This window comes from Pseudorca crassidens, chromosome 17 (assembly GCF_039906515.1).
Source record: "Pseudorca crassidens isolate mPseCra1 chromosome 17, mPseCra1.hap1, whole genome shotgun sequence".
Taxonomy (NCBI): domain Eukaryota; kingdom Metazoa; phylum Chordata; class Mammalia; order Artiodactyla; family Delphinidae; genus Pseudorca; species Pseudorca crassidens.
The window spans coordinates 66,333,439-66,405,527 of record NC_090312.1 but is presented as its reverse complement, the minus strand read 5'-3'; the positions used below and the strand labels follow the sequence as shown (position 1 = coordinate 66,405,527).

At 37.4% G+C, this 72,089-nt stretch overlaps 1 long non-coding RNA gene across 1 annotated transcript; it reads right to left on the bottom strand.

Annotated features, from left to right (window-relative positions):
* Positions 1-29,960: 29,960 nt before the first annotated feature.
* LOC137209813 (uncharacterized) lies at positions 29,961-33,420 on the bottom strand. Its single transcript, XR_010936115.1, has 2 exons — positions 33,344-33,420; positions 29,961-30,317 (listed from the first exon to the last, which is right to left on the bottom strand). It is a non-coding gene; the product is annotated as an uncharacterized lncRNA (long non-coding RNA).
* Positions 33,421-72,089: the final 38,669 nt, after the last annotated feature.

Below are 72,089 nucleotides of genomic sequence, written 5' to 3'. Positions count from 1 at the left end.
CAAAGCAGAGTATAGCCAGTTCCCCACTGTCTAAGTGACACACAGTGGAGGTTCTTGAAGACTTAGAATGGGGATACCAGAATGATGAGAAGCCTTGTGTATCATGATTTGTAGACACTATTGCAGGACACCCAGTGACATGAAGGCTCCAGGGACATAACCATGAAGACAGCACGGACTGAGAAAACAGCAAACCAACCACAAGACTTCTCCTCCCCAACCATGAGGATAGGTATTCTTTGCCCTGCATCATATCATATCATCTTGGTAAAGAAAGGGGGAAGAGAAAACCCTTCCAGATGGGAAGATATTTGAAATGACCAGCTAAAAGACACTAACACCAGGAATAAATATTGGCATACCAAGATTAAGGTTTGACTTTGTTTTTCTCTGTTTTCCTCTCCTTAAGCAGTGAGACAGGAAACTTGAAAGCAAGATGAGATCGGATAAAGAAAATAAATCATGCCACATTTTAATATGTCTGAGTTGTAGCATGTAAATCCTGCCCCCGCTAAAGTGGCATTACCCAGACATTCCTTCTCACTCCCCAAGCTCTGCTTCCATTCTTTACTCTGGGAATGTAGCAATGTAACATTCCCAGGCTAAGAGTCACATTTGTGGAGGAGCAAGACACTTGTTCATTCTGAGTAAAATTTCCTGGCTGTGAGCAAGTACAACTTTGCTGTCCCACAAAAAGGAGAATAAAGACCAATCACGCGAAATCATTTCTGTATCATTGGTTACAAGCTTAAATACAATTTTATAAAAATGTAAAGATATACTCAAAACCATAATCAAAACAAACTAATGAAAATGGTTTGAAATAGTTCGAAAAATATATCAAAGTGAATGTTACTTTTGGAAAATAAAGATGAGCTAAGTTAATGTACATTATGCAAAGCTTTCTAAAATTGATTATGTTACACACTCACACTAATACTTGACAGAGTTGCAGTACTCTTAGTTATTTTTATGATGGCATAAAGCTAATTATTTTAAGACAGTTATATCCAGAGCAAAGTATACTGATAAGATATAATCATAAAAAATGTTTTAGACTTCCTATTTTGCCTATTTTTCCTTATAAATACACTGACAGAATGAAGGCAAAGTAAACATTTCAGCATTGGATAAATGTAATTTCTTGGAGAATTAAAGAAATAAACCTTTTTTTAAATTTGTAGAGCAGTTTTACAGGTATTTTTTTTTTCTAAATACTCTGAGTCTCATGACATAGGTGGATTGTGTATTTATGACAACAGCAGTTTATTAATTAATTTACTTATTTTTACTGTGTTGGGTCTTCGTTTCTGTGCGTGGGCTTTCTCTAGTTGTGGCAAGAGGGGGCCACTCTTCATCGCGGTGCGCGGGCCTCTCACTATCGCAGCCTCTCTTGTTGCGGAGCACAGGCTCCAGACGCGCAGGCTCAGTAGTTGTGGCTCACGGGCCTAGGTGCTCCGCGGCATGTGGGATCTTCCCAGACCAGGGCTTGAACCCGTGTCCCCTGCATTAGTAGGCAGATTCTCAACCACTGCACCACCAGGGAAGCCCTACAGATAGTTTTGATGTCCTTTCCCCAATCCTGCATTTGAATTATCTGGATAATGCACTTAGACTTTACTTTGCAGTGAAAATAAAGCCCAAAAGGTAGAGAGATGCAAATCTTCTATGTATCAAATTCTTAACCTGAAAAATTAAGAGTTTATACTAGAAGAAAGTTAAATATTTAAAGTTCTGTGATTGGAGGAGTCTTTAAAATTCACCACGTTAGCCTTCATTACTTATACTAAAATCAGAAGAAACAGTTACTCTCACACACGTGTCATTGCATTCATATCCATTATATCATCACACTTCAGTTATTTCAAAAATCCATAAAAATTATGTAAAGAATTGCTTAAATCTTTAGTTTTGTAGGAGAAAGAAAAACAAAAAAACTAATCTTCAAAATCAAGAAAGGGTCCATATAGCCATCTGGTGGCTACTTAGGGAAATACATCTGAATCTTCCCATCACTATTATTTGTAAATTGGTATATTAAATAATATAAATTATTTTTATAAAATAAGTTAATATTTGTCTAATTCTAAAAAACATCTAAAAAATTTTTAATTCCCTATTAATTTATACTTGCTTTTATATTTTTTCTTTAAAGCATAAAGCTTTTGCCATTCTGTTACTAGTAAATATATCATTGCCTTTTGCTATTTATTGTAAATTATGTCATTGTTAATTTTCAAGGTAATAGCTGTTGTTAAATATTAGCCCCACATAGACTAAACATTTGATAATTAACATTTGATAATTATTGGCGATCTTGTTATAAATACCTATATATACTACTCATTTATATATAGAACCTTTCGACCAATATTACATATATTATGATATTAAATGCCAGGCTTCATAATAATATGAAAAGCATAGACCAGGTTTTATAAAGAGCATGAAAAAAGAATCTGAGTAATAATGCATAAGCATATGCTAACATTGTCGAACTTCACTAAAGTATTTTAAAAAATCAGAGAAAGATCATATGTATTTCTAACAAAAGGTAATTGCAGAAAAAAATCTGCCTATATATCGCTTTCATATGCATATCATTTACATAATCTTGTAAATATTCCAAATACATATTTTAGAAAAAGAAACTTTCTTTTCAATCTATGTGTTCCTAAGCAGTGAAATAAAAACAATCTTACAATTTAACATGACCTTGATGAAATGAAGAAAATATTACAGATATTCTTAGTGAGGTTTTGTAGTCAGAGACAAAACAAATGTATACATTTACCAGATAGACGTTTTGCTATATGTCTATATAAAAAAAGAAAATAAAGAAAATAAATTAAAAACTATGAAAAATAATACATGTGGTATTCTTTTCCCAAAAGGCAACCATATTCTCAATATATTAAAATGTAAGAGTTGTTCAAAAAGCAAGTATATGAGTGCATTTGCATAACACAATAATTTTATTGGTAACAGAGTGTTTTGCTAGACTTTTATGGCATCATAGTTTATGAGATTTAATGCAATGTTCACTTAAAAATGGAGGCTCATCTATACATATTACCGAGGTGAAAACCCTGCTCAGAATTGATTTTCAAACGTGTGATATTTTTATCCTGTATGATTTCATTGCCAATTTTATGAATAAAGGCATGCCTCATTTTATTGTGCTTTGCTTTGTTAAGTTTTTTACAAATTGAAGGTTTATGGCAACGCTCCATCAAGCAAGTCTTTTGACGCCATTTTTCCAACAGCATTTCTCACTTCATGTCTCTGTGTCACATTGTGGTAATTCTTGCAATATTTCAGATATTTTCATTATTATTATATTTGTGATGATCTGTGATTAGTGATCTTTGATGTTGCTATTATAATAGTTTTGCCATTTTTTAACAGTAAAGTATTTTTTAATTAAGATTTTTTTTTTTTAGACATAATGCTCTTGCACACTTAATAGACTACAGTATAGTATAAACATAACTTTCATATGCACTGGGAAACCAAAAGTTTTGTGTGACTTACTTTATTGTGATATTCACTTTATTGCCATGGTCTGGAACCCAACCCACAATATCTCTGAGGTAAGCCTGTAGTTAATTTTTCAGTAGATAAAGCTTTTAGGAAGCAATATACAAAGTTTTAGTCAGGAAAAGATGCAAGTTTAAAAGACAATCAATCTGAAACCCAAGGAGAACATTAAAACAATCAACAACAGTTACTTTTCAACTCCAGTATTTCAGTCTAGTAATATTAATGTGAATAATAAATTCTCATTAAAACTCTCAACTTTTAAAATCATTCTTGTGGGAGTAACACATAACTAAGATGATCAAGACTAATTTCCTCAACTCCTGACTTCTAAGTACAATTTTGTTCTCCTCAAGCCAAGAAAAAACATGGAAACAGGAATGTTTTTAAACTTTATATTTTACAGAAGTTTTAGGGTCACAGAAAAATTGAAAGGTCGGTATTGTGATTTTTTTATAGACGCTCTGCCTCCACATACGCACAGCCTCCCCCTTTATCAACACCCTCCACCAAAGTGGTACATCTGGTGATGAGCCTACATTAACACACCATAATTATCCAAAGTCCATAGTTTACATTAGGGTTCACTTTCGGTGTTACACATTCTGTGGTTCCAACAGATGTATAATGCCATGTATCTATTATTATAATATCATGATGAGTACTTTCATTGCCTTAAAAATTCTCTGTTCTCCACCTTTTCATCTCCCACCTCCCACCCTCAACCACTGGCAACCATTGATCTTTTGATTGTCTCCACAGTTTTGTCTTTTCCGGAATGTCATAAAGTACGTAGCCTTTTCAGATTGGCTTCTTTCAGGTAGTAATATGCATTTAAGGTTCCTCCGTGTCTTTCATGACTTGATAGTTCATTGCTTTTACGAGTGAAGTAAGTCAGACAGAGAAAGACACATATGGTATTGCTTACATGTGGAATCTAAGAAAAGGGTACAAATGAACTTACCTACAAAACAGAAATAGAGTTACAGATGTAGAAAACAAACTTAAGGTTACCAGGCGGTAAGGCAGGGGAGGGATAAACTGGGAGATTGGTATTGACACGTTCACACTACTATATATAAAATAGATAACTAATAAGGACCTACTGTGTAGCACAGGGAACTCCACTCAATACTCCATAATGGCCTAAATGGAAAAAGAATCTAAAAAAGAGTGGGTATATATATATGTATAACTGATTCACTTTGTTGTACACCTGAAACTAGCACAACATTGTAAATCAACTATACTTTAATAAAAGTTTTTTTAAAAAGAGTTGAATAATATTCCATTGTCTGGATGTATCACAGTTTATTAATTCACCTACTGAAAGGCATCTTGGCTGCTTTCAAGTTAAGTAATCGTGAAAAAAGCTGCTGTAAACATCTGTGTGCAGGTTTTTGTGTGGACATAAGTTTTCAGTTCCTTCAGGTTAATACTAAGGAGTGTGATTGATGGATCATAAGTAAGGTTTTGGTTAATTTGGTGAAAAACTGCCAAACTGTCTTCCAAAGTAGCTATGTCATTTTACATTCCCACCAACAATGAATAAGAGCTCCTGTTGCTCCACACGTTTTGTTCATTCTAATGAGTAGATAGGGATATTACATTGGTGTTTTAATTTTTAGTTCCCTGATAACATATGATGTGGAGCAACAGGGTTTCTATTGTGTTCCAGTGATCTTTATGTCTATTCTTTCACCAGTACCACACCGTCTTGTTACTGTAGCTTTATAATAAATCTTGAAGTTGGGTAGTGTCACTCTTCCAACTTTGGTCTTCTCCTTCAGTATTGTGTTGGTTATTCTCCCTCCCCGTATAAACTTTAGACTTAGTTTGTTGATATCCACAAAATAATTATTTTGGTTGGGATTTCACTGAATCTATAGATCAAGTTGGGAAGAACTGACATCTTAGCAATATTGAATCTTTCTATCCATGAACATGTAATATCTCTCCATTTATTTAGTTCTATCATACTTTTGTACTTTTTCTCATATATGTCTTGTATATATTTTGTTAGATTTATTCCAAGGTATTTCATTCTTTAGGTGCTAATGTAAATGATAGTGTGTTTTTATTTCAAATTCCACTTGTTCATTACTGAAATATATGAACGTGATTGACTTTTGTATATAAACCTTGTTACCTGCAACTTTGCTATTCTTGTTTATCCGTTCCAGGAGTTTTTTTGGTTAATTCTTTTTGATTTTCTGCATTGATGACTATGTCATCTGTAAATGAAAAGTTTTATGTCTTCCTTCCCAATCTTTACACCTTTTGTTTCCTTTCTTGTCTTAGTGCATTAACTAGGACTTACAGTACAATGTTGAAAAGGAGTGGTGTGAGAGGACATCCTTGCCTTGTTCCTGATCTTAGCAGGAAAATTCCATTTTCTTATCATGAGGTATAATGTTATCTGTAGGAATATTTACAATATTTTTGTATATATACTTCATCAAGTTAAGGAAGTTCCCCTCTATCCCTAGTTTCCTGAGAGTATTTATTGTGAATGGTTATTGGATTTTATCAAATGCTTTCTCTGCATCTATCGATATGGTCAAGGGATATTTCTTCTTTATCCTATTGATGTGATAGATTACATTAATTGATTTTCTAATATTGGACCAACCTTACATGCCTGGGATAAATCTTACTTGGTAATGGTGTATAATTATTTTATACATTGATGGATTCAATTTGATAACATTTTGTTGAAGATTTTGGTATATATATTCATGAGAGACATTGATTTATAGTTTTCTTTTCTTGTAATATCTTTGTCTGGTTTTGGTATTAAGGTAATGCTTGCCTCAAAGAATGAACTAGGAAGTACTCCTTCTGCTTCTATCCTCTAAAAGAGATTTTAGAGCATCGGTATAATTTCTTCCTTAACTGTTTGGACACATCTGGGCTTGATGCTTTCTGTTTTGGAAGTTAATTATTGATTCAATTTCTTTGATAGACATAGGCCTGCTAAAACATCTATTTCCTGTTGTGTGAGTTTCGTGCATCTTCAACTCTACTGTAAGGCTGGACTTTGAAATCCTAAAGTGGTTGCTCCAATATGTAGTAATTGAAGAATTCCCTTTGCTACATACCCTTTCCAAAATATGTTATAATCAGAGTTTTCAATTTGTGGCTATATGCAGGTAATAAAATAACATAACACTGTGCGTTAAAGTTTACATTTCCTTGATGACAAATAGGGTTGATCATCTTTTTACTTGCTTTTTGGCCATTTACATTTCCCCTTTTATATAGTGCCTCTTTAACTCATTGACTTATATAGATTATCTATATATTCTGGATACTGGAGGTTTGTATATTATGTTGCAAACATCTTTTATCATAGTGTGCTTGTTTGCTTGAATTATCTTCACAATGTCTCTTGATAAACATAATTCATTTTTTATAGAGGTATAATACATACACAGTGAAATGCTCAGATTTTCTCTTCCATTCTCCCAAAATATTTGTGCAAGTAGATATTATTTCTCCCTTTAGTTTTGGTACACATTTCGAGTAAAAGCACTGTGGCATGGAATTGTCATTGTGGGGAAAAATTTTGGTTATGGATTCAACTTCTTTAATAGATATAGAACTATTCAGATTTTTCTGTTTCTTCTTGTATCAATGTTTGTCTAATTTATGTAAGCTGTCATTTTTACTGGACATATGTGTTCATAATGCTCCCTTAACATTCTTTTAATATCCAAGGAAACTATATTCCCTCTTACACTCCTGATAATGGTAATTTGTGGCTTCTCTCTTTTTTCTTTCTTGATTAGGAGTTAAACAATTTTACTAATCCTTGCCAAGAACCAATTTTTGGTTTTAAAGAGTTTCTTTACTTTTGTCTTTCATTTAATTGACTTATGCTCTTACATTTATTATTTCTCTCCTTGTACTTATTTTGTGTTTGATTTGTCTGTTGTTTTCTCATTTCCAGAAAGTTTTAAAACATTTTTATTTTTTAATGTAATCTTTTAAACCCACATGGTTATTGATACCATATATTTTACTTCTTATCTTATAAAACCCAAAATATATTATTAGTCTTTTTGCTTTAAATAGTTAATTGTCTTGTAAAGAAATATTTAAAAAGTCATCTTTTAATTACTTATTGCATTCTTTATTGCTTTTTAATTAAAAAAAATCAATCTAGTATCATTTTCCCTCAGTCCAAGAACTTTTTTAGCACCTTTTTTTTTTTTTTTTTTTTGCGGTACGCGGGCCTCTCACTGTTGTGGCCTATCCCGTCGCGGAGCACAGGCTCCGGACGCGCAGGCTCAGCAGCCATGGCTCACGGGCCCAGCCGCTCCGCGGCATGTGGGATCTTCCTGGACCGGGGCACGAACCCGCGTCCCCTGCATCGGCAGGCGGACTCTCAACCACTGCGCCACCAGGGAAGCCCTAGCACTTTTTTATTGCAGGTGTACTGATAACTAATTCTCTGATGAGATGATATTTTAAAATGTCTCTATTTCAACTTCATTTTTCAATATTTGTTGAATATTAAATTCCAGACTGATAGTTCTTTCCCTTTCAAAACTTTAAAGAAGCATGTAATTGTCTTTTGGCTTGCATCATTTTTGAGGAGAAAATTATTATTGTTTTCTTGTATGCAATGTGTCTTTTCCCTTTCTCTGTGTGTTTTTAATATTTTAAAAATATTTTTATTGGGTCTTTAGTAACTTGACAATGATATGGTTTGGTGTGATTTTCTTTGTATTTATCCTGTTGCAATTCTTTGAGATTCTTGGATCTGTATATTAATATTTTCCATTAAAATTGTAAAGTAGCTCACAAATTATTTATTTATTTTTATCTCATTTTCTCTCTTCTCTCTTTCTGGAATTTCTATTAAACATATTAGACCACTTGGTAAAATCTCATAGGTCACTGACGCTCTGCTCATTTTTTCAATGTTTTTTTCTTAGCTACAATTTGGATAATTTCTGTTGTCCTATTTCAATTTCATTTGTCATTTAGTAGTGTTCAATCTCTTATTAAACCCATTGAATGAATTTTTATTTTAGAATATATATATTCTAAATATAAGCATTTTCAAATTTCTATTTGTTGCTCTCTTACTGTTTTCACTTCTCTCTTGGAATACCTCATTTCTTCATCCACTGTATCCATCTTTTCCTCTAAATTTCTTAACATATTTAAAGTAGTTGGTTTAATACCTTATCTGCTAATTCTAATAATGAGATCATCAATGAGTGCTATTGCAGTGCCTTTTTTTTTTCTTGTTTATGAGTCACACTTTCCTGCTTCTTTACTGCTTTATTACTTTTAATTATATACTAGACATTTTGTATAGAAGAACAATGGAGATTCAGACATAATTTTCTTTTATTTAGTTTTGTTTATTTCTTAGAAAGTTCAAGGCTTTTTCTCTGCCTGGCACTTATGGTGAAAGGCTAATTATTTAGATATCTTCTAAATCTGAGTTGAACTAGGATTGGGTTGTAGCTTTAAATTCAATTGAATTTGTCCATGATCAGAAGAACCTCCAACCCTCCAAGTTGCTACCATTTGATCACATCAGTATTTGAAGTGAAGATAGGTTAAATTGCAGTTTCAGATATTTTTGAACCAAAGCTTGTTATACACATGTGACGACCCATGATTAAATATGGTCCTCTCTGATATCTTTCCACTTTTCTCCAAAGCTACTTTTTTTTTTTTTTTGTGGTGAGGGGTAAAACTTAATTTACCTTTACCTTTCAGAAGAGAAGGGAGAATTGTCAGGTAGAGCAATTTGTTTTGTGTTCGGGGTTCTTTTAGATTCTATTTCATCTCTCCAGCCTACCCTCTTATCTAAGACCTAGATGATTCCTCCTATTCCTTTTCTCTTTCTCTGTGGGCCTTTTCTCTGTGCATCCCTATCTGGACTAGATGCCAACTCTCAGCAATGGAAGCTGACACCATGGTTCTCTGCTCACATATAGAGGGCTTCTTCTGTCTGGAATTCAATTCATTTAGCCTTTCTTGTATCCATGGTTCTTTGCTTGTTGTGTAGAAGATTATGATTTTTATTTTGTCTGAGTTTACCTTGCTGTTGCCATGGAAGCAAGGGTTTCTCATACAGCTCTACAGTAAAAATTTAGAGAATTCCATTTATCAAAAGTTTAAAAATGATAAATAATGCTCAACTCAATGGATAATTCCAAGTGTATGTGTCTATTTTTCTATTGTTGCACAAATACTTCACTCTTTCAATTAATGCAACTTTAGGATAAGTATTAATAATTGTTAGGGCAAGTTTTTCCCTCGTTTTTCTTCTTCAAGAGTTTCATGGTTTTTCTTGGCTTCTTGGCTCTTTATCAGAACACTTCAATTTGGTTGATATCTGTTGTATCTTAAAAGAAATTGAAATAACCACATTAATGTATGCCATAGTACAATGACTAATAACCTTCTAAAAGCCTTAATTTTTTTTTTTTTTTTTTTTTTGCGGTACGCGGGCCTCTCACTGTTGGTGGCCTCTTCCGTTGCGGAGCACAGGCTCCGGATGCGCAGGCTCAGCGGCCATGGCTCGCGGGCCCAGCCGCTCCGCGGCATGTGGGGTCTTCCAGGACCGGGGCACGAACCCGTGTCCCCTGCATCGGCAGGCGGACTCTCAACCACTGCGCCACCAGGGAAGCCCCTTAATATTTTTAAAAAGACTTATTATCCCAAATTAAACTCAGATAAATGAATTTTCAGATTATTTGACAAAAGTAACACTTCTCAAAGATTATGTGTACAGTTGAAATCTGTATATATATTTCAGATTGTCTTTCTTCCTCCACATCTCTGCTTAGGCATTTACAGAAGCAAAGAGAATATTCTTTTGTCCCTCTTTACCAATAAAATCATATCTCTCATTCAAAATCCTGATCAAGATTTATTACTCCATGATTCCTTTTTTTTATGATTCTGTACCACACATAACCCCCATTTCTATGAACGTTTATTGAATTTAATTCAATAATTTTTTTATGTATGTTATCTTGTTCTATAACTCTTTCACACATCTTGAATCCTGAATTATGAAACTTTCAGTTGCCAGTGGCCCAGCCACTCCACAGCACGTGGGATCTTCCCGGACTGGGGCACGAACCCATGTCCCCTGCATCGGCAGGCATACTCTCAACCACTGCGCCACCAGGGAAGCCCAGTTTCCCCAAATCTTATGCATAATTCCTGGCATAGCTTAATGCCCCTCCCTTTCAATCTTGGTCATCTGTGGAATTCCAGTCTTTATCAACCTCTCCTTTCACTGATCCTACACTGCTTACTTGTTTTTGTACTAACACGAAGTAGAAATTTGATCATTCATTTGAAATAGAATATTAGGATGCAATGTTGATTTTCTTAAATCTTTTCTTATAAATATGTCTTAACTGTTAGGTTCTAGATTTTTCTACCGAAAGTGGCATGCCTTCTGCTTCTCTTTCAATCTATATAATACTGATCATAGTTCTGAAAACACAGTCTTCCAGCTAATGTTTGTGGAAAGAAATCAGAATGGAATGTTAAGAACTTCCAGCAGGATATATCTTGTTACTGCTTTGAAGGTATTTTAAGGAAAAATGCATAATGTCTGCTAAATATACATTCTTATTTACTGTTACAGATGCCAGGTCTTTACCTTCTTCCTTGAGGTCTGAAAAAGAAGAGGATTAATGTCAGAGCCCTGATTCCTCAATAGATGGTGAATTTATGCCACAAGGGGTTGTATAATCAGGGGAGAGGAAAGGATGGGAACCCTGCTAGCTTCCATAAATGTATCTTCAAGATAACAAGGGGACCAGATAATTCTCTTCCTATGCATTCCTATGCATTCAGGCTGGAACAACAATTTAAACCTCTTGGATTTTATCTTAAATTCTCTGGAGAAAATGACAGGATATAAATAATTGAAAATAAAAGGATTCTTTCAAAATACAATGAAAATCTACTTTTCCAGTCTTTCCTGAAATAGAATAAATAATCTATATATTTCCCTGAGAAAGCATCTGTGTTATGGTCCTCTTCTCAATTAAATTTAGGCTCAGGGTCCATGAAAGTCATGGGGTGAGGGGGGCTGGCCCTAGTTATTAGGGCAGCAGTACATAGTGGAGAAGGAACCCCGATACCAGCCCTGTGTTGAGAGGTTTTAGCTGGTCTGCCCATACTAAGGTGAAGATGGGAGCTTGTGTTTTCTTTTTCACAAGAGTTTTACCCTACTTTTGTGGCCTTGCTAATACACTGGATAAATTTCTAACATTGTGCAACTAAATTGAGCAAGTCCATTTCTCACTAACTACCATGTGTCTCTTTCTTCTACATCTTATGATATTTTCAAATTCAGGTCACCTAACTTTTCTGTCTATAAAACACTTCTGAAAAAATCAAATAAACCAAGTAAGAAAAATATAATATCTCTGATTCCAAATATAGAGTACCAAGAACACAAAGCACATCAGCAATGATAAGAGAGCAAACTTGGCCTTAACTGAAATTCCAGCACAGAAAATGTTTACTAAAAATAGAGACATGTAGGTATTTAGTGCAGTATTTTATTGCAGATTGTAATGCAGTAAAGTTTAGCCTGATTCTGACTTAGAAGTATGATTCTTCTTGAGGCTCAAGCATGGCCTCTTTAACTGGCTGATTCCCCTTTGCACTGTTTTGACCACAAAGTACTTTGGGTGGGACATAGTGATTGGACATATCTGATTATTATCAGGATTATGTCAAAACCCCAAACTCCTCAGGGCCAGTAGGGAGTAGACACAGAAGTAAAGGTCTAATGTGCCTGTGACATGGGCCTGTGACAACCTCACAGAGTGGCACAGAATGAGAGCCAAATGGACCCTGTGCCCCAGAGAGAAGTGTGGGAGTAGCTGAGGGGGTGAATTAGAGCAGGCCTGGGGTCAGAATCAAGGAACAATGGACCCGGTCCATTGTTGGACCTGGTCCAACAATGGTCCTGGGTGGACCAAGGACCAAGACTCTTCTAGCACCATGGACATCTCGGGAGAAGCCAACAGGGACAGATGGGGACCACAGACCCTTTACTGCTCAGTGTTTGGCGTTAAGAAAGCCACTGAGAATTTTGATGAGTTAAAGGTAGAGGAGTAGAGAGGGATCCTGAACTAACTAAGATTACTTGGAATTGACCAAGGTTAACTTTTTGTCACAGAGATTGGCAACTCAAAATAGATATTCAGTTTAGTATCAAAATATAAACATCCATTTCTGGTACAACTGGTTTTGTGGACTCAGCGTCATATTTGATACATTTGGAAAGCACATTTATTTCAAGATAACAGATAATCATGGCAGTTACTCGAGGTTTTAAACTTCTCTCAATTTGGAAAGTTTCTATTACTCTGGAAAATGACTTAGGAACACAGGGAGTTGAGGAAAAGCAGATGTAAGGTGTTCCCGAGCAAAGGCCTAAGCCCTCAGATTGTGAAAGCAGACATGCCCAGGCCTGTATGGACTGTTGGCAAGAGGGCACAATATCAGGGTTAGAAACGCTTGCTGGGAGGAAATAGGTATTGATGAAGAGGTGTGCCTAGCTTATTTTTATAACAAAATCCCTAAGTTTTGAAGGAGACAAAGGACAAAGCCTCCTCAGAAATTTATCCTAAAGAAAATAGTCACACAACTTGGTCAAAGGAAAGGCCCAGGGAAATTTTGAGTGTAACGTTTACGTGACACGTAGACGGGCAAAAGTGGCTGGGGAGAGTTCATTCCTTCTGGTCTTAGTGATGGTGAGAGGCTGTTTGACACCTGTTCTCCCTGATGGCCACTTCGTGTTACAGCCAGTTGTTTTATAAGACACTAGCCATGGGGGCCAGTGGGCAACAAGGGGATTTATAAGTTATCCCTATATAAAATGTGCAATAAAACACACAAATCATGTCATAAAATATACTGCTTTATTTGGTAATAAGCATTTTTGGCAACAAAAAAGTTAAAAAAATCATTTTTGTAAAAATTTAGTACTGACATTTTTTTCTCAAGAGACTTGACAATGAATATGTAACTGGTTTAAAATATGTGCTGACCCTACAATCTACTATGGGGCTATAATGATATCACTGGCCACATAAAAAACAGAAATAGATCTGATGATGAGGCATCAACAACTATTTCAAAAAAGCATCAGTGAATTTTATTTTATTTATTTATTTTTGGCTGCATTGGGTCTTCATTGCTGTGCACAGGCTTTTTCTAGTTGCGGTGAGCAGGGGGCTACTCTTCGATGTGGTGTGCGGGCTCCTTATTGCGGTGGCTTCTCTTGTTGCAGAGCACGGGCTCTAGGCACACAGGCTTCAGTAGTTGTGGCACTTGGGCTCAGTAGTTGTGGCTTGCGGGCTCAGTAGTTGGGGCACACGGGCTTAGTTTCTCTGCGGCATGTGGGATCTTCCCAGACCAGGGCTCAAACCCGTGTCCCCTGCATTGGCAGGTGGGCTCCTAACCACTGCGCAACCAGGGAAGGCTCATCAGTGAATTTTAAAACACTGTGCTTACAAAGATTGAACAAGTGTGGCTGCAGAAGTTCCGTTTACCTATCACATTGTGACGCATGACTTTTCACATAGATCAAAATAACTGTCCTTCTGAATTAATTTCACTCATTTCCATTCCATGATTTCTTGTGGAATTAAGACACAATTGCTGTTAATATATTGGCTCCATTAGCAAAAGAAGACATTGCTAGAGTTAAATGATGCCAGTTTTACATCAGAGCTAAAAGGAATAATCATATAAGCTAATTTTAATAATGCATTAATTTCTTCAAACAATTTGTGGAATCAACGTTAAGCCTTATTTTAATTTTTTCTGAAGTGAAACATTTGATGTTATTGTAAATGCTACTGTGAATTCAATTAAGATCAAAGTTGAAGATCATTTTTTATATTGATAATTAAAAATACTATATTTTCATGAGATTAATTTCATCATGATTTAACAATATAATTCCTAAATTAGAAACCTACGGGCCAGAAATATATTTGGAGTTAATTGTGGTACAAACATAATTCATCACTGCATCCATGTTAATTTTCTGTTCGTGCTGTAACAAATTATCATAAACACTGTCTTGAAACAACACAGATTTTTTTTCTTATAGTTCAATAGGTCAGAAGTCTAACACAGGTCTCACTTGGCTAAAATCAAGATGCAGCAGGGCTGCATTCCCTTCTGGAGACTGTAGGGAAGAATCCGTTTTCTTGCCTTCTCCAGATTCTAGAGGCTGCTTACATTCTTGGCATGTGTCCCTCTTCCTCCATCAGCAATGTAGCATCTCTTTGACCTTGCTTCTGTCACCACATTTCTTTCTCTGACCACAACTGGAAAAGGTTATCCACTTTTAGAACCTCCGAGATTCGGTGGTGTCACTTGGATAGTTATCCACGATAATCTCTCCATCCTGAAGTCCTTGACTTAACCAAATCTAGAAAGTCCTTTTGCCATGCAAAATAACATACTCACAGGTTCCAGGTTAGGACATGCAACTCTTTGGGGGCCACTCTTCTGCCTACCGCAGCATCCAAATATACCATTATATCCTACCAATCCAGATATAAGCTTCCATAACGACTTTGATGTTTAACAATCTCACGTTTACAAATTTACAAGCAATAATGTTATAAAAGAAAATTATAAGGACCACGAGAATGGACAGCAGTAAAGACTTCCTTGAAGAAGTTTGAGCTGATAACCAAAGAAAGGGTAGAAGATAAATACGTGAAGCTGGTTGAGCATGTAGTCTGTAGAGCAAGATGCTGTGAAGAAACTAAAAGGCCAATGTAAAGGATGTGCAATGAGCGAGAGGAAGAGTGGTATAATCTAATACCAACAGAAGAAGCAGGGACCCAATCAGACAGGCTTTTTATATTGTTCAGATTTTGTTTTGTTTTGTTTTTTTATCTTAAGTGCAGTGAAAAGTCATTTAAAAGTATCAGCAGGAGAAGAGTTGTAATCAAATTTGGGGTTTTGTAAGATGACTCTGGGTTTGCCGTGGAGAATGGATAGGAAGGGACAAAGGTGGATACCAGTTACTATAAAAGTGGATACAAGGTGCTCTGGACTCGTGATCTACTCAGATCTCAAGGTCATCTGGATAAATCTTAGGTCTTCTCACACAAATCTGTTTTTTTGCAGGGGCCCCCATGTGAGTAAATAGCCATCTGGTTCCATAAGCCAAAACCTGGGAATCATTCATGATCTTCCCTTGTTCCGCTTCCCAATATCCAAGTCCCATCAGTTTTGCCTCCCAAATAGTTCTTGAATCTGTACCCATCTTTCCATCTCCACCGCCAGCACCCTAATAAAGACTACCCTTACTTCTTGCCCAAAATCTTGCAATAGCCTTTTAATTGATCCCCTCACATAGGTTCTTTTTTTTTTTTTTTTTTTGCGGTACGCGGGCCTCTCCCATCGCGGAGCACAGGCTCCGGATGCGCAGGCTCAGCGGCCATGGCTCACGGGCCCAGCCACTCCGCGGCATGTGGGATCCTCCTGGACCGGGGCACGAACCCGTGTCCCCTGCATCGGCAGGCGGACTCTCAACCACTGCGCCACCAGGGAAGCCCCTCACATAGGTTCTTGTCCTACTATATATGCTGTGTAACCAGTGTAATTGTTCAAATGCACAAGTTTTATTAAAATCCTTCTACTGTACCTTGCATTTCCCACCTCCCCCCTCACATTCACGTACACGTGCACACATACACAACATGCACATTTAGAACTCATGGGTATGCTAGGCTCTCTCTCATAATAGGGCCTTTTCACATGCCAGTTTCTTAGTTTCTTTGCCTACTATGTTCTTCCCTGTGCCTAGATCATTCTAATTCTTGTTCATGTCACAGATAAAAAAGCATTTTCTCATGGAAGCATTTCCTAATACCTCAGCATTCTTATATGCTGTCATTGAACACCTGGACCCAAATCCAGGTGAATCTGATTCCCAAGCCCATGCTTTTAATCAGTAGGATACCCACCGCCCTCCAGCTTAAGTTTCCTTCTCCAATATCTCATGGTTCAAGGAAGGCTACGCTATTGAATATATACTAATCTGTTCTCGATTTAATGTTCAGCAAGAACAAGAACCTTAAGATCAAAAACCTGGCCAATGTTTAATATAAAAATGAATTTTCTGTAAAAGTGATTTAACGTTTAATAGTTTTTAAACTATTTTTAAAATACACAAGTCCACATTTAACAAATGAGAATCAGTGATAAGGATTTCCAAAGATGGACTTTAAGAACATATGTACCAAGTGTATTTCTTAGCATGAGTCCTGTCTGGAAGTGGGGCAAATGAACCCAGGACTCTAGGAGGCTCTCACAGCCATTACCCTTCATGGAAAAAATCATGAACACAGTAGGTAACTTAGCAAGTAAAAGAATAAGTAAGAAACTTTCTGTTCTTAGAGAAAAGAGGTGAGATGTACTAATGAGGCTGCTTAGAGAGGTTTGCATTTTCACTATTTGTGCCATGTGATAAAGGGATCCAGTCTCCAAGGCTGTCACTCCATCACCCTTCACAACACTAAACTCACTTAATTTTTTTTTTTTCACTTTAACAGCTAAGGATGTTATCACTTTTGCTGAGGTCACTGAGAGGGTAATACTACTCTTGTTGAGGCTAATGAAAAGATACAGTGGTGACATGAGTTAATTGCATAGTTACCACACAGTTACCAATTTATGCTCTACTGATGTTAACAGAGAATGGAAGAGAGCTAGCATTATGTGTACTGAATGCTGGCTGATATAAGAACAGTACTTGGTAGTATGTGACATTTTCATGAGCAGTTTTACTCACAGAAACAAAGAAGATTAAGAAAACGTATGCTTTCCCATATCTGTTGGTCTAGTGCTGCTTAAAAATGGACCTAATAACAATGATCTTTCTTTAAGTCCTCCCCCCTTAATCATTCAGCTTTCAAATACCTGGTTGCTAGATTGAAAAAAAATAATAATGCTCAGCTACAAAAATAGTTGTTTTACTCCTGAACACAAGCTTCACGTTGACTTTGTTTTTCTGTAAATGAATCACTATATGATAAATAAGAAGTACAGAAGGAAGAAATGGCTACATGGACTCAGTTCCCATAACAGAAAAAAAAATCATTATTAAAATTTTTTTATCAATTTTTATTGGAGTATAGTAGTTGCTTTACAATGTTGTGTTAGTTTCTACTGTACAGCAAAGTGAATCAGTTATACGCATACATATATGCCCTCTTTTTACGATTTCCTTCCCATTTAGGTCACCACAGATCACTGAGTAGAGTTCCCTGTGCTCTACAGTAGGTTCTCATTAATTATCTATTTTATACATAGTAGTGTATATATGTCAATCCTAATCTCCTAATTCATCCCATCCCCCCTTCCCATAAGTTTGTTCTCTACATCTGTGTCTCTATTTGTGCTTTGCAAATAAGTTCATCTGCACCATTTGTCTAGAATCCACATATAAGCAATATTATACCATATTTGTTTTTCTCTCTCTGATTTACTTCACTCTGTATGACAATCTCTAGGTCTACCCATCTCTGTAAATGGCAGTATTTCATCCTTTTTATGGCTGAGGAATATTCCATTGTATGTAGGTACCACATCTTTATCCATTTGTCTGTCGATGGGCATTTACATTGCTTCCACGTGCTGGCTATTGTAAATAGTGCTGCAATGAACATTGGGATGCATGTATCTTTTTGAATTATGGTTTCCTCTGGGTTTATGCCCAGGAGTGGGATTGCTGTGTCATATGGTAGTTCTATTTTTAGTTTTTTGAGGAACCTTCATACTGTTCCTCCATAGTGGCTGTACCAATTTACATTCCCACCAATAGTGTAGGAGGGTTCCCTTTTCTCCACACCCTCTCCAGCATTTACTGTTTGTAGACTTTTTGATGATGGCCATTCTGACCAGCGTGAGTTTGTTAGATGAAAGTAAACCTCTTTTTCTAATATTTGGTTAGTTCTTTACTGCCACTTAATTTTCAGGATCTTCATATGTGTTTTATGTTAACATTCTCACAAATCCCCAGAAAAACAAAAATACCTGTTTTTTTATACTTTTTGAATCAACTGCTTTGAGGTATAGTTGACATACGATAGCATTAATTTACTTGAACAAAAATGCACCAATTTTAAAACAAGGTTTATTTGGTAACCCTCTGAAGGGTGGCTTCAGTTAAAGCTAGGAATGATTGTTTCTATAAAACCATCCACAGTATCTCTAAACTCACCTCTTGAGAAATTTTACTCTGAACACCAGGCAGGACCCATAGTGTTGGCATCTGCATGGTTGATGGGTAAGCTTACCCATCAACCATGCAGATGCAGAGTGAACATGACAGTAAACTTTCTGTTCAAATAATTTCATGCTTAAGAGTTTTCAGTTATACCCAACTATCACCTGCACATTTGCTGACAAGGAGGCACAATGAGCCTAGTGATAAAAAGCTAAAATAAAAGTCATAAATTCTTGTCATTATTCAATCCAAAAATATGTATTAAGTACAAGGCACTTGTAGAGACACAGTCATGAACAGGATGGACACGGTCCCTAAAATCTGTTTTTTCGCCTTTCTTAACATTTTTATAAGTTATTTAATACCGTGTACTAAATAATTTCCTGCTTAAATTAACTAGAATAGAATTCTGTTTCCTGAATGCTAACCAATACAGCTACTAATGCTTTGTTTTCTATTCAAATGGTCCTAAAGTATTCTGTCTTTCATTGAATGTGTCTTGACTGCTGACTCAGTATATTGTCCATGCCATACAGTACACATGGGATGATTGTTTCCCATTTCCATTGATGGCAAGAGCAGTTTTCCAATTATTTAGAAGCTGAATACTAACCTCATTGTGCAGAAAAGTGACCTCCATCATGCCTGTCCTTAAACTGTTTCATGTTCATAGTTTTATAGGCTGCAAAATACTGTGAGATTAATACTTGTGTGTCAGGATTAGTTAGATCAGGTTCTCAAAGTGTGGTCATTGGACCAGCAGCATCTGCATAACCTGGGAACTTCTTAGAAATGCAGATCCTTGGGTACACTCCAGACCTGGTGTGGTCTGGAATCAGATATTCAAAAGGTGAGGCCCCCAAATCTGTGTTTTAACGAATCTTCCAGGTAATTCTGATGCACATTTAGTTTGAGAAACTCTGGGCTGAATTATGCTCAGATAATAAACTTTCTGTGACTTAAAACAACACAGATTTATTTCTTACCCATACAGGATATTTGTATGTGTCACTTGGCTGCTCTCTTATGTGATGTCCTCACTTCAGGACCCAGGGTGAAGGAACACTCTTGCCACCACTTTAGAAGAAAAAAAAATATCTGGCAATTAAATGTCCTGGCCTAGAAATTCACAAATGTCACTTCCACTTAGAACTCATTAGCCAAGTCTGGTCACTTTGTCACACCCAATTACAAGAGGGTCAGGAAATGATATCTAATGTGATCGTAGAAGTTAGATATCAGAAATAGATAGTATGAGCTTTTATGACCATCACAACCCTTAAATCTAATAATGAAATGTTTGGTTGATTCTCCTTTCTGTACACAAACACACTCACCCTCTAAACAAAGGAAATAAAACAAAAGTCCCATCCAACATAGCATCAAGCTCAAAGTCCACATTCTTTGGATGATGCATCATAATTTTTAAAGTTGGTGGTGACATGTGACAGTCTTTATAGCAGGTCTAAATGTAGCTTTCCCTAACTTAGACACCCATGACAAAAGGACAAGTTACTCTCACCCAATAACCAATGGTGGAAAAGATCTCCCAACCTAAGGATAGTGTGTCCCTTCAGATCCTCCAAGAAGCAGATGCCAAGATGGGAATAAAAAAGTAATTATTTTATTAGGGGAAACAGCCATGAGAGAGAATGGGAAAGGATCCAGAGAAGGCTGGGAAAGATGTCAGAGTATGAATTAAGTCTGACCCTGATTGAGGGAGAAAGGAAAGAAGGGTTGGGTAAAAGCATCCTAGATGGGCATGAGGTCAAATAAAGGTTCAGTCAGCCTTCCAGATGTTTCTGTAGCCAACGTCAACTGTCGGAGTAATCCTATACCTCCTAGAAATGGGCTGCCTTAGTATCCGTGGTGCACTCAGTCACCAGCTGTGAGAAGCCTGTGGGACGTGGGCTGCAAACGCAAACATGGTAATGGATACCGAAACGCAGCAGCTTGGTCAATTAAGTCCCCTGTAGTTGGAGTCTGCAAGGCACATTCTCACGGCCACCAAAATCTACGCTTGTGTCCTGCAGATCCATCTCTCACCCAGGTTCAGGGAGCAGCTCTTCCATTTTTCCTAATGACCCCTCTTCCTGAATGGAACTTCAGAAGAGGGAGGTTAGTAAATTGAGCTACAACCCCTAGCATTGCATTTGGTATTGGGGACGTAACTGGTACTCGTCCTCTCCTTCCACCACCACTCATTCTAATTCCCTTCACCTTTACCTATGACCTTGGCATTTATTTGTGTAAAAGCAGGCTTACTTCCTCCTGCTGATCTGGAATTGCCTCGTATGATGATTCCTCTTTTAACCTGCTGGCCACTGGGCATAAGGACTCCAAAGTGCCCTGGTAGCAGCCATAATTTGTAGATCAACAGGAATCGTGCTGTGCTCCCTTCAAGTGTACAACCCTCTAGGGACAAGGACTTCCAAACTTACAGATCTCAGATGTGTGGCAACAGGAAGCACAGTATTGGACCGATATGGAGGCCACTTTTTTTTTTTTGCGGCACGCGGGCCTCTCACTGTTGTGGCCTCTCCCGTTGCGGAGCACAGGCTCCGGACGCGCAGGCTCAGCGGCCATGGCTCACGGGCCCAGCCGCTCTGCGGCATGTGGGATCTTCCCGGACCGGGGCACGAACCCGTGTCCCCTGCATCGGCAGGCGGACTCTCAACCACTGCGCCACCAGGGAAGCCCTGGAGGCCACTTTTGCTCCCACTTCTTGATTCCTGAACACAGGTTTCTTTCCACTTGTGGACACACCATCATGTAGAGACCTTTGATTTAGTTAAGTACATGTATCTTACGGGATGCACCCTATCCCTTCAGGTGTTTGCTCCAACATGGTGCTTCAGTTGTGACTTTGGAAGGTTGATTCAGAGCTCTGTGAATCTGGATGCCTCTGGATCATGCAGCACGTGATACAACCAGTAGATCCCATGGTCATGGGCCTGCTCCCACACCCATAGTTAGATGTGATGCTGTGTAGGTTGTACTGGGATTTAACCCTGGCTATCAACCTGGTATACAGGAAATGACATGTGAATAGCTTCTAAAGGGGGAGTAAGGCACCTGTTGTCTTGAAGGGGAGAGGTTTCTGCAGCATCTTCTAGCCCTTGCTAGAGAAGAGTGGGCCACTTCTGTAACCCCAGAGGGTCCAGTGTGATTACAGAGGCAACATTCTTAAGGTCATTCATCTTGTTGTACCATGTATCATGTGCACCATGACTCAGGATTCCATGTTACCCCAACTAGTGTCCTAACTTTCATGTAACAGACCTGCCATGACTGAGCAGTCAAATATCTCTGCAGTCCTATAATTTTAGCAATTAATTCTTCAGGCTTCCTTCAACTGTATCTGCCCTTCCACTACAGGTAATAAAGGCCTTTTTGTAAGCTAAGAAAGAGGCTCTTTGATACTAACTGCTGGTTATCAGCCCTCAGGCCCTCTTCATTCTTCTGTGGGGCGTGGATACAGCTTAACAAAAATAAGTGACCTCAGCTTTCCTTGTAGGCATTGTTCCCCCCTTATTTTTACAAAAATCTATACTATTATCATCTCTTCTATGACATTCCCCTCTGCTGGGACCTTTTCCCTAGTCATCTCTGGTGAAATCTTGAGCAATTGTTCTGCTACTTTGTGCCAGGGATTATCTCAACTCCATCTACCAGCTAGGATGGTGTTCTCTTCACCTGCCAGGTGCCAGGTGAGCTAGGTTTATTTTTTGCTCTTTGGAGTTAAAAAAAATGTTTGAATTTTCCAACTCTACAAGTGTCCTAAATGTTTCTATTTCCTTTCACTTCTGCTTATAAATCATTTCTCTAAATCATCTTTTTCTTGCGATAGCTCATCAAACACAGCCAATAGCAACAAACATTGTTTCTACAATCTACTTTCAGATCCTACTTCCTGGCAATCAAGTTAACTTCCTAGTTAATAGAATCAACATTTTACCAAATGCATCACTGACACGGTTCATGGATCCCAGTTTTTGAAACCAGTTTCCTCACCGTCTATGAATGCCCAGCACTCTAACTATTGCCATATGCTTTACAGCATTTTCATATCCTGATAAAGTAGCATCCCACCTCTGGTACCAATTTGTTTCAATTAAAATTGGCTAGATTATACTGCATTAACAAATTCACAGATTTCAGCTTAAAAACAGATGTTTTTTCTCATTTATACAAATATCCCCAGTGGAGCAGCTGGAGACTGTATTCCATACTGCACTCACTTTTACAGCCCAGGCTGATGGAGTATCCACTGTCTGGATCACAACTAATGACCGAGGTAGAGAGAAAGAGAGCCGTTAAGAGTGTCATACCATAAATTAAACGCTTCAGTCACAAGTGACACCACTTCTCCTCACAACTAGTCACATGGTTCCACTTATCTAAAGACAGACAGGAAGTACAGAAGGTAGAGATGTAGAAATATTCAGAGAATATCACCAATAGCTAGCACGACACCAAAAGAATGACAGAGCACAAAAAAAAAATTTATATAAGAATTCAAAGAAAATAGAAACTCTCTGAATTATGGTGGTCAGAACAGTTGTTGTTTTTTTTTTCTGAATATATGAAGCACTTTCATTATGTCCTAAAAGAGAACTAGAAAGAATATTCAGGTCAGTGAGACAACCTATACAAAGGAATGGATGGTTCCAAGCTTTATTATTGAGAAATGCTATGCGTTTACTAAATTCCATTTCATATCGCTTTCTGGGCACATAAAAATGATATTTCCTTGATACTGACCGTTAGGTGGGGTCATGTAACTATTTCTGGACAGTTAAGTCTGATTCAGAGGAACATGTGTCTGTCTGAGGCTGAGGCAGTGAAAATATCGTGCATGATTCTCCAGTGTCTCCCAGTCCATGCTGTTGTGAATATGGAGACCTCTTGTTGAACTGTAGAGCCACAGGTTCTAAGTAGTTTTGATAATTGTTACTTCTTATAGTACAACTTCACTGAAGCAGTCTTTGTCCTGAGAAGTATACTCCTTTTTTTTTTTTTCAATTATGCCCCTGAGACTTTGCAGTTGTGTGTTGCTGCCACATAGGTCCAGCCTAACCTAATTCGCACGAAAAAAAGCTGTAGAAATAGCTTGAGACCAGATGTGGACACCCATGTATGCATCTTCTTAGATATTTTAATAGTTCTCTTTAGTTATTCAGATGTCATTTAAAATACTGGAGCCACAAGTTGAAATGAACAAAGTATATTTTGTTTTAGGGCAAAATAAACTAGCAATGTGTTGGTTGGTTTGGGAAAGGAAGAAACTAAAAGCAAAGAAACCAGTTCATGTATTACTGCATTGATTTCATGGAAAGGAACAACCAGATGCAAGAGATTTTGTATAGAAAAACACCAAAAGTTTGTGATTTAGTGGCTGTGAAGAACCAGGAATAGGGAAAAATTAAGATTATTCTGAGGTTTTATGCAAGAATGATAAGAAGAACTATGGTAACTTTCTCAGAAGTAGGAATTTCGTGGGAAGAGACTATCTCAGTAAGTTCCATCTAGGTGATGCTAGGGTGCAATCAGATGAAGATGTTCCCAAGTAGATAGAAATACAAAGCTGGAATTCAAGAAAGTCAGGCCAAAGAGATTTGGGGCATGGTTAAAGGTGAGTGAGGCACACATGATTAAAAAAAATGTTTGTATGAGTGAATCACTGGGTCAGAGGTTGAGGTTGTACATTTCAATAGATTGGCAAGTCCCATACCCTCAGTGTGGGACTCTCATCCTCCTGGTTGCAATATACTTCCTTCATTTTATCTGCATTCCAGATTCTACTTCCTGATGGGAGCATGGCACAGTCACAGTGCTTATAGGGGTGGAAGGAACTTATGTTCATTTTTTTAGTGGATTGGAAAAAAACAATGGAAGAAGATAACTTAGCAGAGTTTTGGAAATATTGAGTTTGAAGAGCAAGTGAGAAATCTAAGAGGTAGTATTTAGAAGGTAGTTGGAACACCAAAGCTGCTATAGTACTGACACTTAGGAGAAAGATCTGATTTGGATTATAATTTGAAGACTCAACAGCAATTTTGTGACAGGGAAAATTGTTAGAGTGCCTGGCATTGCCCAGGAAGAGTGTACTGAGAGAGTGAGAAGACAAGAAGGCTAAGGGGAAAATCTTAGGAAATACCAATTGTTACAGGATGGTTGGAGCCAAGTGGTAAGAAATACAGATAAAAGAATGTTTAAGAGGGTTAGACATAGACTCTGGTGAACTTAATATGAGGACTGACAATGTCCTTACTGGATTATCAACCAGGAGTTGGTAGTAAGTAAGGCCCTTCCAAAGAGCAGAGACTGTAGAATGGAACCAGTGAAAGCCAGATTATGATGAGTAGAGGAGTGAATGGAAGGGGTTGATAATAAGACCATAAATTGCTTTGGCTAGTGATTCTTGGCTGCAAAGGACAAAAAATAAGGTTAACTCCGTCTCGAAGGGGGACAGAAAAAAATGGAAGAAGATAACTTAGGAGAGTTTTGGAAATATTGAGTTTGAAGAGCAAGTGAGAAATCTAAGAGGTACTATTTAGAAGGTAGTTGGAACACCAAAGCTGCTATAGTACTGACACTTAGGAGAAAGATCTGATTTTGATTATAATTTGAAGACTCAAATTATAGAGAGAGAGTAGAGAGAGCAAATTCAGTTTCTTAAAAATTTTTTTTTGACTTTGTTAGTAAGATTTGAACATATTTATAGCCTGCAGGGAAGAAGCCATTGGTGAGAGAGTGTTTGAAAATTTAAGAAAAAGAAATAGTTGATAGACCAAGGCCAGGCCCAGGCAGGAAGGGATGGGATCAAGAACAAGGTGGAGGGATTAATTTTAAACAGGAATTGAATCTCTTCTTCCTGTGAGAGCATCAACATTTCTTCCTGAGAAGGGGAAGGTGCACTTAGATCTACATGGATACACGGGAGAGATACAAAGGGCCTGACAGCTGCAGTCTCCAGCTTTTATCTGTTGTCTGATCTTGATTGGAGGTATATAAGAGATCAGGAAGGCAGAACTGGTGACTTCACTTGCGAGTATTAAACCATGAGAGGAATCCCAAGCTAGCTGCTGTCAGTTTATGAAAGCATTCACTACTCTTAAATTCATGTCTACATAATAGAGTGCTACTTAATAAATATTTCAAATGTTGTGGGTTAAAAAAACCAAACAAACAAAAGTCACCGTGGGTCAAAGACTGATCATTCACTTATAGTTTCTAAAATTATCAATATGCTTTCAGAAGAGAAAGCTTGTTCTCATGATATAGTGTTATGGAGAGAATGTGAATACATTTAATAGTGATGATTTAAGATTCATGACTCTTGAACTAGCTCATATTAGTAAAGTAGCTATTCTGAGAACAGGAGAGTATTTTGCATAATTAAAGAGGAGAAAAATATGTTCAGAATGTATATACATTTTATTTAGGAAATGAAATTTGAAATTAGAATGAGGAAAGGAGAGAAGATAATTGAGCTGACAGGGCCAGTTAAATTCAGGGATAAATCTTTGGCAGTAGTTGGAGGGTTTTTCAAGGACTGTTTGGGGCATAGACCATAGGACAAATCTACAGTAAAGGTTTGCACGATGTCTGTCAAAAATGATACTAAACAGATGAGGCAAATGAACATGTTATTTACTTAAAAGAATACATTATTCTTAGTACTTGATTTTTACAATGAGTGGTAAGTAAGTATGTTTTTCTATTAATTTGGATATCTGATACTCTGCATACCAAATTTAAATATTCAAACAAATGTTTCTTTCAGATGTATCTTATATCTATTTTATCTCATAACATGAATTTCAGTGGCCTCTTTTTGTTTCTTTTCTCTATGGGAGGCAAGATGACATGGAAGGGCTTCCCTGGTGGCGCAGTGGTTGAGAGTCCGCCTGCCGATGCAGGGGACATGGGTTCGTGCCCCGGTCCGGGAAGATCCCACATGCTGTGGAGCGGCTGGGCCCGTAAGCCATGGCCGCTGAGCCTGCATGTCTGGAGCCTGTGCTCCGCAATGGGAGAGGCCACAGCAGTGAGAGGCCCACGTACCACACACACAAAAAAAAGATGACATGGAAGATGCCAGCCTTGATTGTGGAACCAGGTCAGCTCTGAACTTACCAGCTTCATAATTCTGATCCTCATCTTCCTCATCTATAAAATGGTATTAATAATACAAATCTTTTAGGGTTGTTTTAAGTACTCAATGTGTTAACTGATTTAAAGCCCATAAAACAGTGTGTAGCATAGTGTAAGCATTCCAAAAAGTCAGCTGTCATTAAAATATGGTGATGATATCTCATGACTATTTCATACAGCAAACCTTCTACATATGCTCAAGACTTTAGAATGTGAACCTCAAGAAAATGTAGTTTAAGTTGCCATAACCAACTGGATTTTAACCTACCTTCTTTCTGATATTTGATGAAGTAAACTTTTGAAGGAGTATAATACTTATAGCATCAAAAGCAAGTGTATAATTAACTCCATCTTTTTTCTCTCTTTTTTCTTCCTTCCTTTCTTCCTTTCTTCCTTTCTTTTCTCTCTCTCTTTCATGGTGTCTTGCAAAATGGAGGATGGCTTTTTGTGGATTTTTTTATTTTAAGAGTCCAAATAGAAATGGAATACTTATTAGTTTCTTTTTGAATTTTTAAAAATTTGAATATCAACTAGATGCAAAACTGATAATGAGTTTAATTCAAAAGAAAACAAACAGCATAAATTCTATGTGGAGAGGGTATGCAGAAAAAAATGAGTATAATCATAAATTGATTATCTCAGCAAAGATCAGTAACCTTAATGATTACTAAAAATAAAAGGAGATGGAATGCAATTGAGTGATTATTTTATAGAGTCCCTAACACAATTGTTTTCTTTAAGTTTTAAAGTTATATTTTCTTTTTCACTTCTTAGACTTGTCTTGGTTTAAAAATAAGAAAACACCTAGAAACTCAGTCTTTTAAGGATGTCTAGAATTAGCATTTTCTCTTATGCCCACTAGATGGCAGGTAGAGGATTCAGAATACCTTTCAGAAGCTGTGCGTCAGCTGTTATTTGCAGCACTAGATGAGAAAACCGATTTAGTTCAAAGTAGGACATTTTAGAAATAAGTTTCTTTTTCTTTCACCCCCTCAAACTCCTCCACAGTCTTAAAAAACAAAAAGGACTGGTAAAAGCGTATAGAGTTTCTAATAAGGCTTTTATGTTTTTATCTACAGTTAGAGTAGAACAACAGAACGCTTGTGAATTTATTTTATTGAAAAACTGTAAAACTAAAATCCAGCAACAAATCTGTATTTGACTAGCTATGTAGTTTCACAAAAACGTTTATGAATTTTTCTTTCTCTTTTGGGCAAATACAAACTAAAATGGTGTGTTTTCTCTGAATAATCTAAATCCTTTTATTTTCTTACTGTGGAAGGTTCTGTGGATCTCTGTTATGCAAGGGGCAGCTGGAGATTACATTATAACTTGGTAAGCAATTTCCTTTTTTTTTTTCTTCTTTCTATCATCTTTATGATAGGAGAGAGTTGGGAAGTAGAAGACTTTAAAAAGATTCTTTTCCTTTTTTTCTCCACAGCTTTGATAGGAATATTGTTTTTCCTGGTTTGAAATGACATAGAAAGAATAGAATTTTCTGCTTTGAATGCATGCCTTTCCATTGAGGGACCAAGGCCCTGGAAGTGTAAAGGGCCAATCTTTGTTACAGAGGGGTTCATTGCAGAGAAGGGTGTGTTCTGCAAAGACAAACAGGTCCCACAGATAGTTGCCAAGGGCACCAAATACATCTTTGCATTACACCCTGAACTAGCCTGTTCATATCACCTCTTTTTTTATTGCATGCACCATAAATGACTGTAAAAGTTTGCAAATCATGCAGAGACCTTGGCAATCAATACTTCAGCAGGAAATCTACAAAGAGAGGAGGTGGGGAAAAGAGATCCAGCCTAGCAGTTTGCTTTTTTGGCCACAGGAACCATATGCTGACATTGAGAATTAGTGAATGTTCACTTTTGACAGTGTCTCAGCCAGAGTGTAATATCTGCAGAGCAGTTTATATTTAGACACTTAATCGGAAATCTTGGTTTTACATTTATAATAACAGGTAGTGGGGCCATTCCTGTGACCTTATTTACATGGGCTTACTCTGGATGCTCCTGCTCTGTGACTTGGGCATAAATGAAAGACTGATTTTTATCTGCGTCAGTGTGTGGCCCAGCAGGGTGCCTAGTTGCGGAGGCCTTGCTTGCAGCTTTTCGAAAGCGTTTTTAAGCGCCTGACTCCCAAAAAGAGCCGTGCAAGGATCTGGACATTGCTCTTTAGGATCCACACGGTGTTGGTGATGATGATGCTGGACAGACACTAATAAATCCTCCTCCGTATTCAATCTGCCTGTTCTGCGGATTTTTTTGGGGGGGGTGGGGGGGTGGTGTTTTACCACTTTAAATTCAAGGCATTCGAGGTGGGTGTCCCGAAAAAAAGTCCGACAAATCAAATAACAGACGAGGGTACCAACCCCCCGGATTTGGAGACAAAGTCCGCTACTGCTCCAGGCGGGAGGGACAGATCTCCTTGAAGCTACTGCGCAGGGTCGGAGAAGATGAAACGGCTCAGCATCCCCTTTCCCAGCAGCGAGAGCCTCGCAGCGTTAAAGCTTCGGCAATGCCTCGCTCTGGGCTGCGCTAGGGAGCCAAAGGACTGTGCTGCCTCTGAGAGAGATGAGGGCTACAAGGTAGTGAGCGGCGGCAGGAGAAGAAGCCCGAGGCCCTACACCGGAGGCCGGGACGGCTTTAGGCTGTTCCCCTCACCCCACCCCTCTCTGGCCGGGCCCTTCCGCCATCCCAGTCCCAAGGACCGGAATCCTGGCCTTCACTTCTGATGCAAAAAACATTCTCTGGAGACCAAGGAGTTTTAGTAACTATGACGGAGGCTGCTTTACCCGCTGATTTCGCCCCCGGGGTCAAACACAGCCCTAAAGGTTGAGTTGGGAGATGCGCTTAGCGCAACTCCAGACTTTTAATTTCACCTGAATTCCCGTGGCCGCTTTCCGCCCGCGGTCCTTTACATGTGAGTGGCTTGTAAGGGGTCACTGAGCTTTGCCCAAATCCAGAATGGACCGGCAGGTGGAAAACCGTACGAGTTTTTTAGTTTTCCTTTTATTTTCCCCCCCTGCGTGTACAGCGTGCGTGAGGGCGGGCGGTCATCCCCGCTGACTGCGCCCGCCCGGGCGGTGGCCGGCTCCAGTGTGGGTGCGACGGCTGTCACACCAGGTCAGCAGAGGTGGAGCGCGCCTGGGCGGGAAGCGGACACCTCCAGTTCGCGTCCTGTGAAGGTTTATGCACAGGCGAAGGGCGTGGAGTTGCGCTCGGAAACAGGGTCTCTGGGTGCTGAAATCTGCAAGACCTCGCGAGCGCTCTGCCAGAGGCCACTGATTTTCATTAATAGCATCAGAAGCGCTCTTGGGAAAACCCAGAGTTTTTATCCAGACGGTCTGGTGGTATTGGAAAGAAAAAAACAAAACAAAACATGGTGTAAAAAAGATGATCAAAGCAGAAAGGAAAAGACGAGGCTAAACGAGACATTTAACAGGAAAGTGAAATAAAGGGTTTTCGGACGCCACTTTTCAGGGTTTAATTTCAGGTTAAAGGAGCAGATGTGACATAAATACATATAGGTACAATTTCCCCCTAAACACTAACTATTGAAAGAGAACTTTGTATCTTCTGAGAACCTCTCCGTAAAAAATCATCCCGATCTCTTCCTTCTCTTTGTGTGGTTCTGCCCCTGTCCCCCCTGCCCCCCCTCCGCAATGCGTCAGGGGACAACTCTCCATAAGCACATTTTTCATTTTCAGCATCATAAACCCATGCCATGAAGAATCGTAATAAATTAGTTTCAGGAACAATGTAAGTGATGCTCTAAAGCTTGGTCAATTGGCATTGGTTGATTTAGTAAAAAATTGCCAAACCCGGAGCTGAGCCAACTCCTCATACTTTCCTTTAGCTCTCAGTCACTTATTTATTTAGTTAGTTACCTGAAACGACTGCCTGCTTGCTGCGAACGCGGGAGGACTGGTAGTGTGACATCCACTCTTAGAGATTTTTCTAAATTGAACAAATGCAATGCTTCCTTTAGATAATAACTAAGTCTTAACGGAGTTTATACTTCCTTGAATGTACTGTCATTTCCCTTATTATTAGTCAGAATCCTTGTGGCCATAAAATTCTCTGGCAAAGGTTCTCGTATTGTGTCAAAATAATTTTGAACACAGAATACATGATGGTCACTTTCGGGTAGATCAGCGATTCTACCACACATCGATGACCAACTGATCATCCAAAACCGAACCCACTGCCATCGCGAATTGTTAGCAGTGAAATAAACTGAGACTATTGAACTAAAATATGGTTTCTCTGCTGGGAACAACAGATGTCAAGTGGCATTAAAGCTTCCGTGAATGGGGATGGACAATTTCTGACTTCAGACTTTTCAGCGTTTTATGGGAACTGTCTATTTTGGCAAGTAATAAGACAACCTTCACCATCCAAGTATCTGGAAATATTTTAAAAGAGAATGTCAATAGGTGATCTTTAAACAACACACCTGTGAAAGATCTGCATAATAAATACAACCCGTTAATTGTTACTCTTCTGCCTCAGCTGTCTGTGGAGGGTTTCCTGGAGCTGACGTGGACAGAGGCCGCTTTCGTGACATGGTTTGCAGACCACGTGGGCAATGAGGACCCAAAGAATGTGTTTTGCTCAAGAAGGTCGATTTAAAGAAAATAGTATCTGATCTCTCCCTTTTGTTCTGATTTCTAAAACAACCAACTACTTGTTTTTTAAGACAGCCTTTCAGCAAGAGATTCAGAAGGAGGAAACTGAGAAAGTTTAGTAAACCCCATCTAAAAAGAAAAAGAAAAAATACCTGATCTCCCTGGCATTTTTATACAGTCTTAAAATAACCGCCACCCCCCTGGTCGGAAAAGAAAAACCTTACGGATTAAGCAACTATTTATCTCATGAGGATTATTACTTGTTTGACCAGAAGTCATTCATTCCTGAAACCACGAAGTTAAACTGTTCAGATGTTTTTAATAGCCACAGCTTCTGGCTATATTGCTTGGCTAACAAAAGCCTGATCTAGATGACCAGCGCATCTCAGATGGGTCTGAGCATCATTTCTCAAAGTCTAAAGTTTGTGACGGCTCCCAGGGTATGCGAGGGAGGGAGAAAGGAAGCTTTCCATCAGATACATATGTAAAGAGGTACTGACTGAAGCCACAGGTGGCTGGGTTGGCTGGGAATGGAAAACTGGTCTCCCTCTACTTCCCGGAACTCTGGCAGCGCAAGGTGGTCGCATGCCTCAGGGCAGAAGTTAACCCCAGCGGCCCAAGGTGCAGTTTAATGAAATGGTTGCGGCTTCCCCTAGTGGTGTGGCCGCAGTGCTGTCCCTAGGAACCTATTTAATTCCCTTTAATAATACTTCCGGCTCTTTTCTGGACCTCATTGGCTCGGAATTATATCTGCATTCTCGGGTCAGAAGGCTTCTCCCCGCTGCCGCTTTTCCAAAGGCACTGGTCGAGGGCTGACACAGCCCTAGGCGAGGCATGACCCGGGGCGGGGAGGAGGACGGTGCTCGCGTCGCCGGGGCCGCGTTTGGCCTCAGGCCGCGGGCGCGGAAGCTGGCTGGGGGTCCTCCAGGTGCGGGAGGCGCGCGCGAGAGAGAATCCGGCTCGAAGGGTCAAGCCGCCCGGCGCCTCGCCCTGATGGTGGAAATTTAGGCATGTGGCGTGTGGCGGTTACCGCCTGGCGGCCTCCGGGAGGCCCCGGAAAGCCGCTACGGTCCACGCAGCCTAGGCTCTGGGACTTGCTGGCGCGCCCGCCGGTCGCCCTGGGGCCTTGGGAACAGGGAAATGAGCGCGCCGAGGCGGTGGCGGCCCTCGCTGCTTTCAGTTTTCATTGAGACTGCTGGTTACTGTTTAACATCCCCACCCACGTTTCAGTTTGTTTAGTAAATCGACTGGACTGTGAGAGGCCGCTGCTTTGTCGCCATTGAGCAAAGCTAATATTCTCCCAGCATATGGTCTAGAGTCTTTGCTAGAGATCGGGAAAAACAAACAAATAAACAAACAACAACCAAATCCTTAAGCCTCTTCTCCCAGATCACCCCGCCCACCCCTACCTCCCACCTCCGCGCTTTCAACCTACTTCCCAGGCTGGGAAAAGTGCTGCACAGAACCCCGCTGCTGGGCCGGGGTGGGGGGAACCTGCCGCCGGGAGATGCGGCGGCTGCCGAGCCGCTGACTGCGACGCAGGAGCTCCGGGAGCGGCTCCGCGCAGGTAAGTTTCTCGGCCCGTGGCCCCCGACCCGGGGCTGAGCCAGAGTCCGCTGTCCCCGGCCGGTGTTGGGCCAGGAGGAGGCTTGGTTCCCCTCAGGCAGCTGAAGGAGGGACGCCCGCCCCGGGAGGGGCTGAGCCTTAGGACCCCTAGGCCAGACGAGCTGGAAAGGAGATACCTCGAGGCCTCCCACAGCCGGAGGTGGAGGGAGGAAGAAAGGGCCGGAGGACAGGCAGCGGGAGGCAAGCGCAAGCCGTTCACCCAGGAAAAGTGAAATAAAAGTTGGATTTGTTTGGCAGAGAAAGTTTTGGTGTCTATCGGCGGGTCACGTGGTTGCCAGGTCTCTGGGGGCTTTGGTGGAGTTTTTTTTTTTTTTTTTTTTTTTTTTTTGTGGCCTGGGGCCAGGCTAGCGCTTTGGGATATCTATGGACCGCGGAGGTTTGTAGGGAGGTGCTTGGTCCTGAAGCATCACCCCAAGGCCTTTGCTCCAGCCTCAGTTTATGCCACTTCTCCCTGAGACGCATTTGGAGAGTGGGCACCTTCCGATGCTGCTGCTGGGGAGATTTTGTCTATACTTACATGGACATAAGTATATCTAATTCTAGTTAAGTCACTTTGGCTTCCTTTGGGAAGAACTGTCCTTTGGAAGCTTGTTTAAACAATGTGCCAGTTAAGCAATAATCACTCCCTGTCTAACGGGATTAACCCTGCACGTGATAAGATCTTTGAATTGAATATAATGGGCTTCATACCTGATGTGCTGTGCTTCTAAGACTTGCTCAAAACAGAGTCAAAGGACCCCTCTCCAACTAGCAAACAGTCTTCAGTCAGCTTCCATTTGAGGGCAAGGGCTAGAGAATGCAGACTACAGAGGCTGTACACTTAATGGGATGTCCTGAAAGCTAAACACCTCATGAATACTAACAGTTCCTGCTTTTGTTTTGTTACTTTCTCCCTCCTTTCCGTTCTTTTTACATGCATCGTCTCTCTAGTCATCGTTACAATATTCTTCCCTTCCAGCTCTCACCACTTTTTCTTAATAACCTTGTTATCCCCACACTTCCCCCTGTTTTCATCTTTTGTGCACTCTACTATCAGTCAGGTCACCTGATCTATTTATTGTGAGTTTGAAGTCAGTGACCTAGCAGGGTTGGGCTTCTCTCTGGTACCAACTGGTGGAGGAGGAGGAAAGCAAGGTGGCCAGTGGTGGTAAACTACTTATTTTTCACTTTTCAAAGTGGAATGGAGGTTGAGAGCTGTTTGTCCTCTTCTTCCCATTCCTCCTAAGCTCCATTTATAGGCCTACAAATAGGGAATATTTCTCAACATGCTTTGTGAAGGTAGTACAACTTTTTAACGAGAGTGTGTCTCTTAAGATCTCATAAGCATTTTATTCTGCAGTTGTGATTACAAGCATATGGGACAGCGGAAATTATTTTGGGAATTGCTAAGATTTTTTTTTAATACCCGCATGCAAATAATAACTTTGAGTTCCCCGTTTCTTTTGAAAATTCTTATTTTTATGAATTCTAAAAGTACTACTTGCTTATAAAACAACGTGAAAATTATAGTAAAGTATAAAGTGAACCCCCTTTCCTATTCCACTCCATATGTGTAACTGCCATTGATGGTTGGAGTTGTGTGCTTTCATGGGTGTAACCACAGGAATTTTTCTTTCATTATTTCAAAAAGAATGGATAATGGTTCATATACCAGTGTTCTGAAATTTATTTTTAATTTAATATTTCTCAAATATTTCTCTGTCCATGTATGAAAATTCTGTTTTAAATGTATTTACCCAATGTAACCAGCCAGCCAATATCCCCCAGAATATTCACTTGGATTTTCCAATTTCTTACTATTACGAACAGTGAGGCAGTGGATATCTGTGTACATTAGCTCTGCAAGGGTACTGCAGAAGATTTATTCTGAGAAGAGAATTGCTAGTTCCAGGGGGACATTCACTTTAAATTCGATGGATATTGCAAAGAGCCCTCCTAAGTACCCGCAGTGTATTTACCGTACTCTTGCCAACACTGGATAATAATGATCTGTTTAAAATGTTGCCAGTCTGGTTGTTGAAAAATGGGTTTCTCATTGTCGGAGTTGGATATTTGGAAATTATGTAAGCCAGTCCTGTAACATCTGACTTCGAGAGCTTGAGAATTTTGCTTTGAAAATATAGTAATAAAGTGGAAAACAAGTTAATGCATTTTAAAATATGGCCTTATCTTGAGCTTGTAAAAGATGCCACTGTATTAGTTACTATCTATCCATTTACCGAATGGCTGGAGATACTGACACATGCTGAGTGAGAATTTCTATGTTGTAAACATGTGACTCTGGTGTGCCTAGTGGTTGCTGTTGTGATTTTGTGGCTCTTGACTTCACATCCCTGGGAATAAAATCACAATTTTAAATGAGGTATCATAATTTGGGGTCCTTAGGAAGCTGTAGAGGCAAACAAAACAGCTGAGGGTACAATGATACCTCCTTGTAGAATCACTTCTCTCCACCCTCCCCATAGGAACGTTCACCTCTTGGTAGTAATAAGCTCATACACAGACACATGGAATGCTTCCAATATGCCTTACTCCTACAGTTGGGAGAGCTATTTATGAATATTAATAATATACATATTTTAGCTGAAACTTACTGAATCCTTAATATGTGTTGCGTATTGTTCTAAGCTATTTATATGCATTTTTTTCTCTTAGATTCTTTAAACAAATCTATGCAGCTTATGCTAATATTCTCCCCATTTTCAGATGGGAAAAATGAGGCAGAGAGAAATTTTAAAACTTGGCTAAGGTCACACATGTATAGGTCGTAAAACTGGGGATTCAAATCCAGGCCCTGTGGCTCTAGGCTCTAGAGAGTAACTGTGGCATCTTCAAGAAGTCCTTGGTTGTTCGTTGCACAGGGCTGCCCAGCTGAGGGGGATGTGAGGAATGATACCTGGGTCGGACTCCACAGTCCATGCCATGTCCCCTTGTTCTTGACTGAGTATTCGTGGGGGGAAGGCACTTTTCTAGGTCACAAAATGTCTGTAAGGGCTAGCAGCAACCCTGCTCTTGATGTATCAGGAGCTCCATGTATACATATTTGCATGCTTATATAAGTACCTTTGGAACTCAATACTCTCTCGCCCATTCATCATAGTTAACCCTTAAAGAAAAAACTCTCCCCTACTACGTACACTTGCTACCTTGTATTTAATACATGAGGAGACAGAATGCTCTCTATATGGGAGAACTAGCTCATAGCTTCTGATGTTGTGTTGCCGTGAAAACCTTTGGTTTTATCAAGATGACTTTCTGGAAAATGCATAGGGAATTTATTTCTTTTCTTTTTTTGTAATTCTCTTAACATTTTGGGGGACATGACGGTCTTTGAAGATGACTATCTCATGGGCTATAAGCCAAGAAAGACTGCTTTGTTGTCACATAGGGACGTTTATATTCCTGCCCAGCTATTTACTATAAGGGGAGCAAAAGCTAAGGCACTTGGCCAAGTTAACCTCTGAGGCCCAATTTCCTCATTTTTGAAGTGTATGTGATTATAACATCTATCTCGTAGAATTTCTATGATGATTATATATGTTAATACATGAAAACATTTAGAACGATGCCTGGCATATACTGAGTATCCACCATGTATCTTGTGTAGCTGTTGTTGTGATAGAATGAGATAATTCATCTACAACACTGCTTGATTGTTGGTAATAAGTGTCATCCGTTTTTATTGATCCTCTCTCTAGAGAAATGATACTTATGTACACAAACAAATTGCATAAGACTTCAAGAGTTTATGGACCCCTAGAGACCTGGCCAAGCCCTCTAACAGGCCTCGGAGATCAGTGATGAAGAAGAGAGACATAGTCCCTGACTTCATGGAATGTTTAGCTAAGCAGTGTAGACAAGGATCGCCTTGAGTATAGTTCAGTGGTTAGAACATGGGCTTAGGAATCATCAAAACCTGAGTGCAAATCTCAGTTCTGCCCTCTGCTAGCTGTGCATCCCTGTGTGTTACTTAACATTTTTGTGCCTCAGTTTAAAAAGTTTTAAAATGAGAATAACAGTCTTTACCCTTAAAGTATATGTGGATTAATTCTTGTATTATTTAAGCCAAGCATTTTGTTTATTAAATATTTGACCCTTTCTCTGCACTATAGTTCAAATATGGAAGAATCACATTTATATATGATAGCAAAAAGTTGACATAGACATCTAGATAGTGTGTCCCCTGTCCCCGTCTCATTTAAAAGTATCTGCTGTATCTGTTGATAGCATCATCAGAGCCTGGTAATTTAGTATTTTTTAATATTTTGAATCTTTGAGTATTGTTCCTCTAGGCTTGCATACTGTATTGTACTTTGCTTGTGCTCCTGGCTTACTGAAGATTATGGAATCTGTCCCAGTATTGTTTTTTTCTTTTGCATTTTGTCATTTCAGACATCATGGCTATAGTTTACAAATAAAGTCTATATATTAATTTAGATGGAGTTTAATTGTATGCACTGTATTAGATACCCAGAATACAGGTATAAATAAATCAGTGTCCCCACCCTCAAACACAAATAATCTACTTGGAAGACAAACACATATAACCATCTATAACATAGGGTGATAACTATTGCATTAGCACAGTAGATAGAAATACAATGGAAAATAGAAGCACAAAAGATACATTTAGCTTGAGTGGCCTGGAAAGATTTCATGGAGTAGTTAATGATTTTTCTGATTAGAACTTGCTGAATAGAGAAGAATGAGCAAGTTGTTTGGGGCGGAGGAGATGACATTTGAAATAAGTGGAATGGCAAGAGATGAATTTTGAAGGAGCACCGGGCCAGATTCTGATAGTCTTGAATGTGGGTGACAAAGGTTTGAGCAATGTCCTCTAGGCAGCAGGGAGCCATCCAGAGTCTGTAAGCAGGTTGGGTTATGAAAGTTTTCTTTTTCTTCTTCTTCTTTTTTTTTTTTTTTTTTTTTTTTTGTGGTATGCGGGCCTCTCACTGTTGTGGCCTCTCCCGCTGCGGAGCACAGGCTCCGGACGTGCAGGCTCCGGACGTGCAGGCTCAGCGGCCATGGCTCACGGGCCTAGCCACTCCGCGGCATGTGGGATCTTCCCAGACCTGGGCACGAACCCGTGTCCCCTGCATCGGCAGGCGGACTCTCAACCACTGCGCCACCAGGGAAGCCCCTTTTTTTTTTTTTTTTTTTTAAATTGATTGGCAACATTTTGGATGATGGATCAAAGAGGGACAGACAAAAGACAGGGGAATAGTAGGAAGCTTTCCCAGTAGTCCAATGGAGATGTGAAGAGGATAGCGTAGAATCTAGAGACGTTTTGAAATTCTTTAAACTGGACTTAAGAACTGTAGAATAAGGAAGATGAGGGAATGTGAGGGATTGAAGCTGACCTTAAATCTTTAGGATTGTACAGGAAGCTTTGATTTGATCCCGGTCATTATAGATTTAGAGTTTTGCAACTATTATAATCCTAAAAGTTGTACACGTTTTAAAACTTAGTTTGCATGGCAAAAGTAAACCTCATTTGGCCATCTGAGCCGCATTGTCAAGTACTTAGGAAGAGGATTGTTTCTCTAGTTTGGGCTAATTTTCAGCAAAGTAATTACCATTTTTAATCTGAATTTTTGTAACAAACAACTGTTCTCCCTTCCTGGTTAGTCTTAACCCCAGTCAGTTCCCATGATAACAGTTAGAGTGCTATAGAGGAGACAAATCTGATCATTATTTTTTTCTTCCATTTAAAACCATTCGTTCACTTCTTGATGCCCTTATCATCAACTCCAAGTGTATTCACATCACTAGACCCCATGTAACTTTGTCTGTGATTTCCACTCCAAGCTTCATCTCTCTTTTCTTGACATCCCTTACTTTAGTCTTTAGCTGGAATAAATCTCTTCCAGTTCCTCAAATGCACCATGCTCTGCACCTTCAAAAGCGCTGTTTCTACTGTTTGGAAAACTCTCTGCCAGTGTCACCATCATTTCCCCCCTCTATTCTAGCCAGCTTCCACTTATCTTGCAGGTCTTTGCTCAAATACCAACTTTCCTGACCTCCTGACCCAATATACCAATTGAATTATATCTTGTTCTTTCCCTAACATGATACTTACCAACTTCATCACACACAGTGGTTGCACGTTTGATGATGATTCTCTTAGGCTTGAGTGTTAGGCTTCTGAGGGTAAGAAATGTATTATTCTCGCTCATTCTTTAGTTAGGCATTTAGTTGAGGCTTAATGAGCATGTGTTCACTGAATGAATGAGTATCTGTAATGGAAAAGGAAGGTGAAATGCCAATAATAGAATTAAAACATTTGTTGAGAAGCTAATTTTCAAGCACTGCATTCTATATTGGGGATTAAGCAATGACTGGAAACAATTCTCTCCCAAGATTCTTATGTCTGGTTAGCAATATGCATTAAAGAATTATTACTCACTACGACAAGGGCATATGTTGAGTACTGGAGAAGGATTGTAGAAACCCAGCAGAAAGGCCACTAACTTTTCCTGGAGTAGGTTATGCAAGAGATGACATGTGAGTTCTTTATTTTTAAGTCAAGAGGGATATACTATATTGATATTGAGATATAATTACATTGAGATAAGTATACTGAGATACAATTTGCATTCAGTAAAATACACTACCAAACGTAAAATAGATAGCTAGGGGGAAGCAGCCGCATAGCACAGGGAGATCAGCTCGGTGGTTTGTGACCACCTGGAGGGGTGGGATAGGGAGGGTGGGAGGGAGAGAGACTCAAGAGGGAGGAGATATGGGAACATATGTATATGCATAACTGATTCACTTTGTTATAAAGCAGAAACTAACACACCATTGTAAAGCAATTATACTCCAATAAAGATGTAAAAAAAAAAAAATCCATCCTTTTTAACCATACACCTCAATGAATTTTGACAAACGTAGGCCGCTGTGTAATCACTACCAACCACGATGAGGATATAGAACCTTTCTGCACAACCCGCCCCATAATTCCCTTGTGCCCTTTTGCAGTCAGCCCCTTCCACCTCTCCCCGGCAACCACCAGTGTGATTTCTGTCCCTAGGATTGCCTTTTTCAGAATAATATGTACATAGAATCATATAGTATGTAGCTTTTTGTGTCCTGCTTTTTTCATTTCACATGATAATTTTGAGATTCATCCATCAGATTCATCCATCTTGTGCTTATTAGTAGCTTATTCCTCTTTTAAAAAAATAGATTTATGGGCTTCCCTGGTGGCGCAGTGGTTGAGAGTCCGCCTGCCGATGCAGGGGACGCGGGTTCGTGCCCCGGTCCGCGAAGATCCCACACGCCGCGGAGCGGCTGGGCCCGTGAGCCATGGCCGCTGAGCCTGCGCGTCCGGAGCCTGTGCTCCGCAGCGGGAGAGGCCACAACAGTGAGAGGCCCGCGTACCGAAAAAAAAAAAAAAAAAAAACAGATTTATGAGGTACAATTGACATACAATAAACTGCACATATTTAAAGTGCACAATTTTAAAAGTTTTGACATATGTATACACCCGTGAAACAATCACCATAATAAAGATAGTGAATGTAGCCAAACCCCCAAAGGTTGCTTTGGACACCGTCCCTCCTGTTCCTCACTGTCCTCTGTCCTGAAGCAACCACTGATCTACTTTCTGCCTCTGCAAATCAGCTTTCATTTTCTAGAATTTCTTATCTACGGAATCATGGAGTATTCTCTTGTGTCTGGCTTCTTTCATAATTATTAGCATAATTATTTTGAGATTCATACATATTATTGCATCAACCAATTGTTCATTCTTAAAAGAATTTTCTTTTAAGTGAGTGCTATAACATTGTATGGATATGCCACAATTTGTTTATTCATTCACCCGCTGACGAACATTTAAACTGTTTCTAGTTTTTGCCCTTACAAATAAAGCTAATCTGAACCTTCTTGTACAAGACTTTGTGAGGATATATGCTTTCATTTTGTTTTATATAGTTTCCTAACAGTACAAAAGCTAGATCTTATGGAAGAAACAGGTTTCCGAAGTAGTTGTACCATTTTATGTTTCCACCAGTAGTGTTTGAGTTCCAGTCTCTTCACGTCCTTACGAACACTTGGTATGGTCAGTCTTTTTTTTTCTTTTTTTTGCAGTACGCGGGCCTCTCACTGTTGTGGCCTCTCCCGTTGCGGAGCACAGGCTCCGGACGCGCAGGCTCAGCGGCCATGGCTCACGAGCCCAGCCGCTCCGCAGCGTGTGGGATCTTCCCGGACCAGGGCACGAACCCGTGTCCCCTGCATTGGCAGGCTGACTCTCAACCACATCGCCACCAGGGAAGCCCCTAGTCAGTCTTAATTTTAGACATTCTTAAAGGTAGACGATGAGATTACATTGTGGTTTTTATTTGCATTTCCCAGATGACTAGTGATGCTGAGCATCTTTTCATGAGCTTATGTACCATTCATGTATTTTCTTTGGTGGTTCAAAACCTATGCATCTGCACCCCCTGCCCCACCCATCTTTCTATTTTATTTTATTTATTTGTTTATTTATTTGGCCATGCTGCACAGATTGTGGGATCTTAGTTTCCTGACCAGGAATCGAACCCAGGCCTTTGACAGTGAAAGCATGGAGTCCCAACCACTGGACCGCCAGGGAATTCCCCCCACCTATCTTTTAAAGATTAAGTTGTTTGTCTTCTTATTATCAAGTTGTAAGTGTTCTATGTATATTATAGCTACAAGTCCTTTATCAGATATAGGATTTTAAAACATTATCTCCCTATATGAATTTAATCTATTGTACAAGAGGTAGGATTTGACTGAGAGAAGAAGAGACTAAAGGATATTCTAGTCATAAATAGGAATAGCATGTGCAAATAAAAAGGTTGGTTTTGTGGTTTCATGAGGCTCCAGTGTGTGGTAAAATAGGAAAAGGTGGTGGAAAGTGAGTTCACAAAAACAAGAAGCCTGAAAATAGAGAATTTTTGAGGTCATGCTGTGGAATTTAGGCTTTGTGTGTGTGTGTGAGTACTAACATTAATAAATATTTATACAGTAACAATATTGATACTAATAATTGAGTTTCACAGTTTATAGAATTCTTTCATATGCACAATTTACAGTGTTTCCCTCTACATTATTTAAGTCCTGTGACAAACATGGGTAGACACTGGGACTTGGAGATTAGTGTACACAATATTAAGTATAGGTTTTGGGGTTTCGAGCAAATGTCTTTTTGGCTAGTGTGTGTGTGTGTGTGTGTGTGTGTGTATGTAAATTTGTGTGAGAAAGAGTGACAGCTGGGTTGGTCTGCAGGGGCAGAAGAGCACTTACCCAGTTGGGCAGGGGACAGCGTCCTGCTGAGCTCTGGTAGATGTACAGGAAACCCTGGTAAAGGTTGGGGAGTATAGTTGTAGTACTTTGAAAATGATCATTCACAGTTAACATAGAATGTTTAACAAAAGTTCCAAAATCTCAGAGGATTTTCTGGACTCTGAATTTTCTTTCAGTTGTCTTGATTCTAGATGAATAAAGTATTGCATGTGTTCTATGTATTTGTTAGTTAATTTGCTAAGGGAAGAAAACCTGTATAATCAAGGTCTTTATTTTTTAATTTTAACTTTTTAGTTTCTCATGGGAAGTTCAAAGATAATGGGAAGTTTTCAAACATAATCCTTTGGTTCCATATATTCTGTTTCCATTGTTCTGCTCCGTACCCTGCCCTCTTTCCCTCTGCCATTGCCATGCACTACTCTGTTCTTACCTCAGGTCAACTTCGTAGACGTGAAAAAAGTTACATGCTAAACAGGCTCACAATTTAGGAATTAAATCTTTCTTCTTTTTTCCTCACTTGCAGTTTTTGAAATTTCCTCATTTGCCCCTTTTTTGTAAATTTCATCCATCCTTAACTCCCATGGGTTCTTTTCCTGGTGAAAGAATTGAAGCATTTTGAATATTCAGTTAATTTTAAATGTGCATACATTACTATCTTCTCTTCAGGAGTCATGAATAAGTACTAGTTGAAAAGTTTCTCAATTAGTAATTATTTAATAATGAAACATCTTGGGAAGCAAGACTTACAATTTTTAAAAAGCCTGGAGTGTTTTAAAAGATGATTTTCCTTTCTTGGTTTAGTTGATCAGCTTCTTTCTGGACAAAGATTCCTACTACCGGAAATTATCTTTATTATGAATACATTAAACAGGAAATGTAAGTATATGTATACCTAGCATATATCATATATATTGAAATACTTTCCGTTACCAAGTGACTTATGAATTTTAATAGTCATATTTTTCTTCTATTTATGCATGGATTCCCAGAAAGTTAAAACTTGCAAAGTAATTGTCATCTAAGTAGAGAGCATTTTTGATATATGTTCTCAAACTGTCTTAAACTCTTAAATTGTAATGGAGAACAAACAATATACGTGCCTAACGTGTAGTTCCTTTATTTAAACTTACAACAATTGTTAACAGCATTGTGGTTTTCTTCCTATGTAAAGCACATATTTTGTCTGACAAGTGAATTCAAAACCTGACATTTCATTTTGTGAAATTGAACTGATAACTTGTATATCAGAAATGAGTAGCTATCATAAAAATGAATTATTGGTTAAAAAGGGTTATAATTCAGTTAGGCAAGAGTTTTTGAGTATTATGTTCAAGACATATAGTGGCTTAAGTGATGTAAAGAATAAATAGAATCCTTAGAGTTTAGCAAACTAGTTAGAGATTTAAATACAAAAAATAATTCTCATTCAGACTGGTTTATGGTGTTATAACATGCAAACCACTTATTCCAGGATACACACACATATATATATATATATATATGTATTCTTGTATGTGTGTATATATATATTATTTGCCCACAAATAATATACATAAATAATATACACTGGTATATACACACGTACATACACATTTGTATTTAGATTCTAAATGTATGAGATGCTTCATTCCAAGTTTAATTGAGCTAAGTAAAAGAGCTTAATCAATCTTAATAATAATATGCTATATTTTCCATTATCTGTCATAAATGTCTTATAGTTAAGTATTATTCCTTGAACAGTTTATCAATTTTAAACAAAATAAATAAAAAGCAAAAGAGAAGTAACTATCAAAGCTAGTGAAGCTAATTTCAAAAACAGAGGAAAATGGGAGCAAAATGTGGGAAATTAATTAAAGCTGGAATTATATAAATCCATTTCTATAAAAATATATACACTGAAGAGATTCCATAGTTCCTCTTTTGGGTATAGTGTATTCCAGATATTGGGAAAGCCCAGAGAACTTACCTCAAACATACATTTTTTTTTTTCTATTGGAAGAAAAAAAGGTAAATAAAATATTTCTTTAGGTAGGTGTTTTAGTTTGCTGGGACTGCCATAACAAAAACCACAGATTATAAGCTGGGACGAAGTGAGAGAGTGGCATAGATTTATATATAATACCAAATGTAAAGTAGATAGCTAGTGGGAAGCAGCTGCATAGCACAGGGAGATCAGCTCGGTGCTTTGTGACCACCTAGAGGGGTGAGATAGGGACGGTGGGAGGGAGACGCAAGAGGGAGGAGATATGGGGATATATGTATATGTATAGCTGATTCACTTTGTTATGAAGCAGAAACTAATACACCATTGTAAAGCAATTATACTCCAATAAAGATGTTAAAAAAACATTAAAAATTTAAAAATTAAAAAAAAACCCAAATAAATGAGGAAAAAAAGAAACCTACAGATTGGGTGTCTTAAACAACAGAAATTTATTTTCTCACAGTTCTGGGGCCTAGAAGTCCAAGATCAAGGTGTTGGCAGGTTTCGTTTCTTCTAATGCCTCTCTTCTTGACTTGTAGATGGCCATCCTCTCACTGTGTCTTCACACGGTCTTCCCTTCGCAAGTGTCTGTATCCTAATCTCCTCTTCTTATAAGGACATCAGTCATATTGGATTAATGGATGACTCACCCATAGGAACTCATTTTATCTTAATTCATCTTTAAAGCTCTATCTCCAAATACAGTTATATTCTGAGGTACTGGAATTTGGGACTTAAACATATAAAGTTTGTGGGTTGGGGAGATACAATTCAGTTCACAACAGCAGGGTAACGTAAAGTATTTAGTCTTAATGCAGCCTTAGATATTCAAGTCTTCCTTATGGCTCATGAATAGTTTTTGTTTTAGACTCTAAGTTAAATCAGTTAACTGAGCCCAAAACCCAAATGATTCATGTTGATCTCTAGAAGGCCTTCCTCTCTCTCTTCACACTTACCTCCATCCATACTCTGCCATTGTTCCCTTAATGTTTCCTCCCTTTTGATCAGTCCCTCTGGCCAGGACAAATGGCAAAAATTGGTGTGGCTTGAGATAATATCTAGATTCAGTGAATAATATATAGAAAGAGAAGAAAGCAAGAGAAGAAAGGAAATCAGGATACTAAATATTTAATAAGGTTAAAAAAAAAGTCTGACATTCTTTATTCTACATATAACTTTCAAACATATTTCATGACATGATTTTTTTGTTTGGATTAAGATATAATTATTACTAACTGCTAGTTTAGAACTCTAAAGCAACACTCTGCCATAGAAATACAATGCAACCCCATATGTACTTTTAAAAGTTTTTGCATCGCCACATTACAAGTGAATAGAAATAAGGGAGAGTAATTTTAATAATCTCTTTTATTTAACTCAGTGTATACAAAGTATAATCATTTCAACATATAATCAACATAAACGTTATTAGAGATAGTTTACATTGCTTTTCATAGCAAGCCTTTGAAATCTGGTGCTTTTTTTTTTTTTTTGCGGTACATGGGCCTCTCACTGTTGTGGCCTCTCCCATTGCGGAGCACAGGCTCCGGACGCGCAGGCTCAGCGGCCGTGGCTCACGGGCCCAGCAGCTCCGCGGAATGCGGGATCCTCCCGGACCGGGGCACGACCCCGTGTCCCCTGCATCGGCAGGCAGACTCTCAACCACTGCGCCACCAGGGAAGCCCCCATTTGAATTTTTTTCCTGGATTTTTTTTTTCTCTTTCACATCATTCAGTACTCTTACTTCCCTCTGTGTCTCCTCTATGCCATTCACCTTATCTGAAGTATAATTCCTCTTCTTTATCCTTAGATCTGTTCTTTAGTAACATTTTGTATTAATTAGTTCTCAAAACTCTCAATATTCTTCTACCTGCTCTTAATTATCAGAGCAGAATTATAGCAACATCCGAGGAATTTTTTTTTTTTTTTTTCGGTACGCAGGCCTCTCACTGTTGTGGCCTCTCCCGTTGTGGAGCACAGGCTCCGGACGCGCAGGCTCAGCGGCCATGGCTCACGGGCCCAGCCGCTCCGCGGTATGTGGGATCTTCCCGGACCAGGACACGAACCCATGTCCCCTGCATTGGCAGCCGGACTCTCAACCACTGTGCCACCAGGGAAGCCCCCCAAGTCTACTCTTGATGGACATTTGGGTTGTTTCCAAATGTTTCTGGGCTAATACAAATAAAGCTACCTTAAACATAGTTTACATGCCTTTTGCCAGACCTGAGCCTTCATTTCTGAGGGGTATATTCCAAGAGTGGAATTACTGATCACAGAGGATACATATGTTTATCCAATATTATTACCTTCTTTAAGGTGTTAAATCTATTTAAAATACTAGTAAAATATTTCTATATTATAGATTGGTAAGAATAGTATACTATCATACAAAAAGGGAGAGAATGAATAATTCAAGAAAGCAGTAGCAGAACTGAGTCTAGAAACTGTCTTTCATTGGTGGCAAAATTTAACAAGTTCCACTTGCCTTTAATGATTCCCTTTCCTTTTGTATGAATTTATCATACATGAAACTATATAACTATTAGTTCACATAAATGAATTCCTAAACTGTTAGATTTTTATTATTGTGACTATTTTTATTGAGATATAATTATGTATAACTATCTTTACTATGTTGGCTATAAACACCCTTTGCTTCTATTCTTCATGGATTTCGCTCATGCCTTTGTGTCTGCCCAGAATCACATCTTCAGTGGTCTCTTTATGTTTCCCCATTGCACTTTGTGCATCACTTCTCATTAGTTAAGTACTGAATACACACCATCAACTGACAGGTAAGTATTTGTGTATGTTAATGGACCCAATGAAACTGTACCCTTGCACTTTGTTTAATGTAGAATTCATGTGACTATTTCAGGTAAGCACAGCACACGTGGAGACCCACACACACAAATCCTGAGCTTTATTGGGTATTAGTGAGCGCATGATTTTCAAAACATACTTTTTATTTAAGTAAGGTTATGAGAACAATAAGATTTAAAGAACTGAATCTATTCTTATAAATTATATCATCTGCTCATTGTATGGTCAAATTTTCTTGAAATGATTCTGGTGATTCTTTTATATCCTCTCTTATACCTCTGAACCAGGAAGCCAGTGCAAAAAATTCTTTCAGCAGGCTTTCATGCATTGTCGTTAAGCAGCTTTCATTTGTTAGGGTGTGTCAGCTGTAAATGTCTTCTCTCTGGGACACCTGAATTATAACGATGGTTTGGAGCTTAATAATATCATTGAGGTGCAGGCCAGACAATGTTTCCATTATTATAGTCGTTATTTAGTGGAAGGTAAAAAAATGTAAAGAGAAAAGAGTAGATGGGAAGTGATAAAGATTGGCTAAGTACTATGGAACACCCAGATACAGCTTGAATTATGTTAATGTTTATTTTAGTACTCAGGAGTATTATAGTTTCTTGTTCAAACTCCATCATGTGAAGCTATTTCCAGGCCTGGGGATCATCCTGGGGATCGAGGTGGGGTGGCCGCTGGTGGGAGAGAAATGCAATGATTTATTTTTAAAATAAGACAAACATCAGATTTAAACATTTTAAATCTGTGTGTTCTTTTCCAAACTGTTAAGTGGCTTTACTTTTGAAAAAAAAAGTTTTGCAGTTAGTTTTAAGGTATTACATGAGAAGTGAAGCAATAAAAAGTAATTATTTTAGGACAGTTTTGTCAACAATCTACAACATACCACACACTGGCTATTTGCAGGTATTTCTGTACTCATACTCACACTCTGGTTCTTAGTATCAGAAAGAACTTTACCTTCTGAAGACCAGTGAGTGGGCTATGGTGTTGAGCATCTAGCAAGCATTCAGACTCTCACTGTTGGAATAAGGATATAAGAAAGTAAGAATATTTTATCATTAGTGTAGTACCTAACAGGTAGTGGGCATCTCAATAAATATTTGATTAATGAATGAATATATTAGGGAAATAAGTAAAATTTTTTTTTAGAAGTTGACCATTTAGATAATAGCAGGGCTATATTGAGAAAAATATAGAAAATAAATAAAACATATATTACAGTAGATGCATAGTATAACATACAAGATAGCTCACACTTTACTAATTTAAGTGAACTCTGAAGGTTTGCATAGCACTTTAAGCCAGCAGTTCTTTCCCTACCTATTACTCTAGACAAGCTCTTGCCCATGTATATGAGGAGTCATGTACAGCAATGCATAACAGCATGTCACTGTCCATCAGTAGTACAACAAATAAAACACTGCTTTATAGTCATACAGTGGAATGTCGTATAAGAATGAATGAACCAGGGGTACACCATCAACATGCTTGAATCTCAGAAATATAACATTGAATGAAAGAAGCAAATCAGGGAAGGATGTATTGAGTATGGTTCCTTTTATATGATTTCAAAAGCTAGAAAATCTAAACACTTTTCTACATAATACATAAATGTTAACTTTATTAATTATATTCTGTAAAGGGAAGAGTTGGAATAGTGATCAAAGTCCCATGTTAATGCTTAGTTATTTGGTGTATACCAGGCAAGTGGGTGTATGTTTGGAGAGAGGCACAAATCGGGTTTTCACAGGCTGTCAGCGTTCGCTTTCTTCGCTTGGGTAATGTTACTCAGTGTTTCATTTATTATTAATATTTAACCTGTACAAATGCACTATATATATGCTTCCTTTTCTAATACATTTTACAATCAAAAATAAAATAAACTGTTTCTTAGAGACCGTAGTGTGTTAGGCATTATCCTTGTATTCTGGAGCTCTCAGCTAGAGTAAATGTAGACATTAATTCAATAATTGCAGCTACTTTAGGCTTACTGAATGAGAAGTATGTGGTGCTAAAAGACTGTGCAAGAGGTATATGATGTAATCAAGGAAGTGCAGAAAGGGCTTCATTGGTAAAGAGAGAATTGAGCTAGTTTCTAAATAATGAGTCAAAGATAACTTGGAAAAGAAGGAAGAAGAGTAAAAGTATCCTTGTAGGGAAACTGGTATACACAAAAGCTTCGTGGTACAGGAAAGAGCACTGTGTATACGAAGAAAAGGACGATGTAGGTGGTGCAGAGAGAGGAATGAATATTGTAAAGAATATTATTCAAGAGGTATGTAACTGTCAAAGCATGCATTCTGCGGATAGCATTAAGGCTTTCGTCTTTCTTCAGAGAGGTGAGATGCTGTCGAGATGTTTTAAGTAGGGAGATGATGTGAACAGATTTACATTTTGAATATATCACTTTGGCTGCAGCTGAATGACTGATTGGGTGGAGGCAAAGGTAGACAGGGGTAGACCAGCCAAGAGACCTGGTGGTCAGGTAACACATTATGGTAGCTTGGATGAAAGTGCTGGTAGAGGAGATGAGAAGATACAAATTGATTTCAGAAAATTTTTGAGGGCAAAATGTAAGGAATTTGGTAATGAATTGGATATGGGGAGTGTGTAGGAGATAACTTCAAAAATGATTTCTGAGTTTCTAGATTACCTAAATGAATGGCTGGTGGTACCCTTAACTGAGAGAGAAAATATAGGAAGAAGATTATAGGCTACAGGGGCTCTGTACGTTGTTGATTCAGATTTGCACATATTAAATGTGTGCATTTGAGACCTCTGAGAGCATATACTGATCTAATTTAGATTTTCAAAAGTATGTTTCTGTAATGTTTGTTTTATGTTTTGAAATGGATTTTCAGTATAGTACAAGACCATTTTTTGTTCTCCCTGCTTTTTAGACAACAGACAGAAATATATGACTATAAAGGAAGTCTTTATTACCTCCCTCTCTCTTCCATTTTAATTTCCATCCGTCACCCATAGGAATCTCAGACTCTAGATTCAACATAGAAGAGGATTATTCGTTCTTTGATGCTAACCATGATTAAAATAATACCCTCTCTCAATATAATACAAATTTACAAATTAAAATGATACCCTCTCTCAATTGAAGCTAGTAGTGTTAGGCTTGTTCCAACATTAGTGAATATCTTGACATTTCATAAAAGTGTGATGATTTGAATGGTAGCTCTATGTTGTTTCCTCTGAAGAGCAAAGGGTGATCAGGACCAAAAGTATGAGTTTAAGAAAGAAAGCTGGAATCGTAAAATTTCATTGTTCTGATTTCCAACCAGAAATCCCATGGTTATTTTTTTCTTTAATTTCTGACAATATGGTAGATTATATGTCTAGAGAAATTTTATCATTGGTGAAAACTAAAAAAATGCCAGACAGAAATATTTTTCTTTCTTTCCCTTTTATTGAATTATAATTACAGAGTCACCATTTAATTAAGTAGCTACTATGTATTATGCACTGGATTATATGCTTTCTATACATAATTTTTAAGTTTTTAAAAATCTATTTTTTAATTATTTTTCCAATTTTATTGAGATATAACTGACATACAACACTTTATAAGTTTAAGGTGTACAGCATAGTAATTTGACTTACATACATCATGAAATGATGACCACAAAACATTTAGTGAACATCCATCATCTCATATAGATACAAAAAAAAAGGAAAAGAAAAAACTATTTTTTCCTTGTGATGAGAACTCTTATGATTTACTCTTTTAACAACTTTTATATATAATAGACAGCAGTATCACTTATATTAATCATTTTGTACATTACATCCCTAGTAACTTATTTCTTATAACTGGAAGTTTGTAACTTTTGACCTTCAGACAGAATACACATATATATACACATATATATACACATATATATTTTACAAAATATATATATTTAAATATTTAGTTGCATAGCTGAGTTGGTGGGAAAGTAAAGGGAATTCTCAGAGTCCATGAACGCATGAAATCACAAACCAAGGGAAGTGAGCAAGCACTGAAACAGACATCTTTCCTGGGGATATTTGGCAGTTCCTTGTGGGAGTTTAAGATTTAAGAGAGCATTTTTTGGTAAACCAAAAACAGCTTTGGAGGGCAAAAATTGTTAGGTTGGACTGGAAATCCTCTGCATAAATAGAATCTCTAGAAGGCAACTCTTTTTTAAAAAAAATTTATTTATTTTACTTATTTATTTTTGGCTCCGTTGGGTCTTCGTTGCTGCGTGTGGGCTTTCTCTAGTTGCGGTGAGAGGGAGCTACTCTTCGTTGTGGTGGGCGGGCTTCTCATTGCGGTGGCTTCTCTTGTTGTGGAGCACGGGCTCTGGGCACGCAGGCTCAGTAGTTGTGGCACATGGGCTTAGTTGCTCTGTGGCATGTGGGATCTTCCCAGATCAGGGCTCAAACCTGTGTCTCTTGACTTGGCAGGTGGATTCTTAACCACTGCATCACCAGGGAAGCACTAGAAGGCAACTCTTATTATGAGATAAGCAAATAAAATGAGAGAGAGAGAAAGAGAGAGGAGAGAGAGCACGAGTGAGCAAATGCAATTGAGAGAGTGAGAATACTTAACTTTCTTAGTCTTGGTTCTGAGTAAAATGGAAAAAATAGAAAGTTTCACCTGAATGAAATTCCCAACCTCAACCCTCATGTAATTCAGATTCATACTACACATGTAACCTAAAAACATCTAAAGAGAAAATTTCAGTTTTAAGGTTGATCATAGCCCCATGTACTTGGCAGAATCAAGCAAAAACGCTTTTGTGAGGAGGGAAAGAAAACAATTTAAAACAAAACTTTAAGTAATTCTCACAGATGAAATTTCAAAGAGCTTGAGATTGCATTAAAAAAATAGTCACTAAATACAGGCAGAATAAAACATCACAGTGGGAGTCATTAGGAAACACAATGAGTCGTTAAAGAAGCAAATCCAAAAAGATTGTAGCTAGTGGAACTTTCATTTATAGACTGTAAATTAACTATATTTAAAATTAATTATATTTAATATATTTAATACTTAATATAGGGCTTCCCTGGTGGCGCAGTGGTTGAGAATCTGCCTGCCAATGCAGGGGACACGGGTTCAAGCCCTGGTCTGGGAAGATCCCACATGCCGCGGAGCAACTAGGCCCGTGAGCCACAACTACTGAGCCTGCTCATCTGGAGCCTCTGCTCCGCAACAAGAGAGGCCGTGATAGTGAGAGGCCCGCGCATTGCGATGAAGAGTGGCCCCTGCTTGCCACAACTAGAGAAAGCCCTCGCACAGAAACGAAGACCCAACACAGCCAAAAATAAATAATAAATAAATAATAAATTAATTAAAAAATAATAATAATTATATAGATTATCAAAAATACAGTAAAAGATAAGCAACTATAAAAACAAACATACATTTGAAAAAGAACCAAACAGTATTTTTTTTTTTTTGAGGTATGCAGGCCTCTCACTGTTGTGGCCTCTCCCGTTGCAGAGCACAGGCTCTGGACACGCAGGCTCAGCGGCCATGGCTCACGGGGCTAGCTGCTCCATGGCATGTGGGATCCTCCTGGACCGGGGCACGAACCTGTGTCCCCTGGATCGGCAGGCAGACTCCCAACCACTGCACCACCAGGGAAGCCCCAAACAGTATTTTTGAGAGATTTAAAAAATTAAATGGAAGTTGAAATACATTGTATGGGTTATACAGCAGAGGAGACACAGCTGAAAAGGTAATTTTTTGAAATAGAAAATAGATCTGAAGAAGTTATAGGACAGAGAGACAAAACTAGAAAATATGAAAGAGGCTTTAAAAGATAAGGAGGATAGAAAGAGAAAGTGTAACATATATCTGATTGGAGAGTCAGAAAGAGGGGAAAGAAAAAATAGGGGTGAAACAGTATTCAAAGGAAAAATGGATGAAATAATTTTTGAATTAATGAAAGACATCAGGCTTCATATTCACAAAGCAAAACATATATCAAGCCAATTATACATTATAGTGTAATCACAGAACACCTTGATATATCATAGTGAAATCACCAAACTTTGAGCAAGATGAAGAAAGGAGAAAAAAAAGTTAACAGAATAAACAGGACAGTAGTAGATGGTAGAAACAAATCCAAATATATCAGTGTCACAATAAATATAAATGGATTAAAATTTCCAGTTAAAAGAAATTATCAGGCAGAAAACAAACCCCACAACAACAAATCCCAGTTCTACTGTTTATGGAAAAGTTCCTAAACTAAAGAATACAGAAATTGTTAAAAATAACAGAGAAAGGAAATTCTAAAGCAAAAAATATTGCTCCATGTAGTATCTAGCCACCGAGGTGGCCCCCACCGATCCTTGTCTCCTGGTATTCATGGCTTTGTGTAGTCTTATCCAAGTATGTATAGGCATGCCCCGTTTAACCAATAAGAATTCTAGAAACCACAATGTAGCACTTCTGAGATTAGGTTATAAAAGACAATGTAGGGACTTCCCTGGTGGTACAGTGGTTAAGAATCTGCATGCCAATGCAGGGGACATGGGTTCGATCCCTGGTCCGGGAAGATCCCACAGGCCGCTGCCGCGGAGCAACTAAGCCCGGGTGCCACAACTACTGAAGCCTGTGTACCTAGAGCCCATGCTCCACAACAGGAGAAGTCACCACAATGAGAAACCCATACACCGCAATGAAGAGTAGCCCTGGCTCGCTGCAACTGCAACTAGAGAAAGCCTGTGTGCAACAATGAAGACCCAAAGCAGCCAAAAAATAAATAAATAAATAAATAAATAAATAAATAAATAAATAAATAAATAAATAAATAAAAGACAGTGTAGCCTCTATTTTGCTCTCTTGGAGCACTGCTCTGGGGAAATCAGCTCCAATGTTTTGTGGACATTCAAACAGTCCCATGGAGAGGTACATGTTTAAAGAATTGGGGCTTTTTGCTAAAAGACTATCAATTTGCCAGCCAGTTGAGTGAGCTAGTTTCAAAGCAAATCCTCTTCCCTAGTCAAGCCTTCAGATGTCTGTGCCCTTGACAACTTGAATGTAACCACACAGAGATCCTGAGACAGAACCACCAAGCTAACCTGCTCCCAGATTCCTGACCCAGAGAAACTGTGAGCTAATAATTTTTATTGTTGTTTTAAGCTGTTAAATCTTGAAATAATTTACTATGCAACAACATATAACTTATACACTAAAGATAGAATTTCAACTAAACAAGTAAATATAATTTTAAACCTTCATGGTTGCTACTATATCTTCAAAATAAACTAGGCAATAATTTACAGGCATTTTAATATACTATTATAGGGAGAGTTAACACAACTATATTAGTAATTCTCATATTGACCAGACACTATAACAGTAAGTATATAGAAAATTTTATAAATTTTAAAAGACTAATACCATACAACCATATTCTTTAACTTCAGCACAATTAACAAACAATTCAATAATTAAAGATAAGAACACCCTATTTTGGAAATCAAAAACATACACTTTAAATAACTAATGTTTCTAAGAAGAAATCATAATGGAAATTTAAAAAAATATTTAGAACTGAATGACCATGAAAATGCCACATATAAAAACTTTTGGAACACCACTGAAGTAGAATCAAAAGGGAAATTTGAAGCCGTAACATCCTTACAATACAATAAGAAAAAACACTGAAAATAGATGAGATAAATATCTGACTAAAGAAGTTAGAACAACAGAATAAACACAAGGATATCAAAGAAAAGTCATAATGATAAGAAATTAATGAATGAGAAAACAATACAACAGAGAATGAACAATAGTGAGAAAAAACCTAGAAATTTGAAAACCCCTAAAAAAAAATGACTCAAGAAAACAATCGACTATGCCAACACACACACACACACACACACACACACACACACACATGCATACACACAAATTAGGCAATAAAGTGGGATATAACTAAGATGCAACAGCAACTACAATGACAATATATGGGCATCATGAATAGCTTTGTATCAATACACTTAAAAAGTTTAAAAAGCAATTATATCCACAAAAATACAACTCACCAAATATGACACATGAAACAGAAAATCTTAATAGTCTAATAGCCACTAAGGACATTGAATCAATAGTCACAATCTCTCCATGAAGAAAAGACAAATCCAAATGATTTTACAGATACATTTACCTAATAACTAAGGATCCCGTCATTTCAGTAGTACCTGAACTCTTCAAAGGATAAAATACTTGGGAGTACTCTACAGCTTATTTCATGAGTCTAGTATACACATAATATGAGAATGCAAAATAGCAGACTCATGGGCTTCCCTGGTGGCGCAGTGGTTGAGAGTCCGCCTGCCGATGCAGGGAACACGGGTTCGTGCTCCGGTCCGGGGGGATCCCACATGCCGCGGAGCCATGGCCGCTGAGGCTGCGCGTCCGGAGCTTGTGCTCCGCAACGGGAGAGGCCACAACAGTGAGAGGCCTGCGTACCTCAAAAAAAAATAATAAAAAAAATTTAAAAAAGAATAGCAGACTCATGAACACAGTTGCAACATTCTTATACAAAATATTAGCAAAACAAAACTAAATATGATTATAAAATATAATACATCATTACAATCTTGGGTTTATTACAGAAATGCAAAGTTGATTCAGCATTAAAAATCTATTAATGTATTCATCATATTAATTAATATCATCATCTTATAAGTACAGAAAAAGCCACCTATAAATTCAACATCTATTCAACTATTTGTTAAAATGTTTAATAAGCTAAAATACAAGAGACCATTTTTAACATGATAAAATGTAGCTACCAAAAGTTTTTAATAAACATCTCACTCTATGGTGAATCACTAAAATCCAGAGTAAAAGCAACAATGCCTGTTTTCACCATGTCAATTCAATATTGTACTGCAGATTACAGCCAGGGCAATAAGAAGAGAGAAAGAATAAAATTTATTAAGCTTTAAGAGGAAAAAAAACACATTTAAATTTTTTATGTAGATGATACGATTTCCCATTTAGAAAAAAATCTAAACATTATTAGTCATTTTTAACTGTAAAATCAAAATACAAAGTTAAGTGCATTTCTATATATTAATAATTAGTTAATATTTTAACTTGGAAAAATGTTCTATTATAATAGCAACATAAATTATAAGGTCGATCAGAATAATGAAAAAAATGTGAGCTCTTTTCATGGAAAATTATAAAACTGTATTGAAAAACATTAAAAGACATCCAAATAAATGGAGAATCACACTATGGACAAGAAGACACTATTTTTAAAATGACAATTTTCCTCCCTTGTTTTATGATTTAATGCAATTCCTATCAAGTCTCAACAAAGACTTTTCATGAAAACTGACTAGCTCATTTTAACATATATGGTAGATCAAACAGTCAAGAATGCTAATTCACTTCTGAAAAAGTAGTACGAGGAATGACCTCTTGCCCTATCAGATATCAAGATCTACTTTAAACCTATTATAATTATTACAATGTGTTCAGGAATAGATTGCTGGAACAGAATGCTTAGCTCATAAGCAACCCACGCATATATAGAAACTTGTTCTTTTAGCCAGCATTACAGATCAGTGGAGAAAGCTTAGTCCTCTGGACAAAGGAGTTAGGGAAATTGGCAATTAATGTGGGAAAGAAAGTGAACCCCACCTCACATTTAACATAAAAATCAATTCCAGTTGGGTTAATACAATTAAATTTGAAAAGGGACATAAGAGAATATCTTTCTGATCTATTTTTTTCCATGAAAGAGTTATTTTTAAAAAGAAGCACAACCATAAAGAGATAGGTTGACAAATTTCACATTCACATTAAGAGCTTTGTCCATGGAAAGGCACTGTGAGAACAGTGAGCTAACAGTCCAAAAGCTGGAAAAAAATGTTTGCCCTGCCCATGACCAACACGATTTAGAATCTAAAATATGTACAAGTTGGTATCAGTTTATAAAAGACAAACACCTAATAGAAAAACAGGGATAAGGCTTGGACAGACATTTCATAAAAAATAAATCAAAACAGCCAAGAAACATTTGTAGACACGCTGGCACTAACCTCTAATAATGGAAAGGCAAATTTGAACTGCACTGAATATTATACCTGACTGTATTTCCAGGAATAAATGACAATAACGGCATTAGTGAGCAACAGGAACTAGCATACATTGTGACAGGTGACAGTGTATCATTGTACAATGTTTTAGAAAACTATATTTGGAATTAATAGTAAAGTTAAGCAGAAACACTGGGAGCCAGCAGTTCCACTGCTGCGTATACCTGAGGGGAGCTTCTCAAGCTGCTCAGGACAAGGACACCATACTTTTAAAATTTCCTTCCTCCTTCCTTTCCTCGCTTCTTTCCCTTCTCTCCTTCCCTCTCTCCTTCCTTCCTTCTTTGTCCTTCAACATGGTTGTAATATTCATTTGAAATACAATTTAACTTCATTTGTTTCATCTTTTTCATTTTTTTCTGCTTCCCATTCTTACTTACTTTGATTGTTTTTCAATATGTATATTATGCTTTCAAAAGTGAAAACTATACATATAAAGAGATCAGTTATAGAAGCCATACTCTCTTCTGTATTTCTTCCTCTCTATACCTCTCTTATATGTAACCAACTTCATTGAGATTTTTTGCAAGGATTAGAAGATATATGTTTATTAATTTATTATTATTTTTCTTTTACAGATGGGGCTATTATACATGCTTTCTGCACTTTGATTTCTTTCCCCTACTTCATAATATCTTTTTGGGATTTTCTTCATATCATTTCATGAAGCTCTTATTCTTTTTTGTAGCTTCATAGTACTTTATTGTGTCTTTTTCACAGTATATTTAACCGGTATCTTAAGTTGGTTACTTAGGTAGTCTCAATATTTTGTGATTACAAACATCCTGTAATTAATAACTGTGTGTGTGTGTGTGTGTGTGTGTGTGCGCGCGCATCTTCAGGATCAGTTTGTAGTAATGGGATTGGAGCATTAAAGAGAAATAATATATTTATTATAATATTATATTATAATTATATTTAATATATATATATATAATTATATATAATATATATATTATAATATATATTATATATATAATTATATTTATATAATATATATAATTTATATAATATAAAATATTATATTATAATATATATATTATATATATAATTATATTATATATAATATTATAATATTATAATATATAACAAATATATTTATTTTTCACTTTTATGAAAATAAACCTGTCATTGAATATTTTCAAAATTCACTTTCAATCCTCTATCAGTTACCTATTATAATTTATAGTTAAATTATTTTCTGCAAATTTCTTAAATGTGAATCTTTTTACTGAAAGGTAAAATCCAAAGTACTCCATCAAATTCATAGAACCAATGATAATTTTTTGCTGATGTGCAATATCAAGATCATCACTTCACTGATAATATTATTAAATTATAGAGCATGCCATAATGATCTAAAATTTTGCTCTATTAGGTATCTTTCATTTTTGCTTTATATATGCCACTGAAAAAAAAACATTCATTTTTTTGCATAGAAATATCAAGAGTATTGAGTATACCAAAGACAAAGAGAATTAAGCAAATCTGGCTGTCCCATTCACATCTTTAAATAATTGGGATCATAATGATTTAATAAATTGCATGAACACTAAATGTTCATATATATGAACAAATATCCTCTACAGAAAAGTTCCCCTATTTAACCTTGTCTCTCTGCATGAAATAAGGCTTTTAAAATAATCAGCTTACATATTCACCACAATAAAAAGAATACTTTCTGATTTAAGATGCTATTCTTTAAAAAATTCATAATTTTTACTCCATCCCTGAGACATTTTGGTTTTCATATCATGTGTTTTTCAGTAAAGAAATCAGAATGTTCTATATTCTTATATTTTGGCGAAGACTTCTTAATCTGGATAAGTATTCCAGAATATGTTCTTGTCATTGCAGCTGTAACATCAGAACATACTCTTTTTTTTTTTTTTTTTTTTGCTGTACGCGGGCCTCTCACTGTTGTGGCCTCTCCCATTGAGGAGCACAGGCTCCGGACGCACAGGCTCAGCGGCCATGGCTCACAGGCCTAGCCGCTCCGCGGCACGTGGGATCTTCCCAGACCGGGGCACGAACCCGTGTCCCCTGCATCGGCAGGCGGACTCTCAACCACTGCGCCACCAGGGAAGCCCCAGAACATGCTCATAATGAAACTTAAACTCCAAACTCCAAACTTTGTCAGTGCAGTCTTAAAGTTTTACAAATCTAAAGTTTTACAAGCTTATTGTGTTTGTCATCAATAAAGTTGACAAAATATTTCTTTATATCATGATTATGTACAATTTATACATATACTGGAATAGTTGCCACGTTAGTGGTATCTTTGTATTTGTCAGTTTCCTCCTAGGTGTATTTGTTCCGTGAGTTGGCCCTCATTTTCTCTCAATTTCTGCAAACTGTTGAACTATGCTGTCATTGGAAAGTGGTACTTGAACTACCTTCTTTGCTACAGATACACCTATCTGTGTAAGCTCACTTTGGATGCAGTCTTTCACTAATGTTTCAGCAATGTTTAGGTATTTTTTAGTCCTAGTGACACCAAGTACTTTTTTAAAAAGCCTGCAAAGTACTAATGTTTAAATGGGAAATTTCAAATATCTACCTCTGTCAGCCTTATAATTCATTACTCTTGTTTCAAAGAATTCTTTTGATTTTGAGCTTATTGCTTTAGTTTTTTGTGTTAATGCTTCATTAGCCATTACATCCCCTCAAACACATATTTTTACATGAGAGATAATATTCCTGGGTAAAACTTAATGGACATTTGGTCTTCATTTCTGTGAACTCACTTCAATTGTCATTATTTTGTTTACTGCTACTGCTCCCTTCTTGAAAGGTATATCTTGTCTTCACAACAATAACAAAATACAGTGAAGTTTATATTGCTGTTAATGAAATAGGCCTTAGAAATAAACAAATTTTACTTCTCTAATTAGCTATAATGTGAAATCATAAATTTAAAAGTAGGCTTAATTATAAATGAAAAGAATGTACAGATATTTATAAAATATATATATACTCATATTTTATCTGATTTTATACACTTTTGGATTACAGTTACCAATCTAATCTTTAAAAAAGTCACATGGTCCTACTGTGCATGACTCCTATGTGGTTTTTGTCATATTGTGACTCACCACATGGGTTCAACGTCAAACTGGTGAAACCCTGTTAAATGAGATGAGTTCACTGATTGTGAGCTTGGATATTGCAGCAAAATCCAATTGCTATTAAAGTTTCTAAACGATTACCCTCAATTTCTGTACTTATCCCATCATGGACTTGTAACAAACAATTCATGAACTGGCTTGGGTCCACAAACCACGTGTTGATATGAACACCTGGAAACATACACCAGAATATTTATAACAGCACTGTTTGTAAAAGCAAAAATTGGAAACACCCCAAATGTCTATCAATAGTAGAATGGATAAATGCACTGTGGTGTGTTCACGTAATTATTTACTATAAAGCAGAGAAAGTAAATAAATCACTCCTCTATCCACCAACATAGATAAATCTCATAAACATGATGTTCAGAAAAAAAAATCAAGTCAAAGAATATGCTACAGTAATGTCTCATTTATATAAAGACTCAAACAGAAACAACTAAAGAGTACATCATTGTTATTAATTGATAGATATGTGGTATAACTCAAAGAAAAGTAAGGAATTATTAGGATAGGCTAGTAATTAACTCTAGGAGTGGGAATTCAATAAGGAAAGGTACCCAGGGGGCTTCAAGGTCACTATTTATGTTCTCCTTCATAAAATGAGTACTGGACATATGGATATTTATTTCATTATTATTAAACTGAATAGATATTAATTTTATTTAGTATGTATTGAAGTTTGATATAAAATTACTAAAATTATAAATATGCAAGATTTTTTAAACAGAACTTTTCTGAAAGACCTGTAAAAGATGTGAGTACGAAGATATTCCTGAATGGAAGACTAAGAATTATAAAGCTTTGAGTCCACATGTATATATACATTTGATCCAATTCCGGTCAGAAAAGTAATAAACAAAGTAAAACTGAAAAAGTAATACCCATAAATATCCTAAAGACTTGAGGGACAGGAGATCATTATTCTATACTGAGTTTCAATGTAGGGATTTGATTGCAGCAACATAAAAACCTTGCTCTTAAGGTGTTCGGAGATAAAAAATATTTAATGTAATGTCTACATTCAGTGAGTTGGCTAGACCCATTGTAGAATGAATGCTCAGATCAATGTGAAAATCACAATAGTACACAGGGGTACCAAATCTCAGGCTCTACTACTTAGTGACCTTATGATTTTAATCAGATCACTTAACTGCATCATCTGGTATTCTAGTATCTAAAGTGAAAAGAACAATAGCGTTGAAAATTCCTCAGGGGCTTCCCTGGTGACGCAGTGGTTGAGAGTCCGCCTGCTGATTCAGGGGACGCGGGTTCGTGCCCCTGTCCGGGAAGATACCACATGCCGCGGAGCGGCTGGGCCCGTGAGCCATGGCCGCTGAGCCTGCGCATCCGGAGCCTGTGCTCCGCAACGGGAGAGGCCACAACAGTGAGAGGTCCGAGTACCGAAAAAAAAAAAAAAAAAAATCTTCTCAGAATTATTGTAGAAACTCTTGTGAGAAAACATGTAAGTTTAATATTATACATTACTAGACAAAAAGTATTTGTCTTACCCTTATGCTAATGAAGAATTATATGAAATTAGATTTTTTGCAGGTTTATTTTTGAATATGGTATACATAATACTGTAGTATGATTTTTTTTTCACCTGTGTTGTGAATATCCATCTATGTCAATCTTTCTCTGTAGTTGTGATAAATTAAATTATAATTTATTTTATATTTATCACTTGATAAAACAAATTTTTGTAAAGCATCCTTCTCTCCATTTCCCCCCCAAAAGTTAGAAACTGTAAATATGAATGAACAAGGTGACTTGCCGTATTGGATATTAATTGAATTTTACAACTATAATAATTAAAGCTCTATGATACTGATTTGAGAAAAGAAGACTACAGCAGTGGAGCAATATAAAAACTCTGAAACAGATCCTAATGTTTAAAAATTCATAATATATATCATGATGTAAATCTAAATATATGGATAGAATATATAAATTATTATAATACATCTATGGAAAAACTATTTAGAAAGTACTGCTGGGTGCCACTTGGAATGAAAAAATATGAGCGAAATATAAAGATAGTGAAAAAACACACAAAAAGGGGCAAACGTTTATCTGATCTTGGGGTAAGGAAAACTTTATAAATATGAAACAATGTAAGAAATTCTAAAAGGAAGTGATGATAGATGTGATAGAAGATAAATATTTTATAAACTATATAGAAACATCATAACATAAAAATCAAACAACCACCTATGGATATTATTTCCCATAAATATTATAGGCTTAGGTTTAAATCCCTAACACACAAAGAACTCCATAAATTAAGAAGAAAAATTCTCAAACTTTAATAAAAATGATACGTTTAAATACCATAATTTTATAAAAACTTAGCTTCCCTGGTATGAAAATTATGCTGGTAGAACTCAATGTCCCTAAGGAGATTTTGCTCAGATAAAACAGGAATTTGTTTCTTTCCCACATAACAACCCCAAAGTCTCTGGTCTGGGTTGAATGATATTTGTGTTTCATGTGGTCATTTGGGGGACTCAGGTCATTTCTCTCTTGTTGCTTTACCATGTCCTTGGACAGTATTTGACATTTTTTTTCTGTAAAGGGACAGTTAAAAAATATTGTAGGATTTGGGGCCATATCATGTCTGTTGCCATTACTCAGTTCTGCAGTTGTAGGGTAAAAGTGGCCATAGACAATGCATAAACAAATGTGTATAACTATGTTCCAATAAAACTTTATTTACTAAAACAGGCAGCTCTTTAGTTTTATGACCCTTGCTCTAGGGCATTGTCTTGCCCTGCCTGGTTGGTGCTAAATCACAGACACATTTGCATTCCAGCTTACAGGAAGGACAGAGCCTGGAGGATTTCATGCACAGTGTCTTAAGGCCTGGACACACAAGTAGCAAGATCACTTTTTTTTTTCTTTTTTAACAGCTTTATTGGAGTATAATTGCTTTACAATGGTGTGTTAGTTTCTGCTTTATAACAAAGTGAGTCAGCTATACATATACATATATCCCCCTATCTCTTCCCTCTTGTGTCTCCCTCCCACCCTCGCTATCCCACCCCTCTAGGTGGTCACAAAGCACCGAGCTGATCTCCCTGTGCTATGCGGCTGCTTCCCACTAGCTATCTATTTTACATCTGGTAGTATATAAAGTCCATGCCACTCTCTCACTTCGTCCCAGCTCACCCTTCCCCCTCCATGTGTCCTCAAGTCCATTCTCTACGTCTGCATCTTTATTCCTGTCCTGCCCCTAGGTTCTTCAGAACCATTTTTTTTTTTTTAGATTCCATGTCTCTATTTACAACAGCCAGGACATGGAAGCAACCTAAGTGTCCATCAACAGATGAATGAATAAAGAAGATGTGGCACATATATACAATGGAATAGTACTCAACCATAAAAAGAAATGAAATTGAGTTATTTGTAGTGAGGTGGATGGACCTAGAGTCCGCCATACAGGGTGAAGTAAGTCAGAAAGAGATACCGTAGGCAAGCATCACTTTTGATCACATTCTGTTGGTGCAAACTTAGCTACATGACTACACCCACTTGCAAAGGTGGCTGGGAAATGTGGTCTCCAACTGCAAAGTGTCCAATTATAAATCTCTTGCTATAGAAGGAGGAGCATATCTTTGCCAGTTGTCTCTGCCAAACTGGTAATCAAATAAATTCAAAATTACTTTATAGTTTTATAATAAATGATGTAAGTAAATATTATCAAATAACAAAAATTATAATATCCAGTGTTGGCATTATACCATTAATAGTAATATTTACAATAACAAATAGTTTCAATCTTAACATGTGCCCAACATCCTTTAGCCCTAACACAACCTCCCAACCTTTTAGCCATAACAGTGCTCAAAAGATGAGTACATTTACTGTCATCACTTTTCAAATGACTATCTGAGTTTTAAAGAGTTTAAAGACTAAAGTACACAACTAGGAAGTGTTTGAGCCATAATTTTACTCCAGGCATTCCTGTTCCAAAGCCTGTTCTCTTCACTATTGTATAATGAAAATAAGAAATCAGACCACTTTTGTGGAGAGTGCATTAACATTGTGGGTCAAAACCTATAGAGAAATTCATACTATCTGACAATGATTCTGCTTCTAGGGTGTTTTCCTCTTTTAAAATAATTAATGATGCAGTCAAGGTCATTACAGTTTATTATCCAAGCATTAAAAGAACGTTTTCAAATAATAATGATATAGGGCAATGCTCAAGGCATAATATTGTGTAAAAAAGAAAAGAAAAAACATTGGAAAAAACTCCAAATAGAGAATAATCTATATATAGCAGATATTTATATACATGAATGCATAATATGTATGCAGTCATATATAATGTATATGTGCATACAAAAATATGTGTATGTTAATGTAAGAAAATATTAAAAGTAGTAATTTGTATGACAAAATTATAGGTTTTTTCCTTTTTAAAATTTTACAAAATTTTCAATAATAGGCATACATTTTGTTTACATTCAAGTATCAATGCTAATAATTAAAAATGACTTTCAAACTATCAAGCCTATAATTTTTAGTGCTAATATAATGCTTAATATAGTTAATCAAACAAGAATGAACATGTTTAGAAAACTGATTAAACCAAGTAAATTAAATTTAAATGAGATTCATTTTGTATACAGGCATGTTTTCATTTACATAAAGAGTGTATTTTCCTAGTATAAGTATGTCTTTTCGTGTGGCTGCTTTTATGCTTCTATTTTGCTAGCTTTTTGTCCTATATGCCCATTGTTAGGTCATCTTATTTTCTTTTTAGTGTTCATTTCTGCCAGGAAAGGGCATATCTTTGAATGTCCTTTCTGTTTTAGTGTCTAGTACAGCACCAATAAGATTTCTGCTTCCTTAACTGAGCTTTCACATTTTAGTTGGCAATAGAATGGATCAGTGGCACAAAAAGCGTACACAATGGCTCACCAAATATTATTTCAAAAGATGTAAATTCTAACATTTTTATTTTTTTCTCTCTGATATTAAGGTCAGTTACTCTTTATCACAGTACTTTAAGTTCTGAGAAAGGAGGTAATATTTCAGACAGAACTTATTGTCCAAACCAGGAAACTTTTTGAGAGTAAAGTGGATGCTATCATTAATTAGGCTGGGGCAACTGTCAAAAACTGTCTTTATCTTGTGCAAACCTAGACTCTTGGTCTCCATAACAAGTGTTAGTATGACCACTCAAATTTAATTTTAATATTCAAATGGAAGATTTGTTATTCAATTATCAGGAAGTAATTACAAACCCCTTTTAATATATATGGTAACAGTAAATTGATATATTACCCCATTTTGAAGAGGGTGGAGATTGTAGAACCTGACTTTCCTTGTTTCCATTTAGAGTGTTGCTAAATTTATGTCATAGGTCCAACTTGAAATTCAACATTTTACTCCTTAATTGATCTAAATTTTTTTATTTTCTGGCTCAGGGTTATCCATTTCTCAGAGTTCTGCATGTTCTCTTTGTTTTACAAGCACTGTAGTAGAGAAATGAGATTTTAATTCCTCAGGAGGGATGTCATACTTTAGAGAGAAAGACAAGGCTGCTTCAAGACAGAGTTACCGGGTTCAGCTTAGTTCACCCTCTGGTTTGATGACTTGTTCCTACAGCTTATTCTCTTACCTACAGTTTCATTATGTGAGCCTCAGAACATACCTTATCTCAAGTCAGCCTCCTTTATTATTCTTGGGCTTATTCAAACCTTTAAAAGCTATGTGGATGTAAAGTATATACAGTGGTTTTTAGTAAAGATGCATGTCAACAATTATGTAAGTTTGAGCTCTTTAAGTTTATTTCTTCTAAAATTATACTGTAAAAACCTGACTTTATTTTTAAAATGTTAAAGGAAAGTCAAATATGCATAAAGTCTCCCTATGCATATGCTTCATTTTTGAGTGGTAGCCAGTGCTTACATACTAAGGTGAAATTCTTTCCACCCATTATTGTTGTTACCAACAAAGAAACTCATGACCTATGAAGATTTCTGAGTATATGACTTACTAGAAAATAATTTAGAATTACAGAAAATAATTTAGAATTGGAGAAAATAATTTAGACTCTTACAGGAAGGAGAGAATGAGGAACCCAATATAGACTTATGACTGCCAAAAACCTTTAAACTTTATGATGGGAATTTATATAATATTGCTTTCTCACCGGATGCTTAGAATGTTACTCAGTCACTGACAGTTAGAATAAAATATTAAAGGTGAGGAAGTCCTAGTGTGATCATACAGCTTCATTCCTGGATTTTAGAGAAAACTGACAGCCAGACAGCATTGTTCCTGGCTTGATGTTTTCATTGCTCTTTTTTTCTACCTATTTATTGGACTTATATTATCTTGAAGGATATGTCCATAGATTTGTCTTCCACTTGAATGAGGGATGCATGAAGACACATTTGATTATCTTTCATTGTGATTCTTGACCGTATTGCCTAATTTGTATTAGGTTTTCAATAGATATGTTTAGAATGAATTAATGAGGAAATGAATGATTATATAAATTAAATTTTAAGAGATTACATGATTGCTCGCCATCACACAGCAGGATAGCAAGAATGTCAGGCCCCCTCAATTTAAGCTTTCTATTCTCTACACCAGGCTGTTCTAATAATATCTGCAGCCAGACTCCTTGTTCCAGGACTGTCGGTTCTGTCTGTTTTAATCTTTGCTAGAAGCAGAATAGCACAGCAACTAAGATTGATTTTAACTTCCTAGGAATAGGTCCTTGTTCTGCCTCAATCGTGGACAAGTTATTTCACATTTCTAATCTCTGTGTTTTATGTTTTATTTTGCAAAAAGAGAAAAACCATGTATATCACATAGGATGGTACTGAGGATTAAGTAAGATAATTATAAAATGGTTGTTGCATTTCCTAGGACGTCCTAAGAACTCCAGCTGCCTATCCTCTTGTTCTTCAATCACACTGGCCTACAGGAAGTTCCCAGAGGTCTCCTCCTAAATGTAAAATTCTTAGAGGTCTTCTCTAATCACATTGAAAATAGCCTTCATCACATTATCATCTCATCTTGTTTCATTTCTCTTCATTGTATTTAGCTGATATGTATTTTATAGTACCCCCTTGCTCACAAGAATGAGGTTCACGAGAAGAGGGACTTTGTCTTCCTTATTCACTGCTCTATCCCCAGCACTTAGAGGAGTACCTTGCTTATGGCATCTTTTTTTTTTTTTCTTGAACATCTTTATTGCAGTATAATTGCTTTACAATGATGTGTTAGTTTTTGCTTTATAACAAAGTGAATCAGTTATACATATACATATATCCCCATATCTCTTCCCTCCTGCATCTCCCTCCCTCCCGCCCTCCCTATCCCACCCCTCCAGGTGGTCACAAAGCACCGAGCTGATCTCCCTTTGCTATGCGGCTGCTTCCCGCTAGCTATATATTTTACATTTGGTAGTGTATATATGTCCATGCCACTCTCTCACTTTGTCTCAGCTTACCCTTCCACCTCCCGGTTTGCTCAAGTCCATTCTCTAGTAGGTCTGCATTTTTATTCCCGTCTTGCCCCAGGGGTCTTCATGACCATTTTTTGTTGTTGTTTTTTAGATTCCATATATATGTGTTAGCATGCGGTATTCGTTTTTCTCTTTCTGACTTACTTCACTCTGTATGACAGACTCTAGGTCCATCCACCTCGACAAATAACTCAATTTCGTTTCTTTTTATGGCTGAGTACTATTCCATTGTATATATGTGCCACATCTTCTTTATCCATTCATCTGTTGATGGACACTTAGGTTGCTTCCATGTCCTGCCTATTGTAAATAGAGCTGCAATGAACATTGTGGTACATGACTCTTTTTGAATTATGGTTTTCTCAGGGTATATGCCCAGTACTGGAATTGCTGGGTCGTATGATAGTTCCATTTTTAGTTTTTTAAGGAACCTCCGTACTGTTCTCCATAGTGGCAGTATCAATTTACATTCCCACCAACAGTGCAAGAGTGTTCCCTTTTCTCCGCATCCTCTCCAGCATTTATTGTTTGTAAATTTTTTGATGATGGCCATTCTTACCATGTGAGGTGATATAACATTGTACTTTTAATTTGCATTTCTCTAATGATTAATGATGTTGAGCATTCTTTCATGTGTTTGAAGGCAATCTGTATATCTTCTTTGGAGAAATGTCTATTTAAGTCTTCTGCCCATTTGGGGATTGGGTTGTTTGTTTTTTTGATATTTAGCTGCATGAGCTGCTTGTAAATATTGGAGATTAATCCTTTGTCAGTTGTTTCATCTGCAAATACTTTCTCCCATTCTGACGGTTGTCTTTTCGTCTTGTTTATGGTTTCCTTTGCTGTACAAAAGCTTTTAAATTTCATTGGGTCCCATTTGTTTATTTTTGTTTTTATTTCCATTTCTCTAGGAGGTGGGTCAAAAAGGGTCTTGCTGTAATTTACATCATAGAGTGTTCTGCCTATGCTTTCCTCTAAGAGTTTGATAGTGTCTACTGGCCTTACATTTAGGTCTTTAATCCATTTTGAGTTTATTTTTGTGTATGGTGTTAGGGAGTGTTCTAATTTCATTCTTTTACATGTAGCTGTCCAGTTTTCCCAGCACCACTTACTGAAGAGGCTGTCTTTTCTCCACTGTATATTCTTGACTCCTTTATCAAAGATAAGGTGACCATATGTGCGTGGGTTTATCTCTGGGCTTTCTATCCTGTTCCACTGATCTATATTTCTGTTTTTGTGCCAGTACCATACTGTCTTGATTACTGTAGCTTTGTATTATAGTCTGAAGTCAGGGAGCCTGATTCCTCCAGCTCCATTTTTCATTCTTAAGGTTGCTTTGGCTATTCAGGGTCTTTTGTCTTTCCATACAAATTGTGAAAATTTTTTTTAATTAATTAATTTAGTTTTGGCTGTGTTGGGTCTTCGTTTCTGTGTGAGGGCTTTCTCCAGTTGCGGCAAGCGGAGACCACTCTTCAACACTGTGTGCGGGCCTCTCACTGTCACGGCCTCTCCCATTACGGAGCACAGGCTCCAGACGCGCAGGCTCAGTAGTTGTGGCTCATGGGCTTAGTTGCTCCACAGCATGTGGGATCTTCCCAGACCAGGGCTCGAACCCGTGTCTCCTGCATTGGCAGGCAGATTCTTAACCACTGCACCACCAGGGAAGCCCCAAATTGTGAAATTTTTTGTTCTACATATGCAAAAAATGCCAGTGGTAGTTTGATAGGGATTGCATTGAATCTGGAGATTGCTTTGGGTAGTATAGTCATTTTCACAATGTTGATTCTTCCAATCCAAGAATATGGTATATCTCTCCATCTGTGTCATCTTTAATTTCTTTCATCAGTGTCTTATAATTTTCTGCATACAGGTCTTTTGTCTCCTTAGGTAGCTTTATTCCTAGATATTTTATTCTTTTTGTTGTAATGGTGAATGGGAGTGTTTTCTTAATTTCATTTTCAGATTTTTCATCATTAATGTATAGGAATGCAAGAGATTTCCGTGCATTAATTTTGTATCCTGCTACTTTACCAAATTTATTGATTAGCTCTAGTAGATTTCTGGTAGCATCTTTCAGATTCTGTATGTATAGTATCATGTCATCTGCAAACAGGGACAGCTTTACTTCTTTGCTGATTTGGATTCTTTTTATTTCTTTTTCTTCTCTGATTGCTGTGGCTAGAACTTCCAAAACTATATTGAATGAAAGTGGTGAGAGTGGGCAACCTTGTCTTGTTCCTGATCTTAGTGGAAATGGTTTCAGTGTTTCACCATTGAGGATGATGTTGGCCGTGGGTTTGTCATATATGGCCTTTATTATGTTCAGGTAAGTTCCCTCTGGGCCTACTTTCTGGAGGGTTTTTATGATAAATCGGTGTTGAATTTTGTCAAAAGCTTTCTCTGCATCTATTGAGATGATCATATGGTTTTTCTCCTTCAATTTGTTAATATGGTGTATCACATTGATTGATTTGCGTATATTGAAGAATATTCACATTCCTGGGATACACCCCACTTGATCATGGTGTATGATCCTTTTAATGTGCTGTTGGATTCTGTTTGCTAGTATTTTGTTGAGGATTTTTGCATCTATGTTCATCAGAGTTATTGGCCTGTAGTTTTCTTTCTTTGTGACATCTTTGTCTGGTTTTGGTATCAGGGTGATAGTGGCCTCGTCAAATGAGTTTGGGAGTGTTCCTCCCTCTGCTATATTTTGGAAGAGTTTGAGAAGGATAGGTGTTAGCTCTTCTCTAAATGTTTGATAGAATTCACCTGTGAAGCCATCTGATCCTGGGCTTTGGTTTGCTGGAAGATTTTTAATCACAGTTTCAATTTCAGTGCTTATGATTGGTGTGTTCATATTTTCTATTTCTTCCTGGTTCAGTCTCGGAAGTCTGTGCATTTCTAAGAATTTGTCCATTTCTTCCAGGTTGTACATTTTATTGGCATATAGTTACTTATAGTAATCTCTCATGATCCTTTGTATTTCTGCAGTGTCATTTGTTACTTCTCCTTTTTAACTTCTAATTCTATTGATTTGAGTCTTCTCCGTTTTTTTCTTGATTAGTCTGGCTAGTGGTTTATCAGTTTTGTTTATCTTCTCAAACAACCATTTGTGGTTTGTTGATCTTTGCTATCATTTCCTTCATTTCTTTTTCATTTATTTCTGATCTGATCTATATGATTTCTTTTCTTCTGCTAACTGTGGGGTTTTTTGTTCTTCTTTCTCTAATTGCTTCAGGTGTAAGGTTAGGTTGTTTATTTGAGATGTTCCTTGTTTCTTAATGTAGGATTGTATTGCTAAAATCTTGCCTCTTAGAACTGCTTTTGCTGCATCCCATAGGTTTTGGGTCATCGTGTTTTCATTGTCATTTGTTTCTAGGTATTTTTTGATTTCCTCTTTGATTTCTTCAGTGATCTCTTGGTTATTAAGTACCATATTATTTAGCCTCCATGTGTTTGTATTTTTTACAGATTTTTTCCTGTAATTGATATCTAGTCTCATAGTGTTGTGGTCAGAAAAGATACTTGATACGATTTCAATTTTCTTAAATTTCCCAAGCCTTGATTTGTGACCCAAGATATGATCTGTTCTGGAGAATGTTCCATGAGCACTTGAGAAGAAAGTGTATTCTGTTGTTTTTGGATAGAATGTCCTATAAATATCAATTAAGTCCATCTTGTTTCATGTATCATTTAAAGCTTGTGTTTCCTTATTTATTTTCATTTTGGATGATCTGCCCATTGGTGAAAGTGGGGTGTTAAAGTCACCTACTATGGTTGTGTTACTGTCAATTTCCCCTTTTATGGCTGTTAGTATTTGCCTCATGTATTGAGGTGCTCCTATTTTGGGTTCGTAAATATTTACAACTGTTATATCTTCTTCTTGGATTGATCCCTTGGTCATTATGTAGTGTCCTTCTTTGTCTCTTGTAATAGTCTTTGTTTTAAAGTCTCTTTTGTCTGATATGAGAATTGCTACTCCAGCTTTCTTTTGATTTCCATTTGCATGGAATATCTTTTTCCATCCCCTTACTTTCAGTCTG